We start from the raw sequence: 72,089 nt of genomic DNA, 5'->3' as shown, positions 1-72,089 counted from the left end.
TACATCTGTATACACATGTATGCATAAACAAAAACAGTACAGTAGACAAAAGGACATTTAGGCATTTATACAGAAGCATCTCCATTGGACGATAAGGTGGCAGGCTTTCACATAATGTTTACCTAATAAAATGTTGCCCAATTTATTATTTCCATCTAGAACGTGAAATGTTTTACCATGGCTGGACAATAATCATCCCTATTGTGGTTGTGTAACCCATAGTAAAGCAAGGCATGAGCTTCTGTTTCATTGGATCTATCGTTACAAAAACAACAGACGTTTATGTAAGTGTTTGTGTAAGTGTGTGTTTGCACTTTTGGACAATCTCTTCCTCTCCCCAGATCCAAATCTTAGTAATTTTCACTGGGGTCAGTGTTGCTTGGTTACAGTATGTACTGCTGAGAGAAAACCATCTTACCTTAGGTTTCAACCATATGCTCTTTCTGAGACACACAAACACACACACATTCTTTGGGTCGCCTGATATTGGATTGACCTACTTACCTAGTCCTCCTAAACACACACACTCAACCTAATCACACTGTTTTGTTTGCGCAAAGGTTGTAATTGAATGGAATTGACCTGAGCCCTATACTACGAAGCAGGTTTGAGGAGTTAGCAAGCTAACTTTGGTCAACTCTGAGTTCAACTCGGGATAACCTGTCATACGAAAGTGGCTCACCTTTTAGCCAGGTCAATTTCTATGGCAATGAACCCTTCAGAACTAACCTGCTCTGGGGCAATCTAACTCATGACTAACTCCACTTACCCTGAATGAAATGACTGAGCTGCGAGTTGAGGACCAATGGAATCAGATTGCCCACCCTCTCGCAAAGATCATCATTCCCTTAACTTGAGGAAGACTACTGATTTTAAATATTTTATTAATCAAATGTATTATTATTTTTGGTTAAAATGTTTAATATTAAACTGTCACATTACAGATTTAGTAATGACAAGATGCATTTGAAAGTTCACGCACAGTAAAACTTTTGTATGACTTTATGAAATTATTTTATCGACAGGATTGAAGGAAAAAAGTGCTTGTGCATTGATAAACACACCAAAGCACACCAAAGTAAGAAAATAAAGACCACACTTCTTAAAGTCTATTTCACACGATAGCCTGCTGAATTTGCAAGATAACTTGTATTTGATTTAGATTTTGGCACAAATGAAAATGTGGCATTTCAGCATTTTCTCAATTAAGAGTTTGGCGTTCGAATAGCCTCATGCATGCGCTGTTACAAGCCTGCTAGAGTTAGTGGCAGGTGGACGAGCAATATCCACCGTCGTAGTACGGATGAAGCCTGAGCTGGAATGTGAAGCTAACTGAAGCTGGTTAATTTAGAAACCCCTGAGTAGATCTAGCTTGCTTCGTAGTATACCCCTCTGGAATTGACCTGGTACTCATTCTGTCTATTTACATTTACATTTACATTTTAGTCATTTAGCAGACGCTCTTATCCAGAGCGACTTACAGTTACTGAGTGCATACATTTTTCATACTGGCCCCCCTAGACTTACATCACATAATAATAATTTTGCCATTTAGCAGAATCTTTTTATCCAAAGAGACTTAGTCATGTGTGCACACATTTTACTTATGGGTGGCGCCAGGAATCAAATCCACAATCCTGGCGCGGTAAGTGCTATGCTCTACCACCTGAGCCATACAGGACTACTATGTCACACACAATATACAAAGTCCTTGTTTATACATCCTTCATATATCGTATCCTCAGCAATAAATGTTTTAAATAAATAAATAAATAAATAAATTGGTCATTTAGCAGACGCTCTTATCCAGAGCGACTTACAGGAGCAATTAGGGTTAAGTGCCTTGCTCAAGGGCACATCGACAGATTTTTCACCTAGTTGGCTTGGGGATTAGAACCAGCGACCTTTCGGTTACTGGTACAACGCTCTTAACCACTTTGATTTAGCATTGTTACATGTTATATTATTTACATTTTACATTTGCTTTCAAAACTGTCAAAATGAACAAAAATCCTCCCAATAAAAAGTTAATTTGCATGAAACAACATGAACAACCCTTTCTGATCACTCCACAGGCTAAAGCATTTATCAAGATATTGACCAATTTCATTTCACATTGGAATTTTTGAAGATTACAATATATTCTATACAATACCTTTGGTATTAAAACATGTTTAAGTGCTGAAATTATTTTGATGACTAAAGTTGTTAATGTAGGTAATGTATATTTGCCTTGTACTGTATGCTATATTGATGAAAGGTTAGGCTGTACAGTATGTTGAAAGTACGTACAGTTGAAGTCGGAAGTTTACATACACCTTAGCCAAATACATTTAAACTCAGTTTTTCACATTTCCTGACATTTAATCCTAGTAAACATTCCCTGTCTTAGGTCAGTTATGATCACCACTTTATTTTAATAATGTGAAATGTCAGAATAATAGTAGAGAGAATGATTTATTTCAGCTTTTATTTCTTTCATCACATTCCCAGTGGGTCAGAAGTTTACATACACTCAATTAGTATTTGGTAAGTTGGGTGAATTTTGGCCCATTCCTCCTGACAGAGCAGGTGTAACTGAGTCAGGTTTGTAGGCCTCCTTGCTCGCACATGCTTTTTCAGTTCTGCCCACAAATGTTCTATAGGTTTGAGGTCAGGGCTTGTGATGGCCACGCCAATACCTTGACTTTTTTGTCCTTAAGCCATTTTGCCACAACTTTGGAAGTATGCTTGGGGTCATTGTGCATTTGGAAGACCCATTTGCGACCAAGCTTTAACTTCCTGACTGATGTCTTGAGATGTTGCTTCAATATAGCCACATAATTTTCCTTCCTCATGATGCCAACTAATTTGTGAAGTGCACCAGTCCCTCCTGCAGCAAAGCAACCCCACAGCATGATGTTGCCACCCCCGTGCTTCACGGTTGGGATGGTGTTCTTCGGCTTGCAAGCGTCCCCCTTTTTCCTCCAAACATAACGATGGTAATTATGGCCAAACAGATCTATTTTTGTTTCATCAGACCAGAGGACATTTCTCCAAAAAGTAAGATCTTTGTCCCCATGTGCAGTTGCAAACCGTAGTCTGGCTTTTTTATGGCGGTTTTGGAGCAGTGGCTTCTTCCTTGCTGAGCGGCCTTTCAGGTTATGTCGATATAGGACTCATTTTACTGTGGATATATATACTTTTGTACCTGTTTCCTCCAGCATCTTCACAAGGTTCTTTGCTGTTGTTTTGGGATTGATTTGCACTTTTCACACCAAAGTACATTCATCTCTAGGAGACAGAACGCGTCTCCTTCCTGAGCGGTATGATGGCTGCATGGTGTTTATACTTGTGTACTATTGTTTGTACAGATGAACGTGGTACCTTCAGGCGTTTGGAAATTGCTCCCAAGGATGAACCAGACTTGGCTGATTTCTTTTGACTTTCCCATGATGTCAAGCAAAGAGGCACTGAGTTTGAAGGTAGGCCTTGAAATACATCCAAAGGTACACCTCCAATTGACTCAAATGATGTCAATTAGCCTATCAGAAGCTTCTAAAGCCATGACATCATTTTCTGGAATTTTCCAAGCTGTTTAAAGGCACAGTCAACTTAGTGTATGTAAACTTCTGACCCACTGGAATTGTGATACAGTGAATTATAAGTGAAATAATCTGTCTGTAAACAATTGTTGGAAAAATGACTTGTGTCATGCACAAAGTAGATGTCCTAACCGACTTGCCAAAACTATAGTTTGTTAACAAGAAATGTGTGGAGTGGTTGAAAAACAAGTTTTAATGACTCTGTATGACTGTATCACGAAGTTGTACATGATGCAAATAAACTACAACAAGTTCTCCCTCTAAATGGGTTGTCGATCCTGTCAGTCCATGACTTCTACCATCTGTTATTAATGATATCATGTGATAGATTTTAGATGCAAGAAGTATCTAGGGCTAGGGTTAGATTTGGAATGGAGGTCCTGTAGCATCCCAGACGATACAGGTTAGTTCTCTCCGATCCTGTGCTGGTTGGTTAGTAGTATAGTAGTCATGAGTTTTGGCACGCCAGCCACTCCCTGTCTGTCAAATTTGTTATTCAAGTACTTTGTTGACTAATCATGTATACATTTATTGGATATCACCAGCCAATAATAAGTCCACTGTGCGCTGCAGTGTTACCCCAATCCCTTGTGGTGGTTAGTAATCCTGGTGTGTTTGCATGCCAGCCACAACCACTTCCTCTCTCCCTCTAGCCAAACACACACACTGCTTACGTATGTGTGTGTATGGGTTGATGCCCAAAAAAGTATCCTCCATCTATCAGTCTTATTCAAATATTTACATACGAGGCCTAATCCTAAGCCCACAGGGCTCTACGTGTGCACCTAAGTAGAACAATTTAGGAGCACAGAAATAAATTTAGGAGCACAATAAAAAGTATTTGAGGTAACAAGCCATTTTCTTTGTAGTAATGGTGCAAGCATGACATGAATATGCGCTCAGTGTATTCTCCATGGCACTCAGGGGCTGCGGTACAGGGAAGTAATCATTGAAACAATTATCATCTGGGTTATGTTTTTCTATGCGGTTCCTAAATAAAAATTCCAGGTCGCACAGCAAAATATTTAGGCGCATATGCGAGTAAAATGGTCGCACTGTAGAGCCCTGCCCAAGTGTGCAATCAGCAGAAAAGGCAGGAGGCAGACAGAGTATCTGTCCCAAATGGCACCCTATTCCCTATATAGTGCGCTACTTTTGACCAGGACACATATGGCTCTGTTCAAAAGTAGTGCACTACATAGGGAATAGGATGCCATTTGGGACACAACCAGAGAGAATGAAACGTCATTAGAATCCATAGATACTCTTTTCCCAACCCTGTCTGTCGCCCAGGAAATATGAATAAAAATATAAAGTAGAGTTCAAGGATTAAGGTCAGACATTTCCTGCTTTGTTTGGTGTTGTTACTGGTATTACCACCCTGCTGCCTGACAATCCCCAGTCTGTCTGTCAGTGTGTGTCCCAAATGGCACCCTATTCCCTATAAAGTGTACTACTTTTGACCAGACTAGTAGTAGTGCACTATATAGGGAATAGGGTGTCATTTGGGGTGTAGTTTCTGTCTCTAAGCTGTGGGTGAAAGCTGTGGGTGAGTTGTCACTTGGCAGCTTTAGCTCTTTTGGCCCAGAGTGATGTTGATGGATGGGGCACCACTCCTCCGAACACAGAGGTAGAATGCAAGGGCAGGGACCCAAACCCCACAGGAGGTTTAGCACACGGAGGAGCTGTCGTCTACAGGTAGTCATCTCTCCCTCTGTCCCTCTGTATTTGTATCTATTTCTCTGTATTTCACTCTCTATATATCTTCCTGTCTCTATCTCTAGCTCTTCCTCTTTCAGTTCTCTTCCTGTTTTTTCTCTCTGTAGTGCTCAGGTGTAGTACTGTCATTTGAATAGCTTTGTGTCCATCCTAACACAGACATCTTTATCGTTAAACACTCCCATGTTAGATCCTGCTGCACCCCTTTAATATGTTCCATGCCGCGCTTCCTTTATAGAGTCAGAATTAAATAACGACACTAATAACAACAAAACACAAGGCTGGCTTTATGTTTTAGGCCTACTGTGTCACTTCTACTCCCTCCTCCCTCAGATGAAATATTGTAATCATGTTTTGGCATCGTTTTACTTGGCAACGCGACAAGAAAGTAGAGAGAGAGTGTGTGTGTGTACAAGCAGCATGCTGACTGTGTGTCAAGCAGCATGCTGTGTGTGTGCGTGCATGCGTGCATGCGTGTGCAAGGGTATTAGCTGCATGCTGAAGCTGAAACGTATCTTGCAGGCTGGGCAGAGCGTGACCGAGGAGCGAAGGAGATTCTCACATTTTCATCACACTCATCCTGTGATGCCAAGTGTGTGTGTGTGTGTGTGTGTGTGTGTGTTCTAACTTAGTATGTATGGCAGCTGTTCATATTCTTCTGGAGCAGCACATTAGTCAGGCCCATGCTGCCACCTGTGGAGGGTTGGCCAGCGCACGGTGAGCCACGTGAGCCCACAGTGACACCAGGGTGACGGAGGAGAGGAGCTATCCAGGGCTGGATTAGGCTGATTCCTCTCACAGGAGAGGCAGTTGGAAAGGGAAGGAGTGAGGAGGAGCAGAGGGACGGGATCGGTAAGGGAGTGAGGAGGGACTGAGGATCGGTAAGGGAGTGAGGAGGGACTGAGGATCGATAAGGGAGTGAGGAGGGACTGAGGATCGGTAAGGGAGTGAGGAGGGACTGAGGATCGGTAAGGGAGTGAGGAGGGACTGAAGATCGGTAAGGGAGTGAGGAGGGACTGAGGATTGGTAAGGGAGTGAGGAGGAGCAGAGGGACTGGGGATTGGTAAGGGCCCGGGGGAGCCAGCAGGGTTATTAGCTGTAATATTGGCTTAAGCGTTCAATGAGTGACGTACTTACAGCCACTACACACAAACATACACACATATACACACACACTTCACAATTATCTCCTTGACCTGAACCTAGCACAATGAACCTCTATTGATCATTTCACATCCCTCCTCTTTCTCCTCTCCCTCTCTCCCTTATTTTCTAGATGAATCTCTCTCTATGAAATTCTGAGGGGTTTGTTGTAAGCAGCTTTAATGCTTTATTTAATGCTTTATTTCTCAGAAACAGTCAAATTAATTCAGTCCACTGCCCCGGGATGTTAGGGGCAAAGGCCCCTGACAAAGCTGGCATTCAGCCCTCCCTGCTTCATGTGGCAAGACCCCTCTCACTGCTCTTTCCGAGGGCTGTCTAAGGGCACGAGGGACTCACACACTCTTCTGGTTCTCTACGTTAGAACCAGGTGCAGAAACAGAAATAGAAAGCCAGAAAGTATTTCTGAAATACGCACTGCGTATTGCAATGCAAATAGTCTGGGTAGCCATTTGATTAGATGTTCAGGAGTCTTATTGCTTGGGGGTAGAAGCTGTTTAGGAGCCTCTTGGACCTAGACATGGCTATGACTAGGGTGGCTGGAGTCTTTGACAGTTTTTAGGGATTTCCTCTGACACCACCTGGTATAGAGGTCCTGGATGGCAGGATGCTTGGCCCCAGTGATGTACTGGGCCGTACGCACTACCCTCTGTAGTGCCTTGCGGTCGGAGGCCGAGCAGTTGCCATACCAGGCAATGATGCAACCAGTCAGGATGCTCTCGATGGTGCAGCTGTAGAACCTTTTGAGGATCTGAGGACCCATGCCAAATCTTTTCAGTCTCCTGAAGGGGAATAGGTTTTGTCGTGCCCTCTTCACGACTGTCTTGGTGTGCTTGGACCATGTTAGTTTGTGATGTGGACACCAAGGAACTTGAAGCTCTCAACCTGCTCCACTACAGCCCCGTCGATGAGAATGGGGGCGTGCTCGGTCCTCTTCTTTTTCCTGTCGTCCACAATCATCTCCTTTGTCTTGATCACGTTTAGAGAGAGGTTGTTGTCCTGGCACCACACGGACAGGTCTCTGACCTCCTCCCTATAGGCTGTCTCGTCGTTGTCGGTGATCAGGCCTACCACTGTTGTGTCATCGGCAAACTTAATGATGGTGTTAGAGTCGTGCCTGGCCATGTAGTCATGAGTGAACAAGGAGTACAGGAGGGGACTCGGCACGCACCCCTGAGGGGCCCTCGTGTTGAGGATCAGCGTGGCGGATGTGTTGTTACCTACCCTTATCACCTGGGGGCGGCCCGTCAGGAAGTCCAGGATCCAGTTGCAGAGGGAGGTGTTTAGTCCCAGGGTCCTTAGCTTAGTGATGAGCTTTGAGGGCACTATGGTGTTGAACGCTGAGCTGTAGTCAATGAATAGCATTCTCACATAGATGTTCCTTTTGTCCAGGTGTGAAAGGGCAGTGTGGAGCGCAATAGGGATTGCGTCATCTGTGGATCTGTTGGGGTGGTATGCAAATTAGGGTGGGTCTAGGGTTTCTGGGATAATGGTGTTGATGTGAGCCATGACCAGCCTTTCAAAGCACTTCATGGCCACAGACGTGAGTGCTACGGGTCGGTAGTCATTTAGGCAGGTTACCTTAGTGTTCTAGGGCACAGGGACTATGGTGGTCTGCTTGAAACAAGTTGATATTACAAACTTCGACAGGGAGAGGTTGAAAATATCATTGAAGTCACGTCCTGGTAATCCGTCTGGCCCTGCGGCCTTGTGAATGTTGACCTGTTTAAAGGTCTTACTCACATCGGCTACGGAGAGCGTGATAACATAATCGTCCGGAACAGCTGATGCTCTAATGCATGTTTCAGTGTTACTTGCCTCGAAGCGAGCATAGAAGTAATTTAGGTTGTCTGGTAGGCTCATGTCACTGGGCAGCTTGCGGCTGTGCTTCCCTTTGTAGTCTGTAATAGTTTGCAAGCCCTGCCACATCCGACGAGCGTCGGAGCCGGTGTAGTACGATTCGATCTTATTCCTGTATTGACGCTTTGCCTGTTTGATGGTTTGTCGGAGGGCATAGCGGGATTTCTTATAAGCGTCCGGGTTAGAGTCCCGCTCCTTGAAAGCGTTAGCTCTACCCTTTAGCTCAGTGCGGATGTTGCCTGTAATCCATGGCTTCTGGTTGGGGTATGTACGTACAGTCACTGTGGGGACGACGTCATCGATGCACTTATTGATGAAGCAAGTGACTGATGTGGTGTAATCCTCAATGCCGTCGGAAGAATCCGGAACATATTCCAGTCTGTTCTAGCAAAACAGTCCTGTGGCTTAGCATCTGCGTCATCTGACCACTTTTTTATTGACCGAGTCACTGGTGCTTCCTGCTTAAGTTTTTGCTTGTAAGCAGAAATCATGAGGATAGAATTATGGTCAGATTTGCCAAATGGAGAGCGAGGGAGAGCTTTGTACGCGTCTCTGTGTGTGGAGTAAAGGTGGTCTAGAGTTTTTTTTCCCTCTGGTTGCACATTTAACATGCTGGTACAAAATTAGGTAAAACGGATTTAAGTTTCCCTGTATTAAAGTCCCCGGCCACTAGGAGTGCCTCCTCTGGATGAGCGTTTTCCTGTTTGCTTATGGCCGTTTACAGTTCCTTGAGTGCGGTCTTAGTGCCAGCATTGGTTTGTGGTGGTAAATAGACAGCTACGAAAAGACAGTAGATGAAAACTCTCTTGGTAGATACTGTGGTCTACAGCTTATCATGAGATACTCTACCTCAGGCGAGCAAAACCTCGAGACTTCCTTAGATATCGTGCACCAGCTGTTGTTTACAAATATACATAGACCGCCACCCCTTGTCTTACCAGAGGCTGCTGTTCTTTCTTGCCGATACAGTGTATAACCTGCCAGCTGTATGTTATTCATGTCTTCGTTCAGCCACGACTCGTTGAAACATAAGATATTACAATTTTTAATGTCCCATTGGTAGGATATACGTGCTTGTAGTTCGTCCACTTTATTGTCAAGCGATTGTAAATTGGCCAATAGTTCCGAAGGCAGATTAGCCACTCATCACCGGCTCCTTAACAAGCACCCCGATCTCCTTCCGCGATATCTCCTTTTCTTTCTACTGCGAATGACGGGGATGAGGGCCCTGTCGAGTGTCTGGAGCAAATCCCTCTCGTCCGACTCATTAAAGAAAAATTATTAGTCCAGTTCAAGGTGAGTAATCGCTGTTCTGATGTCCAGAAGCTCTTTTCGGTCATAAGAGACGGTAGCAGCAACATTATGTACAAAATAATTTTCAAACAATGCGAAAAAACACACAAAATAGCACGGTTGGTTAAGAGTCCATAAAATGGCAGCCATCCCCTCCGGCGCCATTTGACATGTCAAGCCAAGTTCAATCAGATCAGTTCAAGATCATTGGCTAACCAAGCAGTTAATTACTTGGATAAAATCTACTCCACAAAACAGACATACTGTTAGTGGACCAGCTACAGTACACTTTATTTTCTGTTACTGATGTGTTGACTAAAACCTGAGACCAGACAGCTTATCCCCTGGCCCTGCCTGTCAACATTTAATTGACAGAGTAAAATCCAGTCTGTGCAATGTATCGCTAATGTACACATCTTACTTTCGGTGGAACACAAAGGGATTTTCTGACTGATATCATCCCACTGGGCACAGACGTCAATTCAACGTCTTTTCCCTGTTGGTTGAAAGTAATTTCATTTACACTGAACAAAAATATTACCGCAACACAAAAACATATGGAAATGTCTGCTCTACCCAAAATTACAACCAAATAATTGCAGCATTACCGCAAAAATGGAAAAGGAAAGTGGAAGTGGGAAAAAGTAACGAACTTGTCTGTCGGCCTTGCATTAAAGAATATAATTAGTTAAAGAAAATTGTGATACCTAAAAAAGTATACCAGTTTAATTTAAGGACCAAAGGATTGACAGCCGTCCCATATAGATTGCAAAATAGTTGGGAAGAGATTTTTGACGTACCGAATCCATGGCATAGTGTTTATGAATTGATACGCAAAACGACGCCGGATTCAAAACTTAGAATTTTTCAATTTAAATTATTATATAAAATTCTTGCTACCAATAGAATGTTATTTATATGGGGGATACAATCTTCCCAGCTCTGCAGATTTTGCTGCCAAGAGACAGAATCATTAGATCATTTGTTTTGGTACTGTCCATTTGTAGCTTGTTTTTGGACACAGGTCCAGGAATGGCTAAAGGATTGCAATATTTACCTGGAGCTAACCCTGCAGATAGCACTACTGGGTGATCTGAAAAGTCATAGTCAATCGATCAATAATATAATAATTATTTTAGCAAAAAAGTTTATTTTCAATTTACGATCTGTAGAAACAATGAGAATAGAAAGGTTCAGAACTTTTGTAAAACATCACAGTACAGTTGAAAAATATATGGCAAATAGAAATCCAATATGGATGGTGTTAAGAGATAGATGGGAGGTGTTGAATGGAGCTGAAGGATGGGACTAATAACAACAACTAATAACAACAAGATAACTAATGTAAAGCATACTGTGTCCATAATACGTATATAGGTTATAGGTTGAGAGCTTTTGTGAAAGAGCACAGTTAGAAAAATATGGCATATAGAAGCAAACCAGATGGACATCATGAAAATGATCGGAGGAAGTTCAGGAGTAAAAACAAACAAAATATAATTATTGTCGAATTTCACTGGTTTACTCCAATTGGGGAAGGGGTGGTGGGGTTGGAAAGTAATGAAGGGAAATATAATTTAAAAAAGGATATGTGTGTGTGTATGTATGTATGTATGTATGTATATATATGTCTATATGTGTATGTGAAAAAAAATCCAGAAAATCACATTGTATGATTTTTAAGTAATTAATTTGCATTTGAATGCATGACATAAGTATTTGATCACCTACCAACCAGTAAGAATTCCGGCTCTCACAGACCTGTTAGTTTTTCTTTAAGAAGCCCTCCTGTTCTCCACTCATTACCTGTATTAACTGCACCTGTTTGAACTCGTTACCTGTATAAAAGACACCTGTCCACACACTCAATCAAACAGACTCCAACCTCTCCACAATGGCCAAGACCAGAGAGCTGTGTAAGGACATCAGGGATAAAATTGTAGACCTGCACAAGGCTGGGATGGGCTACAGGACAATAGGCAAGCAGCTTGGTGAGAAGGCAACAACTGTTGGTGCAATTATTAGAAAATGGAAGAAGTTCAAGATGACGGTCAATCACCCTCGGTCTGGGGCTCCATGCAAGCTCTCACCTCGTGGGGCATCAATGATCATGAGGAAGGTGAGGGATCAGCCCAGAACTACACGGCAGGACCTGGTCAATGACCTGAAGAGAGCTGGGACCACAGTCTCAAAGAAAACCATTAGTAACACACTACGCCATCATAGATTAAAATCCTGCAGCGCACGCAAGGTCCCCCTGTTCAAGCCAGCGCATGTCCAGGCCCATCTGAAGTTTGCCAATGACCATCTGGATGATCCAGAGGAGGAATGGGAGTAGGTCATGTGGTCTGATGAGACAAAAATAGAGCTTTTTGGTCTAAACTCCACTTGCCGTGTTTGGAGGAAGAAGAAGGATGAGTACAACCCCAAGAACACCATCCCAACCGTGAAGCATGGAGGTGGAAACATCATTCTTTGGGGATGCTTTTCTGCAAAGGGGACAGGACGACTGCACCGTATTGAGGGGAGGATGGATGGGGCCATGTATCGCGAGATCTTGGCCAACAACCTCCTTCCCTCAGTAAGAGCATTGAAGATGGGTCGTGGCTGGGTCTTCCAGCATGACAACTACCCGAAACACACAGCCAGGGCAACTAAGGAGTGGCTCCTTAAGAAGCATCTCAAGGTCCTGGAGTGGCCTAGCCAGTCTCCAGACCTGAACCCAATAGAAAATCTTTGGAGGGAGCTGAAAGTCTGTATTGCCCAGCGACAGCCCCGAAACCTGAAGGATCTGGAGAAGGTCTGTATGGAGGAGTGGGCCAAAATCCCTGCTGCAGTGTGTGCAAACCTGGTCAAGACCTACAGTAAACATATGATCTCTGTAATTGCAAACAAAGGTTTCTGTACCAAATATTAGGTTCTGCTTTTCTGATGTATCAAATACTTATGTCATGCAATAAAATGCAAATTAATTACTTAAAAATCATACAATGTGATTCAGTCTCTCATAGTTGAAGTGTACCTATGATAAAAATTACAGACCTCTACATGCTTTGTAAGTAGGAAAACCTGCAAAATCGGCAGTGTATCAAATACTTCTTCTCCCCGCTGTATGTATGGCGCAGTGGTCTAAGGCTAGCTGTGCCACTAGAGATCCTGGTTCGAATCCAGGCTCTGTCGTAGCCGGCCGCAACCGGGAGACGCATGGGGCGGTGTACAGTTGGCCCAGCGTCTTCCAGAGTAGGGGAGGGAATGGCCAGCAGAGATGTAGCTCAGTTGGTAGAGCATGGCGTTTGCAATGCCAGGGTTGTGGGTTCGATTTCCACGGGGGGACAGTATGAAAAATAAATAAAAATAATGTATGCACTCACTAACTATAAGTCGCTCTGGATAAGAGCGTCTGCTAAATGACTAATATGTAAAATATATATATATATATATATTTGCGAGAGAAAAAAAAACATATGGGGGATTGGAAGTGATGCAGACAATTACATTGATGGAAGTTACAATCTATCTGAAATATTAAAGCTGATCTACCCCCTAAATTTTAATTTTTTTAAATACATGTAAAGTGCTGGACCCATGTTTCATGAGCTGAAATAAAAGATCCCAGAAATTTTCCATATGCACAAAAAACCTATTTCTCTCAAATATTGTGCCCAAATTTGTTTACATCCCTGTTAGTGAGCATTTCTCATTTGCCAAGATAATCCATCCACCTGACAGGTGTGGCATTCAAGAAGATGATTAAACAGCATGATCATTACACAGGTACAACTTGTGCTGGGGGCAATAAAAGGCCACTCTAAAATGTGCAATTTTGTCACACAACACAATACCACAGATGTCTCAAGTTTTGAGGGAGCGTGCAATTGGCATGCTGACTGCAGGAATGTCCACCATAGCTGTTGCCAGATAATTGAATGTTCATTTCTCTACCATAAGCCGCCTCCAATGTTTTAGAGAATTTAGCAGTAGGTCAAACCGGCCTCACAACCGCAGACCACGTGTATGGCGTTGTGTTGGCGAACGGTTTGCTGATGTCAACGTTGTGAACAGAGTACCCCATGATGGTGGTGGGGTTATGGTATGGGCAGGTATAAGCTACAGACAACGAACACAATTGCATTTTATCGATGGCAATTTCAATGCACAAAAGGTATATGTGACCAACAGATGCATATCTGTATTCCCAGTCATGTGAAATCGATAGATTAGGGCCTAAGGAATTTATTTCAATTAACTGATGTCCTCATATAAACTGTAACTCAGTAAAATCAATGAAATTGTTGCATGTTGCATTTATATTTTTGTTCAGTATACAGTGAGGGAAAAAAGTATTTGATCCCCTGCTGATTTTGTACGTTTGCCCACTGACAAAGAAATGATCAGTCTATAATTGTAATGGTAGGTTTATTTGAACAGTGAGAGACAGAATCCAAAATCCAGAAAAACGCATATAAAAATGTTATAAATTGATTTGCTTTTTAAGGAGGGAAATAAGTATTTGACCCCCTCTCAATCAGAAAGATTTCTGGCTCCCAGGTGTCTTTTATACAGGTAACGAGCTGAGATTAGGAGCACACTCTTAAAGGGAGTGCTCCTAATCTCAGCTTGTTACCTGTATAAAAGACACCTGTCCACAGAAGCAATCAATCAATCAGATTCCAAACTCTCCACCATGGCCAAGACCAAAGAGCTCTCCAAGGATGTCAGGGACAAGATTGTAGACCTACACAAGGCTGGAATGGGCTACAAGACCATCGCCAAGCAGCTTGGTGAGAAGGTGACAACAGTTGGTGCGATTATTTGCAATGGAAGAAACACAAAATAACTGTCAATCTCCCTCGGCCTGGGGCTCCATGCAAGATCTCACCTCGTGGAGTTGCAATGATCATGAGAACGGTGAGGAATCAGCCCAGAACTACACGGGAGGATCTTGTCAATGATCTCAAGGCAGCTGGGACAATAGTCACCAAGAAAACAATTGGTAACACACTACGCCGTGAAGGACTGAAATCCTGCAGCACCCGCAAGGTCCCCCTGCTCAAGAAAGCACATATACAGGCCCGTCTGAAGTTTGCCAATGAATATCTGAATGATTCCGAGGAGAACTGGGTGAAAGTGTTGTGGTCAGATGAGACCAAAATCGAGGTCTTTGGCATCAACTCAACTCGCCGTGTTTGGAGGAGGAGGAATGCTGCCTATGACCCCAAGAACACCATCCCCACCGTCAAACATGGAGGTGGAAACATTATGCTTTGGGGGTGTTTTTCTGCTTAGGGGACAGGACAACTTCACCGCATCAAAGGGACGATGGACGGGGCCATGTACCGTCAAATCTTGGGTGAGAACCTCCTTCCCTCAGCCAGGGCATTGAAAAGGGGTCGTGGATGGGTATTCCAGCATGACAATGACCCAAAACACATGGCCAAGGCAACAAAGGAGTGGCTCAAGAAGAAGCACATTAAGTTCCTGGAGTGGCCTAGCCAGTCTCCAGACCTTAATCCCATAGAGAATCTGTGGAGGGAGCTGAAGGTTCGTCAGCCTCGAAACCTTAATGACTTGGAGAAGATCTGCAAAGAGGAGTGGAACAAAATGCCTCCTGAGATGTGTGCAAACCTGGTGGCCAACTACAAGAAACGTCTGTCCTCTGTGATTGCCAATAAGGGTTTTGCCACCAAGTACTAAGTCATGTTTTGCAGAGGGGTCAAATACTTATTTCCCTCAAATGCAAATCAATTTATAACATTTTTGACATGCGTTTTTCTGGATTTTTTTGTTGTTATTCTGTCTCTCACTGTTCAAATAAACCTACCATTAAAATTATAGACTGATCATGTCTTTGTCAGTAGGCAAACGTACAGAATCATCAGGGGATCAAATACTTAATTCCCTCACTGTAAATGACGTGGAAGCAACGATGATTCAACCAGTGTGTGCCCTGTGTTTCTTTGTTCCGAGGGTGAGAACTTGTGTGACGTTGCCGTGTATGTGCATTGTGTTATTGTGATGTGTATACAGTGGCTTGCGAAAGTATTCACCTCCCTTGGCATTTTTCCTATTTTGTTGCCTTACAACCTGGAATTAAAATGGATTTTTTGGGGGTTTGTATTATTTGATTTACACAACATGCCACTTTGAAGATGCAAAATATAAAACTTGAGTGTGCATAACTATTCACCCCCCCCCCCCCCCCAAAGTCAATACTTTGTAGAGCCACCTTTTGCAGCAATTACAGCTGCAAGTCTCTTGGGATATGACTCTATAAGCTTGGCACATCTAGCCACTAGGCAAAACTACTCCAGATCTTATTTGGGGGCTTCATAGCAAAGGGGGTGAATACATATGCACGCACCACTTTTCCGTAATTTATTTTTCCGAATTTTTTGAAACAAGTTATTTGTTTCATTTCACTTCACCAATTAGGATTATTTTGTGTATGTACATTACATGAAATCCAAATAAAAATCCATTTAAATTATAGGTTGGAATGCAACAAAATAGGAAAAACGCCAAGGTGGATGAATACTTTTGCAAGGCGCTGTAGTACAGTGACACTTGCTGTTTACAGCAAGAGTGACAGGATTATATTCGGTGAGAGGCGACTGTAACTATAGAATCAGAACCAATAGATTGGACACGGCTCCGAAGATTCATTGGATTTCTCACAATCCAGTCATCATTTCAGGTGTAGAACGCTGAGAGAGATACTGAATTCCGAGTGAGAATGTTATTTGGTAACCCAGCACTGGGTAAATATTGGTTATTGGGTTTACCCAAACATGGGTTAATTTAACCATCAGTTGGTTATTTTTAACTTTCATGCTGGGTTGACCTAGCAGCTGGGTCTTTTTTAATGTAATCCTTAGATAATTTCCCGGAGGCGTGTCTTATTAGGGGTGTGGCTTTCAAGTAGATCTTATTGGCCACCCATGAGAGTAAATGTCATTCCTGTTCATCATGTTAAAGGGGCACTCTGAAATTGTGAAAGGGGGTGTGCTCTAGACCAGCCAATCAGGGTTGTGCATGTAAATATCTTCAAATTTGTTTCTTAACACTGAGCATTTCAAGGGCCAAAGGAGGCTCAGGGAAATAAATAATAACAAATATATTTAAGGGTTATTTTCATTAAAGGTCCCGAACAGTCATTTATATTCCCATGTAAAATTGCCTGTTGAATGACTAAAATTTCACCAATAATATTTTTGCAGGATTGATATATTAATGAGCTCGCCTTGACTCACAGCTCTTTCAAACACCTATGTCAAGAAACTTGGATGCAGTGGGTAGTGTTGCAATAAAATAATATCAAGCAAATTTGGTGATAAACAAAGCAACTCAAACAATATAGAATATATATATATATTTTAATTTTTTTTAATTTTTTTTTTATAAATCAATGATGTCAAGGTTTTTCTCTCCCGTTTGCCATGTCTCTTGTGACGTGGTTCACAGCAACACTGACGGATGTGTTGACATGATAACTTAACTGCGTCAGAGTTTTGAATGACCGGTCCCCCCCTTTTGTTCCATGCTGGCTGAAAACCTAGCTAGCCAGTAACTAGCTAACACCAGACACAGATGAAAGGGGAGACATACACTGAGTGTACAAAACAATAGGAACACCTGCTTTTCATGACATAGACTGACCAGGTAAATTCAGGTGAAAGCTATGATGCCTTATTAATGTCACCTGATAAATCCACTTCAATCAGTGTAGACAAAGGGGAGGAGACAGGTTAAAGAAGGATGTATTAGCCTTGAGACAATTGAGACATGGATTGTGTACGAGTACCATTCAGAGGGTGAATGGGCTAGACAAAAGAGCCTTTGAACGGGGTATGGTAGTAGGTGCCAGGCACACCAGTTTGATTGTGTCAAGAACTGCACCACTGCACCACTGCTGGGTTTTTCACACTCAACAGATTCCCATGTGTACCAAGAATGGTCCACCACCCAAAGGACATCCAGCCAACTTGACACAACTGTGGGAAGCATCCCTGTGGAATGCGCTTGACACCTTGTAGAGTCTATGCCTGACGAATTGAGGCTGTTCTGAGGTCAAAAGGGGGTGCAACTCAATATTAGGTGTTCCTAATGTTTTGTACACTCAGTGTATACGTATCTTTTCAGTGTATACGTATCTTGCTGACACCCAACAGTCAAATGTTGGCCCCAGTAGAGTAGCTATCTAGCTGTATAAACCACAACCCTCCACAAACATGCCTTCTCCGATGTTGGTTACAAGGCGGTACTTTTTAAATTAGGTAAGATAATGTCATGTTTCCATTGGTGTATTAAAATAAAAGTTAGGGTGATGTCACCATATTCCCTTAATAATGTATGCACTCACTAACTGTAAGTCGCTCTGGATAAGAGCGTCTGCTAAATGACTAAAAATTTAAAAAAGTTACTGGTCCAGTGCCCTACCCTGGACCAATTGTGCACCACCCCATGGGTCTCCCGGTCGCGGCAAGCTACTACAGAGCCTGGATTCGAACCAGGATCTCTAGTGGCACAGCATTAGACCACTGCGCTACTCGGGAGGTAACTTTATGATCAAACTTGAACAATGTAGAAGCAACAATAATTTATCATACTTTGATCTGGTTTCATCCAAATATCATCCAATCTCATGAAAATGTGATTTTAACTGTTCATGAGCTTTGAATAAACACATACAGTGATTTACTAGACATAGAGTGATGATTTAAAAATAAAATTACAAAGACTGCATGGGGGCTTTAAGTTTACATACTGCAAATGTAAATGTTTCCTTGAAATGTTTAGCATTTTACACATTCTTATAGAATATTACAATTATTTATTACATATTATAATAAATTGGTATCTATCCTGACATTAGGATTTGCATTTTAAGGAACTCATACACATCTGTAAGCCTCATTGAAGCTACAAAAAATGTTCAAACTTAACATGTGATTAATATACAACAGAACAGATTAACAAAAATGACATTTACTGTCATGGGTGCTTGAGATTAGACCCAGCGGGTCAGATCAGAAGACTGGAGGCGTAGTTTAATTGGGGCATGGCATTCAGACAGTTATTTTTAGCCACCTATGAGAGTAAATGTAATTCCTGTTAATCTGTTCTGTTGCATAGTTATCACATGGTATGTTTGAACGTAGACATTTTTTTAGCTTCAATGGCACTTACAGAAGATTAGGAGTTCCCTTAAAGCCTATGTAAATCTAATTGTTGGGATACAATAAGGTGGTATACCTTATTATAATATGTAATAAATTATCTTAATATTATTGAAGAATGTAAAAAATATATATATTTGCAGTATGTAAAGTTAACATGATGAACAGGAATGACAATTACTCTCATGGGTGGCCAATAAGATCTAGCTGAAAGCCACGCTGCTATGCCAACCCAGGATGAGAGTATAAACGCAATCCAACTGGCTGGGTCAAAATAACCCAACGTGTTCTGTCCACTATTTAACCAGCACTGGGTTACCAAATGACCCAAATTGGAGTATAGGTAGCCCAGGGAGTAATATTACCCATTCTGGGAAAATGTTTCTTCTAGAAAGGAACATCTAGTTAGAGACTGTTGCAGATGCACTGGAACAGAAAGCACACCTGCACAGCAAGTTTCACTAAACTCTGACGAAGTTTGATGACTGAAACTTCGACTTGAATGAATGAAATTACAAGGTGAAACTTTGCAAGTTAGCGGTGTGAAGGATCTTCATATTCTGAAAAAAACGATACGCTTAGAAATCCCCCAAAAGACCTTGATCACCATCATTGACTAGCTTTGACAAAGAACATACTGTATTTATAACGTGGACATATATAGATATATTACATTTTTTATCCAGCAGTCAGATAAACACTCCAAACAGCCTGCCTGACTGATCGGAGGCGTCCGCATGGTCCTAAAGCACACCGTTGCCTTGTTTTGTACCACATTCCAATGATAAAAATGTCCCCCCGTCCCCAGTGAAAGTTGTGTCCCTGATTTATAAACTTTCTCTCTTTCTCGCTCTCTCTTTCTAGGTCTACCATATGGATGGGAAAATGCTTACACAGCAGAAGGAGTCAAATACTTCATCAAGTAAGTCAAAACAACTACAGGGATAATTTTCTAAACGCTCTAGGCTCATGTCCTTATTAACTCTCAAACTACCGACTGGGGGTCATTTTGACCCCAGAGACATATTTTTGATCGTAGCCCAACGGTACTTTTTTAAATTCTTCAAATGTTTCATGATTTTGTCAATCAACTTGTTCTTAACAAATCTAAATTATTGTTTAGTGTTTCTGTATCAATATGTTATATATATGATATTTTTAAAAAAAATCAAGACCTTTGGGGTAATTCTGACCCCAGCCAAAAACACCTAATTCCGCCTATAGTAATTTGATAAATAGGGCCTTTATTTGAATCTAGGTTTCTCTGGAGACATCATTACAAGTTATCCATACCACCATAGGGTGGAGGGGGACCTGTATCAGTGATTTTGACCAAATAGACAGATTACCTGCAGAGAATAAAGGTGATTCTGATGATCATGTACAAAATACAAAAGAACCATACATTTATTTTCTTCATATTTTCATTTTAAAGCATATGCAAATTAACGGTAATTTTGATAAAATAACAGTGTTTTGGTAATTTTTTATTTGACATAAATTTTATCACGTCTAAGGATGTTTTGATGACATACTTTAAGTTTATATTTTGCTATGATTGTTGCTTTTCCAATAGTTTCTTCTTGGGGTCAAAATGACCCCAGTTGGTAATCGATGTATGTAAAATATGTTGGTAGCTTGAGGGTTAACCACAACGAACATACATCATCAAAGAAGCCATTGAATACCAGCTACAGAATCAATCAATGCCTATCAATGTTGTGACACATTTCCATAAAGTCACACCCCTTTTCTATTCCATTAATGGGAACTTCCAATACTACAGACAGAAACATTCAACTGCTGCCATTGAGCGGCAACTCCAGTAAACCACAGAATATACTCACTCAAACATAGATCTGCTTTGATCTCAGTCTTACACGCACTTAGCCCTGCTGGCTGTGCATAAAACATGCAGGGAATCGTGGGATGTGTCGTATTGGGTTTGATAACTAAATGAAAGACCAGGAAGTAATGTGGGTATCACAGGTAGTGACATGCCCTGGAGATTGGGTCATTTCCTTAGTACACTATTGAACAGGGTTACACCATAGCTGCAGGAAGTAGGGGTGCTGAGAGTGCTGCAGCACCCCTTGAAAAAACTGGAGAATAAAAAATTATTCACAAAAGTAGTGCACTGGGCCTTTAACCCTAGAATGCATATGCAGGGTCAAAATGACCCAGCCTAATGTTTTTTTTTCTGTATTGATCCCCCCCAAAATGTCATAATGTAATATTCCAGGAATTCCTTAAATTATGTGTCTTTAATGTTCCAACATCCTAGTTTTGTTTTTACATTTCTTGTTTTTAAGTAAAAATAGTTTTTGCATCACTACCCCAAGTTTTCATATGTGGGCCAATATGACCCGTATGTATTTCCTATGGAATTCACTGCATTGCACTTGTCAAACTGACTTTTCTTTTTGCTACAACAATACAATTAATGTAATTAATAAAGTATTTATTAAATATATTGTTTTTAATGTTCATTAATCACTGTTTTCATTTCTCCTTTTTAACTCATTGAGTAAAATGAGTTTCATAAGGAGGCTCATAAGAATGTTGCCAGATATACAGCCAAAATGGTTTTACAGATGCTGGATGAGGAAGCCATTGGTGCCTCTGACTCAGAATCTGAGGTATCCAATTCAGATGACACAGACCATGTGCCTGTGGGTCAAGTTGGAGTTGTGGATGCACCTGGTAGTCCAGCTATCCTAGATGATTCTACAGATGGGGAGGACTCCTCTGAGGAGGAGAGTGAAAACCTGTCAAATAGACTGAGTAAAAAGGGGTCTTACTGGAGTGAACATCCCCCCCACTAAAGGCAGGACCAGAAACCATAACATCCTGAGGAGCTGCCCAGGGCCTGTGTCACCAAAAGATGCCTGGGAGCTGTTCATTAGTGACAACATCAGTGAGGAGGTCCTAAAGTATACCAATTTAGAAGGATGGAGAACAGCGACAGCAAAAGGGAAAGAGTGCAGAGAGGTCAACAAAGAGGAACTAAAGGCCTTTATTGGTTTAACCCTCCTCGCCGGCATGGAGAAAAGCTGGGATGTCTCCACACGGGAGCTATTTTTGGATCCACTGCAGAATCCAATGTATAAGGCCACCATGTTGGTCGGAAGATATGAGGATATCCGTCGCTACCTGAGGCTTGATGACAAGAGGACCAGAGTGTTCAGAGAGGCAACGGACCACCTGGCAGCCTTCTGGTATGTGTGGGACCTTTTCCTAGCATACTGTAGAGGAAGGTTCATCCCCAGCGACTGCGTCACAGTGGATGAGCAGGTTTCCTCCAGACGTGACGCTTGGCATTCCGGCCAAAGAGTTCAGTCTTGGTTCCATCAGACCAGCGAATCTTGTTTCTCATGGTCTGAGAGTCCTTTAGGTGCCTTTTGGCAAACTCCAAGCGGGCTGTCATGTGCCTTTTACTGAGGAGTGGCTTCTGTCTGGCCACTTTACCATAAAGGCCTGATTGTTGGAGTGCTGCAGAGATGGTTGTCCTTCTGGAAGGTTCTCCCATCTCCACAGAATAACTGAGGCAATGGAAAGATGTGGGGTGATAAAAGAGAGCCATGCCACCACCACTCAGAGCAGCCAGGGCCAGAAGAGGAAGAGGTGCCAGCTCTGCCCAAGTGCAAAGGATAGAAAAGTCAGCTGCTGGTGTTCTCAGTGCAACGCGCCCGTCTGCAAAGAGCACAGTCACATGCTTGTGGTTTGTAACAAATGCATGGACTAAGACAGCATAAGTAAGCATGACACACACACACGCACACACACTTTGTTCCTTTTAGTGTTTATGTTTTCTAAATTCACAATTGTTAGTGTTGTCATTTATATTGATGATAAACTTTGGATTTTCAAATATTTTTTTAAAAATATTATAAAACATGCAGGTGGTTTTATTTTGTTCTTCACACTAAAAGGTTAAATGTGAAACTTTGATTGTAAGATTGATTGTAAGAAAAATATGCTAATATTTTCAATAGCTGTTATGAATTTTCATAATATGTTATCATTGAAATGTGTATCAAACTGTTGAAGAGCGACTAAAAACATTTAAAACAATAAAATAATTATTGAAAGGTCCAAATCATCACTCAAAATAATTATGTTCCACAAAATGGATAATATTTTAGACTCATATAAATAAAACACAGATATTACATTATCGGGTCATTTTGACCCGGCATATGCATTCTTGGGGCGTCATGTTTACTATGCATCCTAGGGTTAATAGTCCTGTATTAGCGGATATATCTGTCTGCAGCGCCAGCGGGGGCAACAAGATTACTTCACGGCTATGGTTAACACTGGGTGCTAGTCTGTTTCCACTTTAGTCTACTTGTTGTTGTCTTGCCTAACAGGGATATACAGTTGCATTGTTGATTACAGAAACTGTCAGGTGCCCAGGCTTGTGAACACCAGTATTATGTCTAACCAACATTATTCATTAACATTGTCCAATGACACCTGTGCATTTTTACCATTGTTCAATGACACCTATGCATTCTATCATTCTGAATGTGTCCTTCTGTCTGTCCGTGTCTATCGAACCCACAACATTACACAGCCCACATGAGCAGTGCACACTGACACACTGCCACCCACTAAAATAATATAATTTAGGATTAGAAGCTCGTAGACGTTAAGCAGGTTGATCCCTTCAATAGAACAGGGGTCAGGGTTCAGGGGTGATGACCTGAGAGTGATGTGTTTCTCTGTGTCTTATTTTTGCCTCGTGCCAGTCATGTGACGCAGACAACGTCGTGGACCCATCCGGTGACCTGCAGCCTGGCTCTGGGGATGGGGCTGCCCGAGAGAAAGGGTGGGGGGACCAGCCGAGGAACAGGCAGACAACACTGCCACCCCCATCCCCGACCCCACCAAGATCAAGACTTAGACCTGGGACAGATTCAATAGGGTATAACATTACAGAATCTTTAGATAGACGTGTATTGCGATGCATAGACTAGATATCGTGTGTGTCTTGGAGTTGGAGAATAGACAGGCCTGGCAGGCATCCCTGTACATAGAGAAGAAAATAACACACCTGAAGGGTATCCTACGAAGCAAGCTAGATCTACTCCGGATTGCTAACAGCTCAGGCTTCATCTGTACTACCATTGTGGATACAAGGATTTCGCTACACCCACAATAACATCTGCTAAATATGTGTATGTGACCAATAAAATGTAATTTGATATTGCTCGTCTGCCTGCCGCTAACTCTAGCAGGCGTGTAACTGTGCGTGCATGTCGCACATGGCTAGTCGAACGCGGAACTCTTCATTGAGACAATGCTGAAACATCAATCCATGGGCGAGTCAGTGCCACATTTTAATTTCTGCCGAAATCAAAATGAAAGAAAAGTTATCTTACACATTCAGCAGGCTATGGCGTGAAATAGACTTTTAGAAGTGCCATCCTTATTTGATTACTTATCGTTAATGCCGACTCGGTGTGCTTTGGTGTGCTTATCAATGCACAACCACAAGCACCTTTTCCCCACTCCTATCAATAAAATAATTGTATTAGCTAAGTCATACAAAACTGTTACTGTGTGTGACATTTAAAATGCATTCTGCCATTACTAAATGTGTAATGTGATATATTTAAACATTACTATTTCTTTACAACAAAAAATATTTGATTAATAAAATATTTAATCAGTCATCTTCCTCAAATGAAGGGGACGATGACGCAATCTTTGCAAGAGGGAGGGAATCTGATTTAATTGGTTCTCAACTCGTGGCTCAGTCATTTCATTCAGGATAAGTGGCGTTACCCGTGAGTTAGCCTGCCCCAGAGCAGGTTAGTTCTGACGGATTCGTTGCCATAGAAATTGACCTGGCTAAAAGGTGAGCCACATTCGTATGACCGGTTATCCCGAGTTGAACTCAGAGTTGACCATAGTTAGCTCACTAACTACTCAAACTTGCTTCGTAGTATACCCCTCAGCCAGCTGTGAAACAACACCTGTCATTCAGCCTGTCCTTCTGTACAAATAGAGACTCAGTAGAACCATTGAAGTGGATACAGAGACAACTAGCTGGAACCCTTTAGGAGCCCCAACAAACACCTTGTGTCTTTAAAATCATATAACTAGCTATACATAGTGTTTCATTAAATGGCATTACATTAGCTGTTCTGGTGAATATGCGGTTTGAAACAAAACATTTTTTTACAGTGAAACTAGCCGTAAGTGGGCTGAGCGGTACAAAACAAGGCTAGCTTCCTGGTTCTGTGGAGTTGAATCAGAACTCTTTATTATCTCCCTCTGTGTTTTTCTATGGAGTTACTGGAATTGCCTCTCCTCCTTCCTCTCTATTATTGATGTTCTTCTTTCTTTTCCTATTAACTCTTTTAGGAACAATGACCAAACACTCACTCTCTTCATCTCTCCTTCCACCTCCACCATCCAACCTTTCAAAGAATTCAAACAATGTCATAACCCTTTTTCATCCTTCGATACCAGGTTCAGAATGTGTATTTTTCTATTCCAAAGCAGCAAAGGTTGGTCAGTGAATGAAGTGACTTTATCTTTGCTGTCGTCTGGAGGGGGAATTTTTTTTTTTTGTTTGCTCCCTGAGCTGCACCTATAAATGCCATTCCGAGAGGTCCACATTGCGAACTCAGAATTGTCTTCTGAGTCACAATAGACCAGAGTTCGCTGTTGAAAGCTCAGCCTAACATGCCATATGTTTTCCCTTCACAAGAACTGTTTTGGTGGAAAGACAAAGGATTGAAAAAAAGAGCTAGCTGGCAACATTTATATTCGTTAGATAACAAGAGTCTGACAGATCGTTGCGAGGTGTCTTTGGGTTGTAATAATGTAACAAATAACTAATGTTTTAATAAGAGTTATGCAACAAAATCATATAATAGCGAGGGTAGTTATCGAACATCATCATATTTGCTGTTGTTAGTTAACCTGTTCTTTAACCAGTACTCACTAATTGAGCCCAGCATTGCTATCTTTATCCAGTTGCTCAAAATACTGCAATAACATGTCCGTTCAGAGTCCTGTAGTGCTGCCAACTCATTATGTAATCAATAAAACAGTATTTCAAAGATCTATAAGACTGTGTTTACACTGGCAGCTCAATTCTGATCTTTTGCCACTAATTGGTCTTTTGACCAATCAGATCAGATCTTTTGCCAATAATTAAGCAAAAGATCATCATTGGGCTGCCTGTGTAAACACAGCCTAATACAACATGTCAATTGTGTTGTGTTCATGTCCAACCAACCATTACCAGTGTTCTGCATATTATTACTTGTCATACTGTGTGCTACCTGTGGCCTAAACTTTCTCTAACTTCATAGTAGATGGATACAGATCTTCTCTAACTTCATAGTAGATGGATACAGATCTTTACGATGACCTCTCATCCCCATTTAACTGGGACTTTAAAGCAATTGTGGTTTGTTTGTTGTCTAGGTGACTTTTGTAATTGAAGTTAATCAAATAAAACCTTGAATTACTCCTCATCACGGCTCTATGCAACACAGAACTTTGAATGAGAGAGAAAGCGAGGGAGAGAACTTGTGTGTGTGGTCTTGTTCTTTTATCCTTGATGGGACCTAAAATCCCCACAAGGATAGTAAAACAATGAAAATGATCCCTTTCCCACGTCCCCAAGGCTATTTTAAACTTAGGTTTAGGGTTAGGGTTAGAATTAGGGTTAGGGTTAGAATTAGGGTAAGGGGGTTAAGGTTTAGGGTTTGGGTTATGGGTAACGGTTATGGTTAGGTGTTAGGGAAAATAGGATTTGAAATGGAAATACATTTTAGGTCCCCACGAGGATAGAAAAAACAAGTGTGTGTGTGTGTGTGTATATGTATATGTAAGTGTGTGCTATCTGTGATCACGTCTTCCCACAGCTCCATAGTTCTATAGTGAGAGTGTTATGGCTGCTGACTGACTGACGACTGACTGACTGACTGACTGACTGACTGACTGACTGACTGACTGACTGACTGACTGACTGACTGACTGCTTTAGTTGGGAGGAGACACATCTGGTCTTGCTTTACTAGAGATTCCACTCATACCCAGAGTTGCCTCCCAAATGTCACCCTACAGTGCCTGATCAAAAGTAGTGGACTATATAGGAAACTGAGTGCCATTTGGGACACCTTTAAAGTCAGACTGCTGCTGTTTAGCCTTCTGTTATATTACTGGCACAACATTTTCCTTCTCTTGACATAGTTTCTGTTATGGAAAAATGAACCATAAAATTAGTGAATGAAAGTAGAGATCAATTAGTTGCCCTCAGAGACAGAAAAGGTAGGTAAAGATAACTTTAATACAAAATTAACCAAATGTAGCGTGAGCGCCGGGCTTCAGCCAGCTATGTTTTATTGTCAAATAGAGAAGCCAAATCTGTGTCAAACCACAATCTGTGTTTTCAGTTAATTTCATTGCACAACAAAGGGTTGTCAGATAAAGTGTGTGTGTGCGGGGCAAAGTAGGATCAAGATCTTGGAGTACATAAAAAACTGGCTGATTTAGGTCAGTGCTGTTCATGCTAATCTTATTTTCAATCTGTTATTGGTACACACACGCACGCGCACACAATATAGTGGATTAGAGTATGTGTACTAGGAAGATATACTATCATAAAAACAAGACCGTTTTGACCTTAAGGATATATAGGACATTCCTAATAGATTGCATTGTTCTGAATTGCAATATCTCATGATTGATTAAAACAAAGTCATGTGAAAGGGCTCTCTCTCTGTCTGAAATTATTTATAGTCTGCTTAAAGCTGAAATCTGACCAACATTCTGAATTTGCATTTTGTAGAGAGCGAGAGAGACCGAGCGCTCAGAGGAATATTGTACATGCTGTGAATCGCCCACTCACTGTTTCAAGTGTTCAGCGGCATGCAAATATCTTTGTGAGGGGAAGGTGCTAAAAATGACCACCCCCTATGAATATTCCAACTGCATCTGTAGTGAAAATGTTTTCGTTTTTTTGCATAGGCGATAGGATTATATACAACACTTGTCACACATTTTAAGCAAGAGTAGTGCCACTGACTCCTTACAGAGACATTTGATTGACATCATCACTGGCAAGATCTCGGGCTTTGGTTGAATCCTATCTGTGCATGTGCCTGCAAGTGTTCCATCGGAGGACTACAGCTTCCACAATAAGAAAATGTGTAGTTGTGATATGCTACCTGAACATAAATACAGTATATCTCAGGATTTGTAAAACATCTGCAGGTCAATTTGTTTTACTTTTAGCCCTATTTTAACTCTGTCTATTTTAATTTTGTATTTTATTTTACCTTTATTTAACCAGGTAAGCCAGTTGAGAACAAGTTCTCATTTACAACTGCGACTAGGCCAAGATAAAGCAAGGCAGTGCGATAAAAACCACAACACAGAGTTACATATGGCGTAAACAAAACATAAAGTCAAAAATACAAACAGAGAATATATATACAGTGTGTGCGAATGTAGTAAGTTATGGAGGTAAGGCAATAAATAGGCCATAGTGCAAAATAGTTACAATTTCGTATTAACACTGGAATGATAGATGTGCAAAAGATGATGTGCAAATAGAGATACTGGGGTGCAAATTAGCAAAATAAATAACAATATGGGGATCAGGTAGTTGGGTGGGCTAATTTCAGAATGGCTGTGTACAGGTGCAGTGATCGGTAAGCTGCTCTGACAACTGATGCTTAAAGTTCGTGAGGGAGATGAGTCTCCAGCTTCAGAGATTTTTGCAGTTCGTTCCAGTCATTGGCAGCAGAGAACTGGAAGGAATGGCGGCCAAAGGAGGTGTTGGCTTTGGGGATGACCAGTGAGATATACCTGCTGGAGCGCAGACTACGGGTGGGTGTTGCTATGGTGACCAGTGAGCTAAGGTAAGACGGGGATTTGCCTAGCAGTGATTTATAGATGACCTGGAGCCAGTGGGTTTGGCGACGAATATGTAGTGAGGGCCAGCCAACAAGAGCGTACTGGTCACAATGGTGGGTAGTATATGGGGCTTTGGTGACAAAACGGATGGCACTGTGATAGACTACATCCAATTTGCTGAGTAGAGTGTTGGAGGGTATTTTGTAGTGATTCTAGTAGGGTGGGCGGGTGCAAGCAGCGTTCGGTTGAAGAGCATGCATTTAGTTTTACTAGTGTTTAAGAGCAGTTGGAGGCTACGGAAGGAGTGTTGTATGACGTTGAAGCTCGTTTGGAAGTTTGTTAACACAGTTTCCAATGAAGGGCCAGATGTATACAAAATGGTGTCGTCCACATAGAGGTGGATCCGAGCTTCACCAGCAGCAAGAGCAACATCATTGATATACACAGAAAATAGAGTCAGCCCGAGAATTGAACCCTGTGGCACCCCCATAGAGACGGCCAGAGGTCCAGACAACAGGCCCTCCGATTTGACACATTGAACTCTATCTGAGAAGTAGATGGTGAACCAGGTGAGGCAGTCATTAGAGAAACCAAGGCTATTTAGTCTGCCAATAAGAATGCGGTGGTTGACAGAGTCGAAAGCCTTGGCCAGGTCGATGATGACGGAGGCGCAGTACTGTCTTTTATTGATTGCGGTTATAATATCGTTTAGGACCTTGAGCGTGGCAATTGTAAAGTGGTTATGCCACTGGCTATAAGGTGAATGCACCAATTTGTAAGTCGCTCTGGATAAGAGCGTCTGCTAAATGACGTAAATGTAAATGTAATGACCAGCTCGGAAACCGGATTGCATAGCGGAGAAGGTACGGTGGGATTCGAAATGGTCAGTAATCTGTTTGTTAACTTGGCTTTCAAAAACATTCGAAAGGCAGGGCAGGATGGATATAGGTCTGTAACAGTTTGGATCTAGAGTGTCACCCCCTCTGAAGAGGGGGATGACCGCGGCAGCTTTCCAATCTCTGGGGATCTCTGACGTTACGAAAGAGAGGTTGAACAGGCTAGAAATAGGGGTTGCGACAATTTCGGCGGCTAATTTTAGAAAGAAAGGGTCCAGATTGTCTAGCCCAGCTGATTTGTAGGGGTCCAGATTTTTTAGCTCTTTCAGAACATCAGCTGTCTAAATTTGTGTGAAGGAGAAGCGGGGGGGGGGGGGGGGGCATGGGCAAGTTGCAGCGGAGGATGCAGAGCTGGTGGCCAGGGTAGTGGTAGCCAGGTGGAAAGCATGGCCAGCCGTAGCAAAATGCTTGTTGAAATTCTCGATTATTGTAGATTTATCGGTGGTGACAGTGTTTCCTAGCCTAGTGCAGTGGGCAGTTGGGAGGAGGTGCTCTTATTTTCCATGGACTTTACAGTGTCCCAAAACTTTTTGGAGTTAGTGCTACAGGATGCACATTTCTGTTTGAAAAAGCAAGCCTTTGGTACCGGTGCTAGTTGAGGTAGTTGAAGTAATATGTACATGTGGGTAGAGTTAAAGTGACTAAATAATTAACAGAGTAGCAGCAGCGTAAAAAGATGGGGTGGGGGGGCAGTGCAAATAGTCCGGGTAACCATGATTAGCTGTTCAGCAGTCTTATGGCTTGGGAGTAGAAGCTGTTAAGAAGTCTTTTGGACCTAGACTTGGCACTCCGGTACCGCTTGCCGTGCGGTAGCAGAGAGAACAGTCTATGACTAGGTTGGCTGGAGTCTTTGACAATTTTGAGGGCCTTTGACACCGCCTGGTATAGAGGTCCTGGATGGCAGGAAGCTTGGCCCCAGTGATGTACTGGGCCGTATACACTACCCTCTGCAACCAGTCAGGATGCTCTCGATGGTGCAGCTGTAGAATTTTTTGAGGATCTGAGGACCCATGCCAAATCTTTTCAGTCTCCTGAGGGGGAATAGGCTTTGCCGTGCCCTCCTCACGACTGTCTTGGTGTGTTTTGACCATGATAGTTCATTGGTGATGTGGACACCAAGGAACTTGAAGCTCTCAACCTGTTCCACTACAGTCCCGTCGATGAGAATGGGGGCATGCTCAGTCCTCTTTTTTTTCCTGTAGTCCACAATCATCTCCTTTGTCTTGGTCACGTTGAGGGAGAGGTTGTTGTCCTGGCACCACACGGCCAGGTCTCTGACCTCCTCCCTACAGGCTGTCTCATCGTTGTCGGTGATCAGGCCTACCACTGTTGTGTCGTCGGCAAACTTAATGATGGTGTTGGAGTCGTGCCTGGCCATGCAGTCATGGGTGAACAGGGAGTACAGGAGGGGACTGAGCACGCACCCTGAGGGGCCCCTGTGTTGAGGATCAGTGTGGCAGATGTGTTGTTACCTACCCTTACCACCTGGGGGCGGACCGTCAGGAAGTCCAGTTGCATAGGGAGGTGTTTAGTCCCAGGATCCTTAGCTTAGTGATGAGCTTTGAGGGCATTATGGTGTTGAATGCTGAGCTGTAGTCAATGAATAGCATTCTCACGTAGGTGTTCCTCTTGTCCAGGTGGGAAAGGGCAGTGTGGAGTGCAATAGAGATTTCGTCATTTGTGGATCTGTTGGGGCGGTATGCAAATTGGAGTGGGTCTAGGGTTTCTGGGATAATGGTGTTGATGTGAGCCATGACCAGCCTTTCAAAGCACTTCATAGCTACAGACGTCAGTGCTACGGGTCGGTAGTCATTTAGGCAGGTTATCTTAGTGTCCTTGGGCACAGGGACTATGGTGGTCTGCTTGAAACATGTTGGTATTACAGACTCAGTCAGGGACATGTTGAAAATGTCAGTGAAGACACTTGCCAGTTGGTCAGCACATGCTCGGAGTACACGTCCTGGTAATCCGTCTGGCCCTGCGGCCTTGTGAATGTTGACCTGCTTAAAAGTCTTACTCACAAAGGCTACGGAGAGCGTGATCACATAGTCATCCAGAACAGCTGGTGCTCTCATGCATGCTTCAGTGTTGCTTGACTCGAAGTGAGCATAGAAGTGGTTTAGCTCGTCTGGAAGTCTTGTGTCACTGGGCAGCTCGCGGTTGTGCTTCCCTTTGTAGTCTGTAGTAGTTTCCAAGCCCTGCCACATCCGACGAGCGTCAGAGCCGGTGTAGTACGATTCAATCTTAGTCCTGTATTGACTCTTTGCCTGTTTGATGGTTCGTCTGAGGGCATAGTGGGATTTCTTATAAGCGTCCGGGTTAGAGTCCCGCTCCTTGAAATCGGCAGCTCCACCCTTTAGCTCAGTGCGGATGTTTCCTGTAATCCATGGCTTCTGGTTGGGGTATGTACGACGGTCACTGTGGGGACGACATCATCGATGCACTTATTGATGAAGCCAGTGACTGATGTGGTGTACTCCTCAATGCTATCTGAAGAATCCCGGAACATGTTCCAGTCTGTGCTAGAAAAACAGTCCTGTAGCTTAGCATCTGCGTCATCTGACCACTTTAAGTACTGGTCTTCTAGTGCGTTGGGTACAGAGAAAAAAAGGGGCAGGTTTCCGGGCTTTGTAGAATAGATTCAGGGCATTATGTACAGAAAAGGATATGGATGTATGAGTACAGTGGAGGTAAACCTAAGTGTTGGGTAATGATGAAAGAGATAGCATCACTGAAGGCACCGATTGATTCGGTCTCCGCGTGTATGGGGTGTGGGACAAAGGAACTATCTATGGCAGGTTGAGCTGGGCTGGGGGATCTACAGTGAAATAGTACAATAAGAAATAACCGAAACAGCAATAAGCAAGGCATATTGAAATGGGAGAGATGCATAAAGCAATCACAGGTGTTATTCGAGAGCTAAGACGACAGCTGGTAATGGCGACAAAGTTTGGGCTGAGGCTAAACATAAACAGGATGCGGTACCGTATAAAGGAACAGTCCAGCAGGCATCAGCTGAATAGCGGAGTTATCATAAGGTCCAGTGAACAGCAATAGGAGAGTTCGGAGGTAGTTCGGGGACTGCTATAGCACTAGCGAGCAAGAGGCCACGGCTAGCGTGTGCTAGCGGGCCGGGGCTAGCAGATGGATCTTCGTGGTCGACGTCATAACGGGAAACCTGTTGTAATCACATCAGACGATTTCGTCGGCAGACCAGTCGTGTTGGATCGGCGGGGCTCCGTGTCAACACTAGGAGGTCCCGTCCGGTTGACAGAGAGGTAGATAGCCGGGAGAAGGGCCTGGCTCGCGGCTAGCTCGGGGCTGATTAGCCAACAACAACGTCCATTTGATTGCAGCTATCTAGCTACGATGATCCGGTGTTAAAGGTCCAGTGAATCAGTGATTCCGGAAGAAAAACCGATATGTTCTGGGTCGATAACGCGCTGTGCAGACAGTGCAGACTGGCCGATAATAGTCCAGGCTAGAGCTGGCTGGTAGGTAGTGCAGGCCATGGACAATGGTGAGAAACCGCTAGCGGTGGCTAATGGCAAGTAGCTAGTTAGCTGGCTACTCCCGTCCAGTAGACAGAGAGGTAGATAGCCGGGATATGGGTCTGGCTCAAGGCTAATTGGTGCTTGCTTCAGGGGCAGTGGTGATTAGCCAAACAGTAACATCCAATTCGGTTGCGTCTAGCTAGTTGCGATCCGGTGTTAATGTCCAGTGATTCAATTATTCCGGTAGAAAATCCGATGTTCTGGGTGAAAACCGCTAACGGTGGCTAATAGCAAGTAGCTAGTTAGCTGGCTAGCTGGTCTCAACTGGAGATTCTAGATTCTAGATAAAAGGTAAGTCAATTATGGTCGCAGTTGTAAATGAGAACCTGTTCTCAACTGGCTTACCTGGTTAAATAAAGGTGAAATAAAAAAAATAAAAATAATAGAATCTGTTCCACATTGAGTGAGGCGGGTTGCAGGAAAGTATATTTTGTAGAAGGATGAAAAGTGTGATAGGGAAATATGTATGAAAAATACAAAAAATACAAAAAACTGGCTATTTACACAGACACACAACAAAGAAAATACAAAAAACTGGCTATTTACACAGACACACAACAAAGAACACGACCGCACTGCTATGCCATCTTGGATATATATGTGTGTATATATATATATATATATATATATATATATATATATATATATATATATATATATATATATATATATATATATATATATATGACAGAGACAAATAGAGTCTACTACTTTAGTAAAATACTACATTGAGTTTCAATAATAATAATAATCATAATACATTAATTGACAGAAGACTTTCAGGACAATCATGGACATCTTACATTAAAAGTAGCATTAGAGTATCAGGGTCGGACTTAGTGATTTGGAGGCCCCAGGCTGAGACCCTTAAAAATGTATTATCTTTTAATGTGCCATGAACAAACCCAGTCATGATTTTTTCATCTGATTGTCAAACAAATTAATAAAACAATTCCAGCTTATGAACAGTGCACTGTGCACCGCCAACTTTCCTTCAATTCGCAAGTGGCTAAAATGATCTCACCAGAGAAAGCATCTGAGCAAGCGAAACAGCGCCCCTCTGTCTTACTATCCACTGAGTATACAAAACTATTTTCATGACATAGACTGACCAGAAGAGAATACAGGTAAAAGCTATGATCCCTTAATGATGTCACTTCTTAAATCCACTTCAATCAGTGTAGATGAAGGGTGGGAGACAGGTTAAAGAAGGATTTTTAAGCCTTTAGACAGTTGAGACGTTTGTGTATGTGTGACATTCAGAGGGTGAGTGGGCAAGACAACATATTTAAGTGCCTTTGAATGGGGTATGGTAGTAGGTGCCAGGTGCACCGGTTTGATTTTGTCAATAACTGCAACGCTGCTGGGACTTTCACGCTCAACAGTTTTCCGTGTGTATGAAGAATGGTCAACCACCCGAATGACATCCAGCCAACTTGACACAACAGTGGGAAGCATTGGAATCAACATAGGCCAGCATCCCTGTGGAACGCTTTCGACACCTTGTAGAGTCCAAACCCCAACGAATTGAGGCTGTTCTGAGGGCAAAAGGGGTGCAACTCAATATTAGGAAGGTGTTCCTAATGTTTTGTACACTCAGTGTATGTAGCCCATGTATCTGATGCTGTCTGGTCAAAAAGAGTATGACATGCAATCATCTTTTTGGCCAGACAGCATCAGATACATGGGCTACACATACATGTCCTCTGCCTCTGCCTCAGCGACTATGGCAGTATTATCAGTAGCACCTGTCTTTTTACTAAATAAATATGTATTGTATTAACAGATTCATACATGGAAAAACAGATAGTCCCAAATTAAATCAAAAGGAAGTATGTTTTGAAGTGTCTGTCCTATATCTGAGAGATATAAGAAAGCTCAGGAATTATTTATATTTTTTAATTATCATGGAATTACCTGTTCACTTCCATTCATTTTTCAAGTTACTTTCAGACGGGTCCCGTGACACGGGGTCTCATCTTTCCATAAAGGGTTCTTCGTGAGAAGACCGATTTTCAGGATGTCTCCTGGTCTGACAAATACCAAGGCCGACATTGGCGGCTGCGGTGGATTTAGACGCAGCCCATGCAAAAAAACAGACATCTCTAGCTTAAAGGGGCAATCAGCAGTAGCTATATAAATTGTTGTTAATGATATGTACCCATTGATTCTTGAAGAATATAACTTATAAATGCCATATGTGCTTAGTTCAACTGTCTTACCCCACAGAACCCAAAATATATGCTTGTTTTACGCCAATGTTTGTAAACAAAGTAAATGTAAACAAACGCTATATAGCCTCAAAACATGGTTAAAATTGTAATTTTGATATCATGGATGGTCAGTCCTTGCATCCATAGCACTCTCTATGAATTTGAGAGTGGTTACATTTCTACAGCCCCATTCCTCAGCTTCTTACCGAACCAGGAGACCGCTTTGTTATTGTTTCTACTGCTGATTGCTGTTTTAAACAGACAGATTCTGATAGGGATTTTGATAATTTTTAATTTATTATGCTTCGAATGGAGCATGGGAGGGGGGGCCTCAAGTGGAGATTTACTTTAAATAATGTCCAGCTCATGAGGCCCATTGATGATGTGAGGACTGAGGCAATTGCCTCTTCTGCCTAAGTGTAAGTCCACCAGTAATAAGGATTGCTGTGATGCAGTAGGGTGGATTCATGGATGCCAAGGGAAGCAAGGCATCCCCAAAAAATGGACCAAGAAAAAAAAGGAAATTAGGCTAGCGAGCAAGCATTTTAGCCAGGTAGCCTAGGAACAACAAAACATAAAAGCGTGTACTGTATGACAGAGTCATAGACCGTTTTGCCAACATGAAAGAGAGCCGGATGGCATTGGCATTTCTCTATAAGTAGAGTGAGTCAACATGTTTTTTTCTACTTGCAGGAATGCACACACACACACACACACACACACATAAATCAGTGCCATGGACAACCACATATTTAGCTTACATTGACTGGACTAAATAGTTTTTGATATCTTTTAGTTGTCACTAGGCATAGGAGATTTGATGATGTTGAAATGTTGAAGTTGAAATGATGCTTAAATACTGGAGGCAGCTCCTGTTTTCTTTGCGACATGCAGTCTCTCTCCATGGTTATAAATCAATAGTTGTTTAGTAGCCCGAAAATGTCGGAAACATTAACTTGCTTGACCATGCTGTAGGTCATGTAACTGTTTGTTACATGCAATATGCTTTGTGGACTTCATGTGACAGAGGTTGCTCGCCGGTTTTGTGATGAAACAAAGGTGTGTTTGAATTCATTTTGCCACTGTGTCTACTAATTTTCTCGGCCTCAGGCCTATATATCACGGTCGCAAGGCATATGAATTAACAGGTTATAGAGAAAACAACGCAATTATCACAAAACAGGTGGTAATAAGGCTTTTTTTTTTTTCTGTATTGGCTTCCTCGCACCACTACTGCTGTGATGTGATCAGTTGATGTGGTGCAGTTGAGGATTCTGGCAGCGGAAGACAGCACTCAGGTCGAGGATCCTGCAGTTGTTCACTTTGTAGGCCTAAACAGCTTATTTCAAGGAGTCCAGGCCATTTTTTCTTCCCCAGTACTGTGTGAAATTGACTTGTTTTTCTCCCCGGCTAAAGCACATGAGGGGTTCAATGTGAGAACCGGCTAGGGAGGGGGTGAGCAGCGAGCACAGGATATCTCGCTCTGCTATTGGACAAAAGTAGGTCAACCTCGCCCACTTACGTGACCGATCATTTCACTTTTCATTTTCAGTTCTAGGGTGAACAGGGTTTGTTTCGTGCGTTCAAAGCGTGACAGACGAAAAAAGTGCTCTATATAAAAAAAGCGCTCTCACAGTTCCTCGTTTGAAACATGACGAAAGCGCTTTTAATTAGTCTCAATGTGCATTTGTTCATGTATATATGTGGGAACAAATGGTAGCCTAATTTAAAATTAATCTGTCATGTGTTTCACATATGAGGATGCGTTTCTCATAGAGAACAGGGAATTCAAAACGGATGGCACCTTGCACCTATTATGAACAAGGGCCAGTGTAGGCTTACACAATGTTATAACAGTTTAATTCGATTTTCTACACACAAACTCGGATATTATGCCAATATACCTATTACTCCCTGTGCGCATTCATGTGATGAATAGCCCTACTTTGTCTGCTTCTTTGAACCCTGTTTGACATGTAGAGAAATTATAGTCTGTAGGGCAGTGGACTAGGGCTATTATAATATACTGTAGTAGCCTACATAGGTAACTTTCACGACAGCCCGAATAAAGACCAGAATGAACTTCTGAGTGGCATTTAATCACTTTTAGACACTGGCCTCATTCGTTGTAATGATGGCACACACACACACACACACACACACACACACACACACACAGAGAGAGAGAGATAACACACACGCACACACGAGAGAGAGAAAAGAGGGGCGGTATCTCTCAGGGTTTGACGTCACACACCTCGGTTCTCACATATGGTATGAATGGAATGGGTGAACGCTATCTGTCTTCTGCTGTAGACGACAGCCCATATTGGAATAGCCGGTGGCACTAGAACCAGCTTTGCACGCAATCTGCCCACTGAGTTAAAAAAACATTCTTCATACATCGGCAGTTAAATTGACCTGTTCTTGGGATTTAGATTGATTTGTTTTGTTTAATATTTTGTATTAGCCTATCTGCAACGAATAATACCCCAGGACCAGGTTTAGTTCATTTTTGATAGCTGAAGGAAGACGTGATGGATAAAATAATGTCCAGACATCTCCCGGTGAATCCAAGTTTTCTACCTGCGTCGAATCACTGCGTACTGAAGTCTCTATTGGAGAACCCCATGAAACTACCCTTCCTCAAACATGAACAACAACATGAAGGTAAGAAATAAGACTTTAATTATTTTTTTTATATTATATTCTAAAAGTCTATAGAACAACTTATCTTAAATTGAAATTATTTAAATTTTTATAGAAAGAGACACTTTTTTATTTCCATTGTTTATTTATGTATTATTGTGTAGTTTATTTATAGGATCAGCTACTTGTATCTACACTGTAACAGAAAACGGTAAATTATAAGGTAATTTGGGGTATTATCAACAGTAAAACAAAAATGTTATGGGCTGGGCAAAGAATTGCTTTATTTCGAATGGTACTGTAATTCCACCACACAGAATACAGTACAGTACAGTATTTTTGGAGCCCAAAAACCTTTTAACCACCATTGGGTGCATGGGATTGTTGTTTCTGGCTCATTAACATATTTTGAGGTGTGCCTTGTAAGAGGCTATATCTGTTGCACCTGTGAGTGAGAATGCTGTACCATTTTAACTCCTATGTGGTTATAGTGCCCCATAACTTTGTCTAGGAGACAGATTGGAGTGACAGCTAGTTTTAACCCTCAAATGGTTGAGCATTTTGCCATGTCCTTTTGGTCTGTTTTGCCCTGTAGTCACTGCCAGTTTGGAAGCCTTTAAGGTCTCCAGAAGTACAAGAGATATAACACCAAATATTCATTAATAAACCTACTTTAATGTGTAAGTACTTTACCTAGCAGCCAACCTACTTGCACCAATCCCTTGTAATTACAGTAAAATACTGTGAAATACAAACAACCCCTCCCCTCAATGAATTTCATTCATTCATCCATTTATTAATTCAGATTTTAACAGTATAGTACAGCCAATTTTATGGTATTGTACTGTGTGTCATTACACAGTACTTGCTTTGATACCGTATTTATATTACAGTAGGTGTACTGTAATATGAAATACATAATTTTACCTGCTACGAGCTGCCTGTAAGCTACTGCCAAATTCACACAGTAACCCCTTTATAGTGTATGACCTGTTTTGGCTCCAGGTAAATAGCCCAAAGAATGCATTTAAAATATACTTTAAGCCCTCAAATTCAACTCTGGACCTCGAAGCCAGTTCCACTGCATTTTTTCATTGTTCCCCTCTAATCAGGGACTGATTTAGACCTTGGACACCAGGTGGGTGCAATTAATTATCAGGTAGAACAGAAAACCAGCAGGTTCCGGACCTCGTTGGGTAAGAGTTGAATACCCCTTCGCCCAGGCTAAACATTGATTTTAGAAATGTTTGATCAAATTGATAATGATTTGCTTCATTGTCCTTACCTGGTAAAATAAAGGCGTATGGATAAGTTCATAAAACGTCAGTATATACTTGGAATAATCTTCTGAGGAAATTCCAAGGTGTGTGTATGTGGCCAAACCATCCCCACCAATACAGTAGCTATGTTTTCAGGGATTAGTCAGCTGACTACACTTGACAAGTTCATTAGCTAGCAATTAAATATCCCTTCTCTTTATTACTCTTAAATGAATGTATTTAATCATATAGCTAACACAGTGGCTATCAGTGATGTATGTTGGTACAATGGCTTCATTGATTGCAAGTATGATACTTTGGGTGATAGATATTGTTATGAAGTAACATTATTAAAGCAGGTATAGGGATTCACTTCCAGATACTAGCTTTTTGCTCCTCAAAAACCAGTTATCCAAACCAGCTAAGCCTGAAAATGAGCTGGTGGATACCATAGAGAACTCAAAAATTCAACTCTGGACCTCGAAGCTAGTGCCACTGCTTTTCTTCATTGTCCCTCTCTAATCAGGGAGTGATTTAGACCTGGGACACCAGGTGTGTGCAATTAATTATCAGGTAGAACAGAAAACCAGCAGGCTCCAGACCTCATAGGGTAAGAGTTGAATAGCCCTGCCATAGAGGATACTTTATTCTCCCAAATTACAGATACAAGAAACTGAAATAAATATGCTGCATATTCAATATCATCATACAAGCCTTGTGATAGATCGGCATTGTTTTTATGGCTTTATCTCTAGGTTTTGAGAAGGAGCGAAAGAAGGAGAAGAATTTGGATGAGGAGAGGAGTGCCCCACAGTCAGCCTTCCTGGGCCCCACGCTGTGGAACAAGACTCTAACCTACGATGAGGACAACTTCCAGCTGGAGTACATGGATCTGGACGAGTTCCTGTCAGAAAATGGCATTCCGTCTGAGCTCGCCACCGCCATCCACTGCGACCAGCACCAATCACAACAATCACAGTCCCAGCACCAGACGTCAAGTAGGTCACAAGCCCCGCCCACACCGTCTCCCTCGGTGATCGACCTTAGCAACCACGCCAGCGCATCCACATTGGTACACACAAGCATGGGTGCACAGAACTGTCTCCCTAGCCTCACCAGAACAGGTGTGTAAAACACACACACCTCACATACACACCAACACACAGGGAAACAAGGAGGGGTGGGGGCACCTACAGTACACCATAAACTCATCCATTCCCTGCCTTTTGTCACTAGGGAAAATATTCCCCCCTAAGCACTGCTCTCATGTCATCCTTATCTTAACCTAATCTCAATCATTTGAAGTCAAAATACAATACGCCTACTAGTCCATATCATGATTTATCAGTAAGGTGTTAGACGGACACTGTTTTTACATTTTAGTAATTTAGCAGACGCTCTTATCCAGAGCGACTTACAGTAGTGAGTGCATACATTTTCATTCATACTGGTCCCCCATGCGACTCGAACCCACAACCCTGAGTAAATCAATAGATGCAGTGTAGAGGTGTCTGTTCATTTGACACTTGGCCCTGGGTTGGGATGAGCCAACCAATGCATTCTGATGGTGTCAGGATTCAGAACAAATATGTCAACATAAAAATAGATGAGAAGGAAAAAGATGAGTCATGTATCCGTCACAGTCCTTAGTGTCTGTGCCCCCATTAAAATGCAGGCCCAGTAAGAATAGAGTGTAGGACTGCTTTATTAGGTTTCTTAGAAGAGGCCTCAAACCCAGAATGGAAAAGGTGTGAAATTCAACACCACAACAGATGTTGTGATGGTGTGACCCGTAAGTGTGTTGCACACACTCTATCCCAGGGCTGCCCAACCCTCTTCCTGGAGATCTACTGTCCTGTAGGTTTTCAGTCCAACCCTAATTTAGCGTTTCTGATTCAGCTAGTTAAGGTCTTGTTGAGCAGCTAATAAGTAGATTCAGGTGTGTTAAATTAGGGTTGGACTGAAAACCCACAGGACAGTAGATCTCCAGGAAGAGGATTGGGCAGCCCTGCTGTATCCTCTTTCAGAATGCAGATACACGTGATGTACACACTGTGTGTGTGTGTGTGTGTGCGCTGCGCTTCGCTTCAGGCTGCCTGTACTTGTGCTTGTCTCTGCGTAAGATCTGTGTTTTAGGTACATACTGTGCTGTACTTAAATGAACTGGGACATGATCAGAAGTAGGAGCAGGGGACCCTCACATGAACCCAGCTAACACACGTTGTAGATTTTAATGCAGTGGTTCCCCCCAACTCCAGTCCTCCAGTTACCCCAACAGCATACATTTTTGTTGTAGCCCCAGACAAACTCACCTGATTCAACTTATTGAGGGCCTGATGATTAGTTGACAAGTTGAATCAGGTGTGCTTGTCTGGGGCAACAATACAAATGTGTACTGTTGGGGGTACTCGAGGACCGGAGTTGAGAACCAATGATCTAATCTATATGCCATATGGACCAACAATACCCAACCACACACAATGTAAACAGCATGTAGGCCAGTCAGACTACTCTCTTCCAACCCCTATCACCACTGCGGGAAGATGTTTGGGGGTGGGGGTTTGAAATCAGATACAAATCTGATTCCTGGCCATGCGACTTGTGTCTGAACAGTCAAATCTGATTTATTTGCCCTCGAGTGGTTTTTAGATTGTTATTTAGCATATCCTGTTGCTTGCTAGCTACTCTGTTGACAGTTTGACAAGAACATGTGGTAGCTAACTAGCTTGCTAATTGTTTACAAACAAATTAGTGAATGTGCTAGAAAGCTAAACGGCTACCTAGATAGCTAGTTGACTGCTGTGGCTAGCCAAAAATGACTCATTTGAAAGTTGGATTATCTTATCTTTGAGGCTTTAAGTGTTCTTACGCTATGATTTTGAACATTCAAAGCAGACATTGTTGTCACCTTCAGCACCACCACCAATCAGCCTACACCACTGCGCACACACACGACATTACTATGACAACTAGCGTAGCCATGTCAGCAAATGACTGCTGTCTGAACACACACAGATCCGATTTAGTCACTTGTAACTTGCTGTATTCCAACACGGATTTGAAAAACAAAACTGATTTGAGCATTAAAGTCTGCAGTGTGAACATGGCTTAATTAGCTTCACTTCTCTTCTGAGAGGCAGGTGTTATACCACATCTATATGGCTGTGTTTACACAGGCAGCCCAATTTTGATATTTTGCCCTATTACTGATTGGTCAAAAGACAGATTAGTGAAAAAATATCAGGATTGGGCTGCCTGTGTAAACGCAGCCTATGTGGATCTCAATCCTGATACAATTCTGATGCTCCATTTCAGTCTGGATGCTCAGGTCAGATTTTTTTTTTTACTCTGAAGTGTTTCTTTTGCACATGACAACCACCCTAGAATTTTAAAGGACAGTGACAGGAAATGAGCACTGCATCTGTGTGCTACTTCAGAGGCTACATCAGTGAGAATGCGGAAATCTGATATGGGTCACATGTAAAACTGTGTGGACAGTCAGAAAAAAAGATTTGATATGAAAATAAATCTCAATTGGGTTCCTAGGGTGGCTGTGTAAACAATTCCTTAAAATGTTGGGGTGGTTGTCATGGTAACAGCAGGTCATGTGCAAAAAAAATTAACTTCAGAGCAAAGAAATCTGATCTGAGCATCCAGACAGAGGTCACATATGGAGGATCAGGTTTATATGAGTATTCAGATCCACATATGGAGGTGGTATAAATCAAAAGTAAAAAGATCAGATTCCATGTTTATTTTATATCAGATATGCAAATAATTGACAAAAGATCTGAATTGGGCTATGTGTGCAAACACAGCCTAAGACACATTTCTGAGAAGCAGATTGCCTTCTCTTGATTGAAGTGAAATATTCACCTGGAGGTCAAATCTCTCTCAGTACATCCCTTCAGCTAATTGGTGTAATGTTCTGTTCCTTAGTCACTCGTCTCAGGCACTTCTGATTAGCAGGTGCTACACTCACTTCTAGGAAGCATATGTTGTCTTCTCTTGATTGAAATGAAATCTTAATCTGCACTGGAGGTCAAATCTGTCTCCGTACATCCCTGTATAGCTGCGCTGAGCTAGGTATAGATCTACAGTGGGGGAAAAAAGTATTTAGTCAGCCACCAATTGTGCAAGTTCTCCCACTTAAAAAGATGAGAGAGGCCTGTAATTTTCATCATAGGTACACGTCAACTATGACAGACAAAATGAGGAGAAAAAATCCTGAAAATCACATTGTAGGATTTTTAATGAATTTATTTGCAAATTATGGTGGAAAATAAGTATTTGGTCACCTACAAACAAGCAAGATTTCTGGCTCTCACAGACCTGTAACTTCTTCTTTATGAGGCTCCTCTGTCCTCCACTCGTTACCTGTATTAATGGCACCTGTTTGAACTTGTTATCAGTATAAAAGACACCTGTCCACAACCTCAAACAGTCACACTCCAAACTCCACTATGGCCAAGACCAAAGAGCTGTCAAAGGACACCAGAAACAAAATTGTAGACCTGCACCAGGCTGGGAAGACTGAATCTGCAATAGGTAAGCAGCTTGGTTTGAAGAAATCAACTGTGGGAGCAATTATTAGGAAATGGAAGACATACAAGACCACTGATAATCTCCCTCGACCTGGGGCTCCACGCAAGATCTCACCCCGTGGGGTCAAAATGATCACAAGAACGGTTAGCAAAAATCCCAGAACCACACAGGGGGACCTAGTGAATGACCTGCAGAGAGCTGGGACCAAAGTAACAAAGCCTACCATCAGTAACACACTACGCCACCAGGGACTCAAATCCTGCAGTGCCAGACGTGTCCCCCTGCTTAAGCCAGTACATGTCCAGGCCCGTCTGAAGTTTGCTAGAGTGCATTTGGATGATCCAGAAGAGGATTGGGAGAATGTCATATGGTCAGATGAAACCAAAATAGAACTTTTTGGTAAAAACTCAACTCGTCGTGTTTGGAGGACAAAGAATGCTGAGTTGCATCCAAAGAACACCATACCTACTGTGAAGCATGGGGTGGAAACATCATGCTTTGGGGCTGTTTTTCTGCAAAGGGACCAGGACCACTGACCTGTGTAAAGGAAACAATGAATGGGGCCATGTATCGTGAGATTTTGAGTGAAAACCTCCTTCCATCATCAAGGACATTGAAGATGAAACGTGGCTGGGTCTTTCAGCATGACAATGATCCCAAACACACCGCCCGGGCAACGAAGGACTGGCTTCGTAAGAAGCATTTCAAGGTCCTGGAGTGGCCTAGCCAGTCTCCAGATCTCAACCCTATAGAAAATCTTTGGAGGGAGTTGAAAGTCTGTGTTGCCCAGCGACAGCCCCAAAACATCACTGCTCTAGAGGAGATCTGCATGGAGGAATGGGCCAAAATACCAGCAACAGTGTGTGAAAACCTTGTGAAGACTTACAGAAAACGTTTGACCTGTGTCATTGCCAACAAAGGGTATATAACAAAGTGTTGAGAAACTTTTGTTATTGACCAAATACTTATTTTCCACCATAATTTGCAAATAAATTCATTAAAAATCCTACAATGTGATTTTCTGGATTTATTTTTCTCATTTTGTCTGTCATAGTTGACGTGTACCTATGATGAAAATTACAGGCCTCTCTCATCTTTTTAAGTGGGAGAACTTGCACAATTGGTGGCTGACTAAATACTTTTTCCCCCCACTGTATCTATACTGTAAATCTCAGACCGCATCAGTGTGATTAATCTCGTCCACCAGCCGGCTCTCTCTCTGGTAGCAATTGAGCCTGAGGACGAGGTTAGTAAAGTAAGTAGATAAGTATGTCTTGACCGAGTAAGTCCTGTCCGAGCCAGAACAGCCCAAAGGGGCAGGAGGCGTATCTCTTGTTTCTGTAGCGCAAGGCAGGTTGAAGTACAAGTACACCTTCTGGACGCTTGTTAGAGTGTGATTATGAATTAAATGTAAATCTGAATTTGAATACAAATGCAAAGAGAAAACTATAAGGTTTTCTATACAACTATTCTACCTCAGCTCAGTTAGAGAAGGGCCTTGTCGTCACATTAGGTTCAGATCTGTAGGGCTTTTCTGTATCCTGTGCACTTGACCAATACACTTTGATTTGATTTGAGATTGAGGTTCAGATGTCATTTGAAAAGGAGAACTGGAGCAGAGCCTCTATCTCTCTCTTCCATCTCACACCAGCTGGTCTCCGGTCTCCACTCAATGCAAATAGATACCTACATGCATAATGCTTGTGTAAGGACTGCAGTAAGAGACAAGTGGATAAGGATTTATAATATGAGCCCTGTCCACATAACCATTTTTTAACCGATGTGCTTCTGTCCAGTAGTTGGTTCAGAGTTCATTTTGGATGGGAATTGGAGGGGGAAGAGGGTGAGAAATGTAGGTACTCACACTGGTATGTTTCACACAATGGCAAACTTTGGTTTAGGGTGTGAGTGTTAGCTTTGTGTCTTGTGCCACACAGTGGCCACCATTTGTCACTACTACTGGATACATTATAGTAACAGTGCAATTGTTTGACGCTGGGAATAAAAACACATTACTTTCAATTTGTCACTTTGATTTTGCTAAACTTTTATCATGAATGTCTTGAAAATAGTGCACCGAAACACCAAACCAACAAATATGCAGAGGTAATTTCTATAATTCTATCAAATACATTTCTATAGCCTACTTCCATGTCTCTAACATCCTGCGGTCATCTTCTCCTCCCCCTCTCCAGCCCTGCCATCCAGAAACACTCCCAGCCCCATCGACCCAGAGTCCATCCAGGTGCCGATGAGTTATGAGCCCGACCCTGCTGACCTAGCCCTGTCCAGCGTACCGGGACAGGAGATGTTCGACCCCCGCAAACGCAAGTTCGCCCCCGAGGAACTCAAACCACAGCCCATGTTCAAGAAGGCCCGCAAGGTGTTATTCCCCGATGACATGAAGGTGTGTGTGTGAGAGACATCTAATCTATCAGATTACTTAGTGCTGTGTTTTCCCTGATGACGTAACAGGTAGATCTGGCCATAACGCCGACTCATCTATTATTTAGGAGTAGATTATTCATAGATAATAATCACAGTGAGTGAATGGAATGTAGATAGTGTAGTAGATCATAGTGTAGACAGAGAGCCATTACAGTTTTTTCCAACTGCTTACACACGTTTTCAAAACTGTCTCCTTTTTTCCAAACTCTACATACAATTCCCAAAACTGCACACACAAAAATGCAAAATGCCTCACATCTCCTTCAAAATGTAACACTGCATTCAAAATGCCATAAACACATGTCAGAATTAAGCATTTGCATCAAATGGCAAACACTTCTTTCATAACAGTACATTTTTGGATATACCATGTAAACATGGTTGTTCTAAAGCTCTTTGGTCTTTCATAGGCTTATACAGTGGGGAAAAAAAGTATTTAGTCAGCCACCAATTGTGCAAGTTCTCCCACTTAAAAAGATGAGAGGCCTGTAATTTTCATCATAGGTACACGTCAACTATGACAGACAAATTGAGGAGAAAAAATCCAGAAAATCACATTGTAGGATTTTTAATGAATTTATTTGCAAATTATGGTGGAAAATAAGTATTTGGTCACCTACAAACAAGCAAGATTTCTGGCTCTCACAGACCTGTAACTTCTTCTTTAAGAGGCTCCTCTGTCCTCCACTTGTTACCTGTATTAATGGCTCCTGTTTGAACTTGTTATCAGTATAAAAGACACCTGTCCACAACCTCAAAAAGTCATACTCCAAACTCCACTATGGCCAAGACCAAAGAGCTGTCAAAGGACACCAGAAACAAAATTGTAGACCTGCACCAGGCTGGGAAGACAATCTGCAATAGGTAAGCAGCTTGGTTTGAAGAAATCAACTGTGGGAACAATTATTAGGAAATGGAAGACATACAAGACCACTGATAATCTCCCTCGATCTGGGGCTCCACGCAAGATCTCACCCCGTGGGGTCAAAATGATCACAAGAACGGTGAGCAAAAATCCCAGAACCACACGGGGGGACCTAGTGAATGACCTGCAGAGAGCTGGGACCAAAGTAACAAAGCCTACCATCAGTAACACACTACGCCGCCAGGGACTCAAATCCTGCAGTGCCAGACGTGTCCCCTGCTTAAGCCAGTACATGTCCAGGCCCGTCTGAAGTTTGCTAGAGTGCATTTGGATGATCCAGAAGAGGATTGGGAGAATGTCATATGGTCAGATGAAACCAAAATAGAACTTTTTGGTAAAAACTCAACTCGTCATGTTTGGAGGACAAAGAATGCTGAGTTGCATCCAAAGAACACCATACCTACTGTGAAGCATGGGGGTGGAAACATCATGCTTTGGGGCTGTTTTTCTGCAAAGGGACCAGGACGACTGATCCGTGTAAAGGAAAGAATGAATGGGGCCATGTATCATGAGATTGAGTGAAAACCTCCTTCCATCAGCAAGGGCATTGAAGATGAAACGTGGCTGAGTCTTTCAGCATGACAATGATCCCAAACACACCGCCCGGGCAACGAAGGAGTGGCTTCGTAAGAAGCATTTCAAGGTCCTGGAGTGGCCTAGCCAGTCTCCAGATCTCAACCCCATAGAAAATCTTTGGAGGGAGTTGAAAGTCTGTTGCCCAGCAACAGCCCCAAAACATCACTGCTCTAGAGGAGATCTGCATGGAGGAATGGGCCAAAATACCAGCAACAGTGTGTGAAAACCTTGTGAAGACTTACAGAAAACGTTTGACCTGTGTCATTGCCAACAAAGGGTATATAACAAAGTATTGAGAAACTTTTGTTATTGACCAAATACTTATTTTCCACCATAATTTGCAAATAAATTCATTAAAAATCCTACAATGTGATTTTCTGGATTTTTTTTCCTCATTTTGTCTGTCATAGTTGACGTGTACCTATGATGAAAATTACAGGCCTCTCTCATCTTTTTAAGTGGGAGAACTTGCACAATTGGTGGCTGACTAAATACCTTTTTTCCCCACTGTATCTAAATTTCAATACAATGTTCTACAGTGAAAGTAATCTGCTGAGAGGGGTAACAAGTACACTGTAAACACCAATGCAATGTAGAAACAGAAAATATTTATTAGGGCAAACATTACTGTTGTATACAGTAGCATACAACAAAACCATAAACATATGTAAACCAAAAGTATATTCTTTAGAATACAGTAAAGAACACAATTGTGTGTGGGGTCCCGGGGGGGCAGTCCAGGAATTGGTAGGGGGGTGGGGGGCAGTCACCAGTGCTAAGCTACGCTTCATCTCTTCTCCGGGCTGGATCTGGCCACAATACTTCGTCCACATCACAAGATACGTTTTCTCTTGCCAAACAGCGAGGGAAGTATATCCTAGCATGGCGTATCCAACCTTGGACAGAGGCAATCTCCATTGCCTGGAGAATCGGCATGCGGGCATAGGGTTACACTTTCCAGCGCCAGGCTGAGAAGAATTCCTCTATGGGATTTAGAAAAGGTGAATATGGGGGTAGGTACAAAACTACAAATTGTGGATGAGTGGCAAACCAGTTTTGGACCAGAACAGCCTGGTGAAAACTAACACTGTCCCATATAACCACAAATCTAGCAGGCTCCTGATCTGGATCAGGGACAAGCATTGTGTAAATTGCATCCAGAAAAGTGAGCATATGGCCGGTGTTGTACGGACCCAGTGTGGCATTGTGATGGAGGACCCCGTTTTGAGTGATGGCAGCACACATAGTTATATTACCCCCACGCTCTCCAGGGACATTGGTAATTGCCCTCTGTCCTATTACATTTATTCCGCGGCACCTGGTTTTGGTGAGGTTGAAGCCAACCTCATCCACATAAATAAATTAATGGCGAATTACATGGGCATCTATCTCCAATACTCTCTGTAACAGACAAAAGGATATACAGATGAGTAAATATGGTATGTCTGAAGTACTGGAAGTAGTGTTGCATACATACCTCTACAAAGTCATGTCGCAGATTGTTGACTCTGTCAGACTTTCTCTCAAATGGCACCTTGTAAAGTTGTTTCATCATCACTTGGTGCCATTGGAGGATGCGTTGTATGGTCGACAGGCTTACAGCATTGATGTTGTTAAATATGGTGTCATTATTCAAGATATGCTCTATCTCTCGAATCCTAATTGCATTGTTGGCCAAAACCATATTTATAATTGCAGTCTCTTGTACATCTGTAAACAAGCGTCCTCGTCCTCCATGATGTCTTGCCTTTCCACTCTGTACAGAATTCAAACACAGTATGTGTTCAGCATAGGAACTGTAAACAATGTACAAAAAAAGGTAGTACAGCATGATAACCAACCTCATTCAATGCAGTGCAGTAAATGGATGGCTTAGAGTTACAAATGTTTATGCAATACTATGCAGTCATAGGTATTTTACAGTACATTACTGTAATGCTAAAATTGTCATTAGATAGTTGCATACCTGTTCTCATTTCTGAAGGTTCGAATTATGGACGCCATTGTAAATCGACTCAAGTTGGGCTGGACTCTTAGTCCAGCCTCTCTCATGGTCAACCCGTGGTTGATCACATGATCAACAAGTGTTGCCCTAATCTCATCAGAGATGGCTCTCCTTCCTTCTCTTCTTTGCCTTTGCCCTCGTCTTCCTCTTCCTCCTCCTCTTCCATCTCTTCGTCTTTGAATTTGTCTTCGTTGTTGTCCCCTGCCTCTCCCTCCTACTCCACTTGCTCTCTGTCCATTGTTGGCATCCATTGTTCAAAACAGGTAATCTGACCTTTGACCTATTTATAGGCCTATACTACAGTAAAGCAGTGATTGGTTAGTGATCAGTTAAGCAATTAGTGTTTGCACATGTGAGGAGTGTGTGTGTGACCTGGTGAATAAGTGTAGCATTTTGATTGGTTGCATTTTGGAAAAGGAAAGCAAGTCACTTCCTGTTAGATTTTTGTGTTTTAGGTAGAGAATTGTGTGTAGTGTTTTGAAAAAAGTGTTATATAATTGACAACTGAGTCAAAGGCTGAGAAATAGCTTATGGTTTTGGAGATTTGGTGTGTAGTTTTGCACTTTGAGTGAGAGGTTTCAAAAATTGTGTGACATTAAAAGATTTTGTGTGTAAGCAATTGGAAAAAACTGTAACACTGATTATAGTCTGGTTTCACAACGACACTAAAGCCATATGAAAACAAGCTTTGATGGGATGTTTTAGAGGTGTTCTCTCTCTTCTTTCTCCCTCTCTCGCTTTCCTCTGTCAGACTTAGGGGATTTGCCTTTTTAAATTTGTTCACATAAAGGTGGATCCATGCCTGGCTTTAGTGCAGTAATGAATTGACTGAAAGCTGATTGTGCAGCCATACAAAGGTTATGGGAAAACTCCACTAGCTGTCAGAGAGAGGGGAGGGGTCATTTTTTAATGGGAGAGGTCTATCTCTGACAGTTAGCAAATGGATGTGTTTAATTTAACAGAGAGTGATTTTTGGCTTCGGTTTTGGAGATTTTAAAACCCACAAATTAAAATTACAAAATAGGAATAGTATGAGCTAACTCAAACTTAGTGTGAAGCACAATATATGTACACAGAAAACTGTAATTTATACAATAATTTGAGGTATTAGCAACAGTAAAATAGTCTGAAACGTTTAACTGTGGTCCTCTGTAGCTCAGCTGGTAGAGCACGGCGCTTGTAACGCCAAGGTAGTGGGTTCGATCCCCGGGACCACCCATACACAAAAAAATAATAATTTATGCACGCATAACTGTAAGTCGCTTTGGATAAAAGCGTCTGCTAAATGGCATATTATTATTATTATTAACTACAGCATACTGTGAATGATGGAGCATTGTGGGAAAATTGCTGTTTTTCGAATGGTACTCTAATTCCACCCCACAGAATACAGTAACGTACTGTATCTTTGGAGCGCCAAATACCTTTTGACCACTAGTGGGTGCATGGTATTGTTGTTTCTGGTTCATTAACATATTTTGAGGTATGCTTGGTAAGAGGCACCTGTGAGTGAGAATGCTGTACCAATTTAACTCCTATGTGGTTATAATGCCCCTGACTACGGTAGCATTTACTTTTTTACAGTATAATACAATCCATTTTACGGTATTGTACGGTTTGTCATTGCACAGTACTTGCTTTGATACCGTATTTATATTACAGTAGGTGTACTGTAATATGAAATACAGCATTGTACTCGCCAGGAGCTGCCTGTAAGATAATGTCAAATTCATGGCAACCCCTTTACAGCATAGCTTAGGCAACTGTTTTGGTACACAGCAACAAGTAAATGAAAAGTTGGCTAAAGCTACCAATCCAGTTAACCCGCTTATATCAAATATGTGCGGTTTTCCCCTTTTATGGTGACAGTAATGCCCTTATTTGCTGTATACTTTGGAAGTATTGGAATTAGGGCAAGTTAGTTTCTAAAGGAAATAGCAATGGCGAACTTGATCAAATGTCTCTGGAGGTGTTGGTAGAATGTTTGGAAGTTTTACAGTGACATTTGCTGTATCTGACAGTTTCTGAAATAAAATAAAAATTGAAATTGTTGTGGAACTGTAAACAGATCGTTGGAATTCAATAATGTTTTGCGTTAACTTTTTCCCAAACCTAAATATACTGCACTGCCCACAAATGTTTATACATTGTCTAGTATATCTACTAGAAAATGTTTTAAACTACAGTGGTAGCCTCCACACTTCAAAGCAAAAGATCAACTGTCTGTTAAATTCTACTGTATATTATGAACTGTGCTCCCTTTCGGATGCATAGAGCAAAATACTTGAAATAATAGTCTATCTAATAGGCCAAACTAAATGAGAGATGAGCATGTTAATTTGTTGTAGGTCAAAGCTTCTTCACGAATATGAACCCATCATGGCCAGAAAATGTGGTGAGGAATGTATTCTATTTACTACGTTAAAGTGGGTCCAATTAAATGAGAGATGGGACATTGTAGGCCTATAGGCTACTTTGCGAGTATGAAACCATCACAGTCAGAAAAGGTGAGGAATATATTCTGCAATGATCATAGAAATGAAATGGGAAATACAGTGCATTCGGAAAGTATTCAGACCCCTTGACTTTTTCCACATTTTGTTACGTTACAGCCTTATTTTGAAATTGATTAAATTGTTTTTTCCCCTCATCAATCTACACACAATATCCCATAATGACAAAGCAAAAACAGGTTTTTAGAAATTTTCTCAAATGTATTAAAAATCAAAACTTATACCACATTTACATAAGTATTCATACCCTTTACTCAGTACTTTGTTGAAGCAGCTTTGGCAGCGATTACAGCCTCGAGTCTTCTTGGGTATGACGCTACAAGCTTGGCACACTTGTATTTGGGCAGTTTCTCCCATTCTTCTCTGCAGATCCTCTCAAGCTCTGTCAGGTTGAATGGGGAGCGTCGATGCACAGCTATTTTCAGGTCTCTCCAGAGATGTTCGATCGGGTTCAAGTCTGGGCTCTGGCTGGGTCACTCAAGGACATTCAGAGACTTGTCCCGAAGCCACTCCTGCATTGTCTTGGCTGTGTGCTTAGGGTTGTTGTCCTGTTGGAAGGTGAACCTTCGCCCCAGTCTGACGTCCTGAGCACTCTGGAGCAGGTTTTCATCAAGGATCTCTCTGTACTTTGCTCCGTCCATCTTTCCCTCGATCCTGACTAGTCTCCCAGTCCCTGCCGCTGAAAAATGCTGCCACCACCATGCTTCACCGTAGGGATGGTGCCAGGTTTCCTCCAGACGTAACACTTGGCATTCAGGCCAAAGAGGTCAATCTTGGTTTCATCAGACCAGAGAATCTTGTTTCTCATGGTCTGAGAGTCTTCAGGTGCCTTTTGGCAAACTCCAAGCGGGCTGTCATGTGCCTTTTACTGAGGAGTGGGTTCCGTCTGGCCACTCTGCCATAAAGGCCTGATTGGTGGAGTGCTGCAGAGATGGTTGTCCTTCTGGAAGGTTCTCCCATCTCCACAGAGGAACTCTGGAGCTCTGTCAGAGTGACCATCAGGTTCTTGGTCACCTCCCTGACCAATGCCCTTCTACCCCGATTGCTCAGTTTGGCCGGGCGGCCAGCTCTAGGAAAAGTGTTGGTGGTTCCAAACTTCTTCCATTTAAGAATGATGGAGGCCACTGTGTTCTTGTGGACCTTCAATGCTGCAGAATTGTTTTTGTACCCTTCCCCAGATCTTTGCCTATGGACAATTCCTTCGACCACAGGGCTTGGTCTTTGCTCTGACATGAACTGACAACTGTGGGGCCTTATATAGACAGGTTCTGTGCCTTTCCAAATCATGTCCAATCAATTGAATTTACCACAGGTGGACTCCAATCAAGTTGTAGAAACATCTCAAGGATGATCAATGGAAACTGGATGCACCTGAGCAACATTTCGAGTCTCATAGCAAAGGGTCTGAATACTTACGTAAATAAGGTATTTCTGTTTTTTATTTGTTATACATTTCTTAAAACCTGTTTTCACTTTGTCATTATGGGCTATTGTGTGTAGATTGATGAGGAAAAATAATAATTTAATCAATTTTATAATAAGGCTGTAACGTAATATTTTAGAATGCAAAGATGCAACAAAAAAAATATATTCGCTGTTCTCACTAACGGCAAATGATTGAATCTTGTTATTATATATATTTTTATGAATAAGAGTGTCATCATATCCCACATTTGCACAAAATACTAGGCTTCTTCCCTGCTTGCAATGCAATACTTTAACCACTAGAAACTGTGCATGTTCTGAAGTTTGCGGGAAGCTAAGCACATTCTCACTTCAAGTTCAGTTTTTATAAATGCCAACTTTTGCTTGAAAACTGGTACACGCATGTTTTGGGATATATTTTGTACATACACAATGTTTATAAATTAGGTCCCAGGAGTGTATAATTAAGTACCCCACTGGGCACAGAAGTTCGTTCAATGTCTAGTTTTGATTTATATTTGGGTGAATTTTTAACGTAAAATCAACAAAACAATTCCCCATGTCATTGGATTTAGGTTAAAAGTTGGGTGAAAAAATATGAAATGCCCTTGAATTGATGACTTTTTGCAAATCCAATTAGTTTTCCATGTTGATTCAACTTCATCACATAGACTTTTTGGGTTGAAATTATGTGGAAACAACATTGATTCAACCAGTTTTTGCCCAGTTGGACATTTCTCCTCTTTTAACTCCCCGCTCTCTTCCCTTGCACCTCTCGAGCAGGATGACAGGTATTGGGTGAGGCGTAAGAAGAACAACGTGGCTGCCAAGAGGTCACGGGATGCCCGTCGGCTCAAAGAGAACCAGATCGCTATACGAGCGGGTTTCCTGGAGAAAGAAAATTCAGCCCTGAGGATGGAGTTGGGCGACCTGAGGAGAGAGCTGGGACGCACCAAGAACATAGTGGCCAAGTACCAGGCCACACACGGACCTCTGTAATGGGACTGAGACAGAATACACTCACACACAGATGGAGACTACACACACACACACACACAAAGACACACACAAATATGAGGCTGAGAGGCTGAGCTTACACCTGTCTGAGACAACCACCCAATCAATTTTCTATGGTTTCCATACTGTAAATGTAGGTTATGTCAGTTGAGATGTCTCCACTGACGTTACCTGTCCCACTTCGTCCACCTTTCTTTTTAATCCCCCCCCCCCCCCCTCTCTCTTATGCTCCGTCAGAGATAAGCTGTTTGTAAAGTGTATAATCTTGACGTAAAGAATCACTGCACTGCTCACACTTTGAAACCTTTCTAATGCCTACATACCGCTAGCCTGGGTACCCGACTGTTTCTGCATTAAGTAACACTACCTCGTTGCCTTAGTGAGGCAACAACATGCTAGCTAACACAGAGACAGACTGGCACACAGGTTAGCATTCTATGATGTCAGCTTTATCATTCGTTAATTTTGTTTTTATGGCAGTGTTATGACCAGGCAGGTCACCTGTTATACAAGTCAGTATTCGACGTCCATCCATGTCTGAGGACGTCGGGAGATGATGTGGAAAACAGCCACACGGAGCAACAGTGAGCGCTGTTACCTTCAAGTAGGTTTCGGTTTTGCTAGGGCATTGCGGATGGGTGTAAGCATCTGCCTCTGATTCCAAAGGTTGCATGTTTGAATCCAGCGATATAAATATGTTTTTGATATTTTTGTTTTAAGCCTATCCCTAACCTTAACCCTTACCTTAACCATTCAGAGTTAATGCCTAACCTTAACCCTAACCTTAAGAATTCGGAGTTAATGCCTAAACTTAACCCTAACCTTAACAATTTTGAGTTAATGCCTAAAGTTAACCTTAAATACTTCGAAATTTGAAGTTTGGAACAACTTCGAAATATGACGTTTGAGAAACATGGATGAACGTATAATTCTGACATGAGACTGTGAGAGCTTGTAGGTTATGACAGTGTTATTTATAACTTTGTTAACACAGGTTGTTTCAAGTTACCTGTCACCAGATCATTGTGTCACCCTGTTGTACAGAAGAACTGTCAGAAGCTAAAGCAATAAGTCCATCGAGCAGTAGGGTCTTGGTCTCCTTTCTACTAAGCTTACTGTCACAGACACGAATGAAACTACCCTCTTTATTTAATTTGTAATTACTTGTATTATTTGATATGATAATATTTGTCTTTACATATAATCTGGCATGTTTTTATTTCTTCTTCAAGCATTGAAATTTGAACATTATCAGCATCCATGCAATAGACAATAGACTTTATTATTTTATTTTACTCTTCCCAAGCATGACTTTTCTCTGTCAGTGTCCGTATTAAGACAGCCTCTCAGTCCTGCTCAGATTGAAAGAAGACCTGCTTAGACTGAGACTGTCCTAATATGGACACCGTACAGATGCTCTCTGTGACCCAATGAAATGAACTTAAGAGATGTATATAACAAACACAGGAAGTTGGTGGCACCTTAATTGGGGAGAACGGGCTCGTGGAAATGACTGGAGTGGAATCAGTGGAATGGTATCAAATACATCAAACACATGGTTTCCAGGTGTTTGATGCCATTCCATTGCGCCGTTCCGGACATTATTATGAGCTGTTCTCCCCTCAGCAGCCTCCACAGATAACAATCACACAGTATGTTGGGCGAATGAATGGTGTTGCCTATACAGTACTGTGGAATATACCCTAATCACTTTATATCTTTACTATAGACCAAAAAAATTACAGTATACAAAGGATATATTGATACATTAAAGGTTTTATTGTTTATACAAAGCTATTCTTGTTTTTGTACAGTATTTTTTCCTACATATACTTCTTGTGTATTTTAAAAAGTGACTATGTATATTCAGAACTTGTTCACTTCTACCAATTGCTGTTTTTCAGATACTTTGCATGGACATTACTAAAGACCACATTACAAATGAAACCGACAGGCCGTTTTGTCTTGTATGTTTTGTTGGGTTGTTCATTTGCTTTGCAGAAGCAGATGCTGTAGTCTAAGAGGAAGATTGATATCTGGATCTCTTTAAATGCTTATTTGTATGTAGTTTTGGTATAGAAGAATGTAATATCCCAAGGCCAAGCACTTATGTTAAATCTCTTTTCATTTGTTCCTTTTGTGTGATTTTTTTTTTTTTTTGGTGTGCATTTTTTCCCCAGATGTTGGGTTCCCCAGGGCACTTTTGATTATGTTTCTCATGATCACAATAAAACCGTTTAAATAATCTGCTAGTTATGTGTTCTTTTGGGTGATGAAAAAATGGGGGATGATTTGGAACCAATCTATGAGCTCTTGGTTCAATTCGGTGGTTTCACAGCATGGCATCCAATGAGAAAAAAGCAACAAGACAAGATATGATGCAATAACCATCTGTGAAAAAACACAGAAAGAAATGTATTTGAAGCTGATCTTGTCGTTTAAAAAAAAAAGCATCAGTAGAGAGTAGTGTTTACAAACGTTACCACTGGAGGGCACTCTCCATCCATGCCTGAACTTCAACAGCCTGGTCCCACTCCCATAGCATAGCCTACTATTCTACTGTATTACATTTACGTAGACGCTCTTATCCAGAGCGACTTACAGTTAGTGAATACATTATTTATTTTTTATACTGGCCCCCCGTGGGAATCGAACCCACAACCCTGGCGTTGCAAACGCCATGCTCTATCAACTGAGCTACATCCCTGCCGGCCATTCCCTCCCCTACCCTGGACGACGCTGGGCCAATTGTGCGCCGCCCATGAGTCTCCCGGTCGCGACAGAGCCTGGATTCGAACCAGGATCTCTAGTGGCACAGTTAGCACTGCGATGCAGTGCCTTAGACCACTGCGCCACTCAGGAGCTGTATCCAACTCTTCTACCGCTGTCATTCAGCCATACATTCTTTGGCGTGAAAATGAATGATTAGACATGTATGAGTTGGCTAACGGTGTGTGTGTGTGTGTGTGTGTGAGTTGGCTAACACAGTGTGTGTGTGTTATATATATATCTACTGTTTTTCTCTGTTATGCATACATGTAGACTACACACAAACACAGGAGCTAGTTTAGTTCTTAGTTTTTTTTATACAATGTTATTTACAGGGGCTTGGACAAAAGTGATACTATTGTGCTACTTTTATTAATGTGCTATATATTCATGCACTGTGTAATAATGTACCACAAATATTACATTTGATAAATGATATTCTGTATTTTGAAAGCAACAGTGGGTTTTATCAATTAGTGTACACGTAGTCCAGGCAGTCCCTCCCGGGTTTGCTTCCATTTCATACCTAATGAATACGACCCAGGCTACCAAGTTCACTTGAAGTCAAATTAGATTTTAAATCCTCCCTCTTGTGTGCCACACATACAGTATCTCCCTTCCAAGACTAAGTCACTTAACTGATGTCCACTCCTTATTAGTCCCACTACCGCCGTCGTCAAGCCCAGAATATTACAAAATAAATGGTGGTCTGTTTAGAATAATAAATGTATGTAACCCTGCAGAGAGGACCAAAGCAGAGCAGAGCAGACAGAAGGAACAAATAACCCTCGCTCTCCCATAATACTATGTGGAGTTGAGTCTGACTCTAATTACTCAAACCTGTGGGAAATGTAATTAGCTAATATTCAAATTGCAAATGGGGTGCTGTGATTGGTTAAGTCATTGATTGGTCTCAATGTGCACTGAGCTGAGCAGGCTGTAGGTTTTTTTTATAGTATTTTTTTTTTACATAAGAGGCTTTACTCTCTATGGAGACCTCTGACTCTATAGCCTGTGGTTCACACGTGTATCTGCCCTCTCATTGGCTAGAAAGGTCCCACCTGATCTAGCTTCCTCCCGCCTGCCTTTCATCTTTGAGGACATGTATTTCTATTGTCAGAGCGATCAATCGACTATCTTGTCCATATAATAGAGAATCTTTGCAAAATCATAATGTATCCTGGATAAATTGTGACTGTCCGACTGATCTAGAAATAATAATGAGTAGTTATTTGTGATGCAAGGTGGTTTGTAGATCAGTCAGTCAGCTGCAATGTTGAACAAGCCCATTGAGTGGTTCTGATGTTTGGTTAGTTAGTTAGTTAGTTAGTTGGTTGGTTATTTGGTTGGTTGGTTGGTTGGTTAGTTAGTTGATTGGTTGATTGGTTGGTTGGTTGTTTTTCATTTAGTATAGTAGCAATGAGATGATAATTTACAACAGACAGTCATTGGGGACACTAATTTAAAGAGTTGTACACCTAGTCCAAAACATTCGCTGTCATTCAAGTGCAGCAAATCAATTACAACGTAGACACTGTGTCGTCCAAGAAGCTAGAGACAAAAGAATTACAGCAGAAAGGGTGCATGGAATATGTAGTTTTCCAGTGGAAGAAGATAACGGTATTGTAGGTATTGCAGTTCTCCGTAGGTTCATAGTTCCTTCATTATACATGTACTGTAGATCCTGATCCCAAGGTGGTTCCTTCTTAGTGAGGTGCGGCAGGGCATCGTCGTCTGGCCCTTTGGCATATTCATGCCCAACGGTGTAACGATGGGGTCAACAGGAGAGAAAATAGTGATTCCATAATGTCAGAGGTCTTCTGGTTTCTGAGTGGTGATGACTGCACACTGGTCTGCTGCCCTGGGGAAAGACAGCGAGAGGAGACATTACCTTCAACTGAGGTATAGCTTCAGTGGATTCATTAGCAGAGATGATGTAGCAAGCTATTACAGCATCGAACTAACTAGCGAGCTAACCCAAACACTAGCCCTAAACCTAGCACAAACCCTAACCCTGGCTCTAACCCTAGCCTTAACTCTCACCCTAACCCTTACCTTGACCCTAACCCTAAAACTATCCCTAATCTTACTTTATGTTGGTTAGAAACTGTAACTACAGGTGTAGGATATTAATTTGAGCAATTTCTCACAGCAGGAAAATAATCCTGCAGCAACAGGAAATGTGTATTATTGGGTGGCTTATAATTAATGGAGATTTTTCAGATTCAGAAAGCTTTCATGTCCTCAAAGAGGCAATACAATTTTGCAGCAGTCATGAAACATACAGACGAGATCACATATTAAAAAACAACGTAGCAAAGGATATTTACAAGCAAGTAGGCTGGGTAAGTGCAATTTCACAATAAAAATGTCAAAACAGGCTACAATGCAAGTGCTATAGTGTAATTAGTCCAACATTTTGTTAAGCTGCAGAATTTCATTTTTGTAGTGGGTTTTTGTAGGGGTTTGACATTTTAAAGTGGAAATTACAAACTTTAGAAGCCTTTTTAAACCTTGAATACACTACAAGTTTGCATTTCCTGCTGTGCAGGACATTTCCTGCAAAACAGGGTGATCAAATTAAGATCCTACACCTGTAGCAGTTAAGCTAATATGATGGCTATTGGCTAAATTGACCTCTGACAAGCTGCAGAGTTCAAGCGAATTCTCCAGCTGGCTGCCACCTACAAGGGATCAGCGATGTGGAGTAAGGACAAGGCAGGGCAGGCAACTACGGGAGATCAGATGTAACACCGGACACTACAAAAAAAGCCCAATACCATCATGTGGTCCTCTGTAGCTCAGCTGGTAGAGCACGGCGCTTGTAACGCCAAGGTAGTGGGTTCGATCCCCGGGACCACCCATACACAAAAAAAAAATGTATGCACGCATGACTGTAAGTCGCTTTGGATAAAAGCGTCTGCTAAATGGCATATTATTATTATATTATATCATGTTAGGCTATTAAACGGACACTAGATGGGGTAGTTGCTCAAATTGAAATGTTTTTATTAATGAGTCTCTCTTTTAATCATGTTCATACTCTTAATCATATGTAATCCGCACTGCATCTTTATTTTAAACTGCCAAAGGGCTCCATTGTGGCACATGTATTTGTGTAAGTAAAACTATCTTTATACTAACAATGTCCACATCTGTCCCAGCTGGCACCAGACTTTACTGCTGATGCCTTGGGGACATAACATGGAGGAAATGTAAAATTCAACATGACACAGTTATAACAGAACCGAGGCTTTCAAAGTGCTCCTCTGTGATATAGGCTCACTCCTTTGATCACTAAAACAGATGCCTTTAAATTTGCAAGGTTGCCTTTGTGGAAAGCCACTCATTAAAATTTTCACCAGTGACATCAACTGTGTTTGTGTCTCAATGCACCATATTCCTTATATAGTGCACTACTTTTGATCAGAGCTGTACCCTATTCCATATATAGTGCACTACTTTTGACCAGAGCTCTGGTCAAAGGTAGTGCACCATGTAGGGAATATTGTGCCATTTGGCACACAGTCTGTGTGTCTGTTTTTTAGCCTCCTTATATGAATGCACTTATCATAAGTCACTCTGGATGAAAGTGTGACTCTGTCTTTAACTCTTTTACAATGGCAGCCAATGTTTCACAGTGCTTTTACATCACGCTCATATGTTAAAACCTAATATACATCAATCATTTGATGGAGTGAAGCCAGACATCCATTCATTCATTGACTGGGAGGCTTTGTGCTCTCAGGCCACATTCATTTTGCTGATGGAGTTTGTGCCTGCGGGATAAAGCAGGATTTGGAGGGCTGAGGATAGACAGGTTTCAACAGAAGCAGATGGCTTAGAGACTGAGACTTGTTATAGTAGTGGGGGTTGGGGATGGTAGTATGGTTGTCAGTGAATGTTCATATCATAGGGGAGTGGTCCCCCAGTAACTCACCGTCTGCCTGTCGTTGGATTGCTTTTATGCATTCATCGTCTGTCTATCCAATCATTCATAATTTATTCAATCTTGCATGCCAAATTGTGTGTGTGAGTTTGTGTGCCTGTTTGTCTGTCTCCGTGTCTGCAAGCATACATGTGGGTGGGGATTCCTTTACTGCAGCTTCCCTACATGCCAGGTCACACCTGCATGCAACACTTAAGGTTAAAAGTACTTTACTGTCTAGTGTCATTATTCTATTTGCATGTTCTTCCAAACATCCCACAAAAGGAATTGGGTTAATGTTTCCATGCATGTCTCCTTACATTAAACAAATGTATTCAATTAATCAATCACATTGATGACTCACACACTGTGGTAACAGCCTGGATATATTGATTGATTTGACAGGGGAACCCAGTGCAAAACATCTGCATTAGGGATTGATTTCTGTGTTGGGGTTACATGCATTCACCAATGCCAAGTTTGAACTATACTGAGTTAAAAAAACATTAGGAACACCTGCTCTTTCCATGACATAGACTGACCAGGTGAGTCCAGGTGAAAGCTATGATCCCTTAATGATGTCAGTTCAATCAGTGTACAGTCGTGGTCAAAAGTTTTGAGAATGACACAAGTATTGGTCTTCACAAAGTTTGCTGCTTCAGTGTTTTTAGATATTTTTGTCAGATGTTACTATGGTATACTGAAGTATAATTACAAGCATTCCAAAAGTGTCAAAGTCTTTTATTGACAATTACATGAAGTTTATGCAAAGAGTCAATATTTGCAGTGTTGACCCTTCTTTTTCAAGACCTCTGCAATCTGCCCTGGCATGCTGTCAATTAACTTCTGGGCCACATCCTGATTGATGGCAGCCCATTCTTGCATAATCAATGCTTGGAGTTTGTCAGAATTTGTGGGGTTTTGTTTGTCCACCCGCCTCTTGAGGATTGACCACAAGTTCTCAATGGGATTAAGGTCTGGGGAGTTTCCTGGCCATGGACCCAAAATGTGGATGTTTTGTTCCCCGAGCCACTTAGTTATCACTTTTGCTGTCACGGATTCAGCCGAGGCTGCTCCTCCTCCCTGCTCGGGCAGGCTTCGGCGTTCGTCGTCCCCGGAGTACTAGCTGCCACCGATCTATGTCTCGGTGTTTGACTTGTTGTGTCTGATTGTGTACACCTGTTCCCCATTATGTTGTATTGTATTCCCTATTTAACCCTCTGTCGTGCATGGTGTGTTGTGTGTTATTGTTTGTGTCATTCGACAGTGTACAGGTCGTTCATTTTCTCCGTTGTTTTGGAGACTGTGTATTTTACTGGCGTCTTTTATTAAAAGTACGGTTTCCAGTAGCTCCGTATCCTGCGTATGACTTCACCGACCGCATTTCACTGTCGCCGTTTTCTGACAGAATAACACACCACCATGGAGTCAGCAGGATCGGTTGTGCCTAGGGGATCACTGGAGGAGCGCATAATCCTCCAAGAGGCCAGGGTCCAGCACCTGGGTACCACCATACATGAAGTGATGGACACTTTGAGGCGATGGGAGAGAGGAGGATTGCCCACACCTCCTCCTACGATGCAACCACCATCAGCCAGACCCATCGGTCCATCTCCGGAGTCCAGTGGGATTCGGCTCTCGCTCCCGAGGGCTTATGATGGCACCACGGCTGGGTGTCAGGGGTTCCTACTCCAGGTGGAACTCTACCTCGCCACCATTCACCCGGCGCCCTCGGGATACGAGAGCGTGTCCGCCCTCATCTCCTGTCTGTCCGGCAAGGCGCTGGAGTGGCCCAACGCCGAATGGGGTGGGATAGATGCAGCTACGGTCAGCTATGCGGAGTTCACCCGCCGCTTCCGGGCTGTATTCGATCATCCTCCAGAGGGTAAAGCGGCGGGTGAGCGTCTATTCCACCTTAGACAGGATAGGAGGAGCGCGCATGAGTTCGCGCTGGACTTCCGGACGCTAGCCGCCAACTCGGGATGGAATGAGAGGGCCCTCATTGACCACTTCAGATGCAGCCTGAGGGAGGACGTGCGTCGGGAATTAGCCTGCAGGGACACCAACCTCAGCTTTGACCAACTGGTGGACATGTCGATTCGCCTGGATACCCTGTTGGCTTCCCGCGGATGTCCAGATTCGGGGCCGTCCATTCCATCCCCCAGCACTTCCGAGCCGACCCCTATGGAGCTTGGGGGTGCTGGTGCTAGGGAGACTAGTAGGGAGACCAGGAGGGAGGCTGTCCCCTGCACCAACTGTGGCCGCAGAGGACACACTGCTGGTCGGTGCTGGGGAAGGTCTCCTAGGAATCGAGGCAGTGGGCGACGCACTGATGAGTCTTTCCCGGTGAGTAGGCACCCAACTCTCCCAGAGCTCTCTGCTGATCATATGTGTATTAAAGTGGTGTTTCCCGAGGTTTCCCCTTACTCCCAGCATAAGGCGCTAGTCGATTCAGGCGCAGCTGGGAATTTCATTGATCGTCAGCTCACCTATAAGTTAGGGATTCCTATCGTGTCTGTTGATGTGCCCTTCCCCATTCATGCCCTAGATAGCCGCCCGTTGGGGTCTGGGTTGATCAGGGAGGTCACGGCGCCTGTCCGGATGAGAACGCAGGAGGGTCATGAGGAGATAGTACGGTTATATTTGATTGATTCTCCTGCGTTTCCCGTGGTGTTGGGGCTTCCCTGGTTAATCGCTCATGACCCCAACATTTCATGGCAGCAGAGAGCTCTCCAGGGATTTCACTGTCGCCGTTTTCTGACATTTGCCTTATGGCAAGGTGCTCCATCATGCTTGAAAAGGCATTGGTCGTCACCAAACTGTTCTTGGATGGTTGGAAGAAGTTGCTCTCGGAGGATGTGTTGGTACCACTCTTTATTCATGGCTGTATTCTTAGGCAAAATTGTGAGTGAGCCCACTCCATTGGCTGAGAAGCAACCCCACACATGAATGGTCTCAGGATGCTTTACTGTTGGCATGACACAGGACTGATGGTAGCGCTCACCTTGTCTTATCCGGACAAGGTGTTTTCCGGATGCCCCAAACAATCGGAAAGGGGATTCATCAGAGACAATGACTTTACCCCAGTCCTCAGCAGTACCTTTTGTAGTACCTTTTGCAGAATATCAGTCTGTCCATGATGTTTTCCCTGGAGAGAAGTGGCTTCTTTGCTGCCCTTCTTGACACCAGGCCATCCTCCAAAAGTCTTCACCTCACTGTACGTGCAGATGCACTCACACCTGCCTGAGCAAGCTCTGCACTGGTGGTGCCCCGATCCCGCAGTTGAATCAACTTTAGGAGACGGTCCTGGGGCTTGCTGGACCTTCTTCGGCACCCTGAAGCCTTCTTCACAACAATTGAACCTCTCTCCTTGAAGTTCTTGATGATCCGATAAATGATTGATTTAGGTGCAATCTTACAAGCAGCAATATCCTTGCCTATGAAGCCCTTTTTGTGCAAAGCAATGATGACAGCACGTGTTTCCTTGCAGGTAACCATGGTTAACAGAGGAAGAACAATGATTTCAAGCACCAGCTTCCAGTCTGTTATTCTAACTCAATCAGCATGACAGAGTGATCTCCAGCCTTGTCCTCGTCAACACTCTCACCTGTGTTAACGAGAGAATCACTTACATGATGTCAGCTGGTCGTTTTGTGGCAGGGCTGAAATGCAGTGGAAATGTTTTTTGGGGATTAAGTTAATATTCATGGCAAAGAGGGACTTTGCAATTAATTGCAATTCATCTGATCACTCTTCATAACATTCTGGAGTATATGCAAATTTCCATCATAAAAACTGAGGCAGCAGACTTTGTGAAAATTTATATTTGTGTCATTCTCAAAACTTTTGACCAAGACTGTAGATAAAGGGGAGGAGACAGGTTAAATAATACTTTTTAAGCCTTGAATCAATTGAGACATGGATTGTGCATGTGTGCCATTCAGAGGGTGAATGGGCAAGACAAAATATTTAAGTGCCTATGAACGGGGTATGGTAGTAGGTGCCAGGCACACCTGTTTGAGTATGTCAAGAACTGTAACACTGCTGGATTTTTCATTCTCAACAGTTTCCCGTGTGTATCAAGAATTGTCCTCCACCCAAAGGACATCCAGCCAACTTGACACAACTGTGGAAAGCATTGGAGTCAACATGGGCCAGCATCCCTGTAGAACGCTTTCGACGCCTTGTAGTCCATGCCCAACGAATTGTGGCTGTTCTGGGGGAAAAAGGGGGTGCAACTCAATATTAGGAAGGTATTCCTAATGTTTTGTACACTCAGTGTATATTGTGACATGCATAGTTTGACATGTAATGGATAAGATGTCCTTGAAATATACAGACACAAACACACACACACACACACACACACACCAACAACCACTGCCTGCTTACCTTCTTAGCATTCCCCTCAACGATATAGTCACCAACATTATACTCCAACGATCAGAGTTCAAAAACCTAAAAGAAAGTACAAAACAGCAGCAATTTAAGACATCCAGTCCAGTGCAGTCCTTGTCTATACAACCAAATCTACCCTCTCCTCCCTCTCTCCTCCTCATTGTCTAATTCCAGTACTTAGTATCTATCCTCTCTTCAGTCACGGACCCACCACCTCATCCCTCTCTCCTTGTCAGACCAGGGTGCTTCTCTTCTCCCTCCCCAGGTCGGGGGTGGGCGTCAGCGCTGGCGGCTCATAGTGGTTCCTGCTGGGTTCTGGAGGAGCCGTGTTGTTCTGGTTCTGGGTCTGACTCTGGCTGCTCTGCTGCTCACAGCGAGACGAGGCGGGAGAGTTCTGCATGAGCACCAGGCGTATGGGCGACTGGCTGGGTGGCGCGGGGGGCTTGGGGGCGTACTCCTTGGTAGGGTCCTTCCCCTGGCAGTCGTACAGGATGCAGGAGATGAGGAAAACGAGAAGGAGGATGACGTAGCTGGCCACCAGGATGATGAGGTTCAGGGTCACGGGGTCAATCTCAAGGTAGAATTCCATGAAACCCATGGCGACGCTTCAAACCTCGCTGCCGAACAGGGGAGAAAGGACAGGGCACCGGCCAGGGGAGCCAGAGCCTTAGGATGGAGGGATTAAGAGAACCAGAGAGAGAGAGAGAGAAGGAGAGAGAGCAAGAGAGAGAGAGAGAGAGAGCGCTATAGCTATAGCCTGTGCCGTCCCAGAGATCGAGAGAGATGGAGATGAAGGACGTCAGAAAGCTGGAGAGGGAGAGTAACATATAATAGACGATGGCATCAGGGAGAAAGAGCAAATGATAGAGAGTGAGGGATCAGAAGAGAGAGAGAGAGAGAAGAGAGAGAGAGAGAGAGAGAGAGAGAGAGAGAGAGAGAGAGAGAGAGAGAGAGAGAGAGAGAGAGAGAGAGAGAGAGGAGTTACATAATATGACATTTGAAATGTCTTTATTCTTTTGGAACTTCTGAGTGTAATGTTTACTGTTAATATTTATCATTTCTTTCACTTTGTTTACTATCTACTTCAATTGCTTTGGCAATGTTAACATACATTTCCCATGCCAATAAAGCCCTTGAATTGAAATTGAAATTGAATTGAATTGAAATTGAATTGAATTGAGAGAGAGAGAGAGAGAGAGAGAGGGGGGGGGGGGGGCAGGCCGTGAGTGACAGGCTCTGGCCCACAGATCAGAGTGGATATGAATGCTTTGTGCATCGTGTTAATCCACGCCTCTCCGCCAACCTTGATTTCCTGACAATGATTAAAATAGCTCAGTTTAATAACTTAAGCCACCATTTTAATTTTGTCAACTGCACATACAGTAGCAGGGCTGGAAGCCAAATTATACACAAGCTTAAATGGAGGAGATCATTATTTTTGGACTGTCAACATACACACACACACTCACACGCATGCACACATGCATTTTTCTAAACTATTATGTTAACATGAATTCAGATTATTTCCAGGGATACACAATATCCTGAAATACAGTGGGGGAAAAAAGTATTTAGTCAGCCACCAATTGTGCAAGTTCTCCCACTTAAAAAGATGAGAGAGGCCTGTAATTTTCATAATAGGTACACGTCAACTATGACGGACAAAATGAGAAAAAAAAATCCAGAAAATCACATTGTAGGATTTTTAATGAATTTATTTGCAAATGATGGTGGAAAATAAGTATTTGGTCAATAACAAAAGTTTCTCAATACTTTGTTATATACCCTTTGTTGGCAATGACACAGGTCAAACCTTTTCTGTAAGTCTTCACAAGGTTTTCACACACTGTTGCTGGTATTTTGGCCCATTCCTCCATGCAGATCTCCTCTAGAGCAGTGATGTTTTGGGGCTGTCGCTGGGCAACACGGACTTTCAACTCCCTCCAAAGATTTTCTATGGGGTTGAGATCTGGAGACTGGCTAGGCCACTACAGGACCTTGAAATGCTTCTTACGAAGCCACTCCTTCGTTGCCCGGGCGGTGTGTTTGGGATCATTGTCATGCTGAAAGACCCAGCCACGTTTCATCTTCAATGCCCTTGCTGATGGAAGGAGGTTTTCACTCAAAATCTCACGATACATGGCCCCAATCATTCTTTCCTTTACACGGATCAGTCGTCCTGGTCCCTTTGCAGAAAAACAGCCCCAAAGCATGATGTTTCCACCCCCATGCTTCACAGTAGGTATGGTGTTCTTTGGATGCAACTCAGCATTCTTTGTCCTCCAAACACGACGAGTTGAGTTTTTACCAAAAAGTTATATTTTGGTTTCATCTGACCATATGACATTCTCCCAATCCTCTTCTGGATCATCCAAATGCACTCTAGCAAACTTCAGACGGGCCTGGACATGTACTGGCTTAAGCAGGGGGACACGTCTGGCACTGCAGGATTTGAGTCCCTGGCGGCGTAGTGTGTTACTGATGGTAGGCTTTGTTACTTTGGTCCCAGCTCTCTGCAGGTCATTCACTAGGTCCCCCGTGTGGTTCTGGGATTTTTGCTCACCGTTCTTGTGATCATTTTGACCCCACGGGGGTTTTGACCCCACGGAGCCCCAGATCGAGGGAGATTATCAGTGGTCTTGTATGTCTTCCATTTCCTAATAATTGCTCCCACAGTTGATTTATTCAAACCAAGCTGCTTACCTATTGCAGATTCAGTCTTCCCAGCCTGGTGCAGGTCTACAATTTTGTTTCTGGTGTCCTTTGACAGCTCTTTGGTCTTGGCCATAGTGGAGTTTGGAGTGTGACTGTTTGAGGTTGTGGACAGGTGTCTTTTATACTGATAACAAGTTCAAACAGGTGCCATTAATACAGGTAACGAGTGGAGGACAGAGAAGCCTCTTAAAGAAGAAGTTACAGGTCTGTGAGAGCCAGAAATCTTGCTTGTTTGTAGTTGACCAAATACTTATTTTCCACCATAATTTGCAAATAAATTCATAAAAAATCCTACAATGTGATTTTCTGGAATTTATTTTCTCAATTTGTCTGTCATAGTTGACGTGTACCTATGATGAAAATTACAGGCCTCTCTCATCTTTTTAAGTGGGAGAACTTGCACAATTGGTGGCTGACTAAATACTTTTTTCCCCCACTGTATATGTAAATCTCTTTGTTAGAAAGAATACTATATTTCGCTTGATGTAGTGTAGAAAATGCCTCAACATACCCCACTCTCCCCTACTGTAATAGTTTGGTAAAGTGCTCTGTGTATGAGAACATAGTATTTGGTGTAGGAAGGACACAAAGTTTAAGGACATTAATTTTAGGGAGTGTGTGCATGGTGGACAGGGACCACCAGGCTAAAACATTCTGTGGTTTTGACCGGTGGTTGTGATGACGACCACAAGGGATTATAGGACAGAAATTATGTCTGCATGAAGAGATCAACTGACGGATGCCTGTTGTGGACAGAATGTACCAAAAGCTGTTTCTTTAAGTCTCACTTTTGATGGAAGTCACTGCTGGATCATAAAGTCACAGCGGTGGGGTTACTGTGACACAGTGTGTCGCCATCTATTGGACAGCAAATTAAGTGCAACTGGTGGACAACAGTTGAGATGCTAAACATTAGCAGGGTTGGGTAGGTTACTTTCTTAAATATAATCCGTTGCACACTGTAAACCCCAAGGAATTTTTTACTCAAATACTTCTAGTAAATTGTAATCAAAGTAAATGAAAAGTCATTATTACTTAAAATGTTTACATGGTACTGACTCAAAACTAAATGAAAGTCACACCAACTAAATTTTTTAAAGATAAAAAAAATCTCTGCCCAATAGCATAATGAGTAGAATTGCATGAAATTAGTTATAACATTGACAAATATTTTCTCCACCCCATTGAAAAATATGTTGAATTGTAGCAAACTTGTTTAAAAACGGCACCATTTTCTCTACGCTCCATGGCAAAATGTCACGCCCTGACTCAGAGGACGCTTGTATGTTGAGTCAGGGTGTGTATTTTCCTTGCTGTGTTTTGTTCTATGTTGTGAATCTAGTATTTCTAGATCTATGTTGGCCGGTGTGGTTCCCAATCAGAGGCAGCTGTCGCTCGTTGTCTCTGATTGGGGACCATACTTAGGCAGCCTATTGGCACTAGTGGGTTGTGGGATCTTGTTCCGTGTTAAGGTATGTTGTGTTGCCTTGGACTTCACGTTTCATTTTGTTTGTTATTTTGTCATTGTGTTTGATATTTAATAAACATGTACGCATATCACGCTGCGCCTTGGTCCGTCCCGTCGATGAACGAACGTGACAGACGAGGACCAAACAGCGTGTTCAGGAGCAAACGCCGGGTATTCAACAGGTTACATTAGTAGATGTCCTCCTCGGTTGGGGGAGAATTACGGAGGAGGAGGCCATCCGTTACCGGAAGGCGATGAAGGAGGATGCCCAGGTAGGAGAGGAGAAACGGCGCCAACAGTGCCGGCAACGGAGACCCGAGAGGCAACCCCAATAACATTTTGGGGGGGGGGCACACGGTGTGGACGACGACGCAGCAGGAGGCCGTTAAAGGGTGGATCTGCAGGTTAGGAGAGGAGGCCACCATGTTACGGGGGCTATTGGTTCAGAGGGAGCAGGAGTTCCTGCTTCCTGCTCCCCGCACCAAGCCAGTGGTGCGCGTCGCCAGCCCGGTCCGGCCTGTTCCTGCCCCTCGCACCAAGCCAGTGGTGCGCGTCGCCAGCCCGGCCCGGCCTGTTCCTGCTCCCCGCACCAAGCCAGTGGTGCGCGTCGCCAGCCCGGTCCGGCCTGTTCCTGCTCCTCGCACCAAGTCAGTGGTGCGCGTCGCCAGCCCGGTCCGGCCTGTTCCTGTCCCTCGCACCAAGCAAGTGGTGCGCGTCGCCAGCCCGGCCCGGCCTGTTCCGGCCCCTCGCACCAAGCCAGTGGTGCGCGTCGCCAGCCCGGTCCGGCCTGTTCCTGTCCCTCACACCAAGCCAGTTGTGCGTGTGTCCAGTCTGGCACGGCCCGTGCCTGTTCCACCGGTGCCTGGTTCGGCACCGGTCAGCTGCTTTACTCCGGAGCCAGAGCAATCCGCTCCACCGGTGCCCAGTTCAGCTCTGGTTAGCTGCTCCACTCCGGAGCCAGAGTAGTCCGCTCCACCGGTGCCCAGTTCAGCTCCGGTCAGCTGCTCCACTCCGGAGCCAGAGCAATCCGCTCCACCGGGGTTTAGTTCAGCTCCGGTCAGCGGATCCACTCCGGAGCCAGAGTAGTTCGCTCCACCGGTGCCCAGTTCAGCTCCGGTCAGCTGCTCCACTCCGGAGCCAGAGCAATCCGCTCCACCGGGGTCCAGTCCAGCTCCTGTCAGCGGCTCCACTCCGGAGCCAGAGCAGTCCGCTCCACCAGTGCCTGATCCAGCTCCGGTCAGCGGCTCCACTCCGGAGCCAGAGCAGTTCGCTCCACCGTCGTCGGGTCCAGCTCCAGTCAGCGGTTCCAGTCCAGACCCAGACGTCAGCCCCTCTCCAGGTTCGGGGTCTCCCACACCAGGGTCCAGACAGGGCTTGGTACATCGTGGGAGGAAGGAGAGGGGAAGCAGCGCGCAGAGGTCCAGACCAGACCAGGGGCGTAACAGGGAGGCGGAGAGTAAGAGGTCGTCACGCCCGGAGCCGGATCCGCCTCCGAGGCGGAATGCCCACCCGGCCCCTACCCTGTTATGTTTATGTTGTGCGGTCGGAGTCCGCACCTTTGGGGGGGGGGTACTGTCACGCCCTGTCTCAGAGGACGCTTGTATGTTAAGTCAGGGTGTGTATTTTCCTTGCTGTGTTTTGTTCTATGTTGTGAATCTAGTATTTCTAGATCTATGTTGGCCGGTGTGGTTCCCAATCAGAGGCAGCTGTCGCTCGTTGTCTCTGATTGGGGACCATACTTAGGCAGCCTATTGGCACTAGTGGGTTGTGGGATCTTGTTCCGTGTTAAGGTATGTTGTGTTGTGCTGCCTTGGACTTCACGTTTCATTTTGTTTGTATGTAATTTCAACCAACCAATAGGAACACATAAACATTGAATACATATTTCTGCAGTGTCAAGTGGAAACATAACCAAACACAAACATCCTTTCTGAATTTTTAAGTAATCCAAGAAGTAATCATCTAGTTTTTCAAGTGTCTGTAATCTGATTACCAAAATAAATCCGATCACGTAACTGATTACAGTTACAGTTCACACATGATTACAGTTATAGTTCACACATGTAAACCCAACCCTGAACAGTAGTATACTAGTAATGCATGGAA

General features: G+C 42.8%; 1 protein-coding gene across 2 annotated transcripts; it reads left to right on the top strand.

Annotated features, from left to right (window-relative positions):
- The first annotated feature begins 37,655 nt into the window (after window positions 1-37,655).
- hlfb (HLF transcription factor, PAR bZIP family member b) lies at window positions 37,656-56,950 on the top strand. Of its 2 annotated transcripts, none has more exons than XM_084165783.1 (4): window positions 37,656-38,013; window positions 40,007-40,375; window positions 45,992-46,203; window positions 54,472-56,950. In XM_084165783.1, the coding sequence occupies exons 1-4, from the start codon at window positions 37,881-37,883 to the stop codon at window positions 54,685-54,687; spliced, it is 930 nt and encodes a 309-aa protein (XP_084021909.1). In that variant the 5' UTR covers window positions 37,656-37,880; the 3' UTR covers window positions 54,688-56,950. The 2 variants fall into 2 exon arrangements, with proteins under 2 accessions (XP_084021909.1, XP_084021910.1); XM_084165784.1 differs by having other exon boundaries at window positions 37,662-38,013; window positions 40,007-40,249.
- Window positions 56,951-72,089: the final 15,139 nt, after the last annotated feature.

The sequence above is a fragment of the Coregonus lavaretus genome, assembly GCF_964263955.1.
Source record: "Coregonus lavaretus genome assembly, chromosome: 1".
Taxonomy (NCBI): Eukaryota; Metazoa; Chordata; class Actinopteri; order Salmoniformes; family Salmonidae; genus Coregonus; species Coregonus lavaretus.
This window is presented reverse-complemented; position numbering and strand designations above follow the sequence as displayed.

Coding starts and splice junctions, on each gene's coding strand:
- hlfb (XM_084165783.1), top strand. CDS start 37,881: ATGGATAAAATAATGTCCAGACATCTCCCGGTGAATCCAAGTTTTCTA. Junction 40,376..45,991: donor CCCTAGCCTCACCAGAACAG/GTGTGTAAAACA, acceptor CCCCCTCTCCAG/CCCTGCCATCCAGAAACACT. Junction 46,204..54,471: donor TATTCCCCGATGACATGAAG/GTGTGTGTGTGA, acceptor CCTCTCGAGCAG/GATGACAGGTATTGGGTGAG.